The sequence below is a fragment of the Mixophyes fleayi genome, chromosome 6 (genome assembly GCF_038048845.1).
Source record: "Mixophyes fleayi isolate aMixFle1 chromosome 6, aMixFle1.hap1, whole genome shotgun sequence".
NCBI classification, from domain to species: Eukaryota; Metazoa; Chordata; class Amphibia; order Anura; family Limnodynastidae; genus Mixophyes; species Mixophyes fleayi.
Window position 1 is genome coordinate 107,879,258 of NC_134407.1, and position 72,089 is coordinate 107,951,346.

The window sequence follows — 72,089 nt, forward strand, 5'->3', positions numbered from 1 at the left end:
ACAACACTGGCGTCATGAATTTGAATACCAAGCATGGCCGAAGTGTTTGTGTGCAGCTTGTGGCCCTTATTCGTTAATGAAAGGAACACGAGGAACTTTGACCAAGCCAGCCTATGTTTTGTTTATGCAAGGGCTAGTATTAGGATAGTATTTAGCTAATAAGGAAAGTAATGATTTGTTTTCATATAACACATAAACACTTGATAGCTTCTTTTTTACTCTGTTGTTCAAACGAGATCTACTACACACTCTACCACAATGATAAATCTGACCTCATATGTTAGATGTATCTCCCCCTCAAATGCAACTTTCTTAGTGCAAGGTGCATTTTTGATTTATTACAATGTTTCCTTTCAAAATGGATTCTGCTCCACAGGTCACATTCACAATATTATATGCATGCTCACATCTATTACTATGAATGGTCTAAGATTTAGGGGAGAGATGGCTTGATTTTGATGGGACTTTCTTGTAGCAAAAGGCTTGTCTTGAAACCTTGTTTTTTCTCCATCTACAGCTTGTATGTGTTATGTTATGTACTCAGCTTTACCAAAAACTAACGCAGACCACAGTGGAGCAGCACGGTGCTTTAGTCGCTCGCTCTACTGCCTTACAGCACTGGGGTCATGAGTTTACTTCCCAACCATGCCCTTCTCTGTGTGTACTTTGTATGTTTTCGTCCATGTTTGTGTTGGTTTACTCTGACATTGTAAGTTGATGTACGCTATGCTTTTTTTCGAAGTTTATTCGGACCTTATGTTATATTTAACATTTACCTCCCCTTCAAAGCAAGATGATTTTAATTTGGTTTTCCATTTGGCATATAGCTTCCTTAATGATTCAGGCCCCCAGAGCACCTTATGTTACTACGAATGGGCTACCTTTAGGAGGGGGTGGGGGGGTGTGTAGTTGGTTGAGGGCACAGGTTGTTTTTGTGAAATGCAATTAGCAACTGCCAAACGTTTTTTCATCATCTCCTGTTGTATGTTAAGTTCCCATCTTGTAAAGATAAACACAGCAGCAAACATTGACTCTGAATGGTGGCTTAGTGGTTAGACAATCCCCTTTTCATCAGTGTTTTCATGAGTTCGATTCCTGACCCATTTTGTGGAATATGCATGTTGAAATTTGTGTGCAGCTATAACATAGACAAGCAGCTGTTCAAAATAATTTGAATCCAAAGAAATAGAAAATATCCACAGATAAGAGCCAAAAAAACCTAAGTGCCCAAAAAAAGAAGGAAAATAATGACATTCAATTGAAAGTCCTATTATCATTATTATTATTATTATTATTATATTATACAGGAATAAATTTCCATAGACAAATATTTTAACTGGGCATGCAAGGATTTAATACTATAATATTTCATTGTACAATTATTGACATTAATAAAAAATGTAAAAGAAAGAAATCTTTTCCGTCTATTCGATATCATGCACATATTGTTTCCACTCTCACGTTAGCTTAGTGTTTAGACAATCCACCTTTCAACAGTGGAGACCTGTCTTTCATATTATTATTAGCCGCAATTTTACAATGACAAAAAAGGTATAGACTAACTATTATTAGATATTACACATCAATTACATTACAATTTACTACAACTGTGCAGACACCCTGGTTGTTTTTAACAAAGAGTACATTGGTTAATGTTTGATATTATTATAAAATAAAATAACATTTTTATAAAAAAAAAAAAGTGAAGTTGATTAGGATGTGTATTTAGTTGTGAGTGTTTTAAATGAACAATGCTTTTTGAACAGTTTAGCTTTGTTATTCAGCGCTGTTGCTATAGCTGCTTTGGACTTAAACATGACCCGAGCTTCTAAGTTTAAGCAAGAAGTTATGAAAAACTCTGAGCATATCTTCTTATCTATCTGATGGATCCCAAGGTAAGTGCCTACTCTTCTTAAGTCAGCACGATCTCCGCCCAATCTCTGCCCATTCCCCTCCCATTCCTAACCCTTTTATTTTAAGTGTTGAGAGAAATTCTTAAGTGTGGTTAAGAAGGATTTTCATCTTAACTTAGCTTATGCTGGGTACATACTGAAGAATTTTTCCAACCAACGTGTTATCTCAAATGATTATGCCTACGACTGAAGGTCCGTTCAGTCTGGCTATTCATGCATACACACTGACACGATTTACCTTCAGATCTGTGATCTTCATCTGGTCCTTTATCTGGTCCGGAAAATGACAGCACAATATTCATTCATTCACTACTGTTACATTGTCACATTGATTAAAACCACCTTGTTATAGCTATCCACATGTCCTAACGAACTTCGATAGCATCTGTGACTCTGAAACGAAATAATCTGTCTCAGAACGAACAAATGAATTATTCCTTCTACAGCACTCTCTACATTTATTCACTCTGACATACAGTGCTAACATCGGCTGAAAAGACGCCAACTCTGTAAACTCTATGGGGATCATCAGCATGAGTGCATACAAACTGCAAAGTCGCTAGGTGATTGATCGGAAAATATTAAACGGTACGACCAACCAAATGAAACGATGATAGACACTATGGGACGACTTTACATCATCGTGTCACTATACACACTCACAAGATATCTGACCAATCGGTCGGATGTCGGCTGATTTGTCCAATTATTGGACAAAATCCTGTAGTGTGTACCCAGCTTTACGCAATGGATTTTCCTTCTTATTTCCCTTTTCTCGGCATGCGCAGAGAACATTTTCGTAAAATCTGCAGAAAATGACAGATAAGATCAGTAATGAATCAGGCCCTAAATCTACAAAGTGTGTACCAGATGCTAGCTTCAGCTTAAGAATATATTCCTGTGTTTGTTGAGTAAAATCAGTATTGATCATATCTGTAGCTGTAATTGGACCTTTTGGGAGTCAGAGCAGTGAGAGCATATAAAATGCACTGGAGAGAAAAATATAAGTTTCTGTGCAAAGAAAGATTAAGAAGCTATGTATCTTGGCGGAATGGATGAGATGAAACCAGTGCCTGATTAAAGGTTCTGGCCACCATAGTCTAATACTGCCGTAGCATCCCCCCTCCCCTCAAATCATTAAATAAAAATTCAGTAGCAATAGCCAGCAAAATTTTTTAACTCTTTTACCTGTTCTTTCTTGCTTGTTTTTGCAGTTTTGCTGTTGTTTATTGTGTTCTGGAAAGTTTGGGTTCTTTTTTGAAAATGTGCAAACATTACAAACTCTCAATGATTAGGCTCTTTAGAGAGCATCCTCATGAACGCCACACAATACAGAGATCATACCCCCACAAATGGCCAATTCCTGACCCCCCTGCACACTGTCCCTCTCAGAACACACTCTGTCCCCCTTTATGCATACTGTTTCCCCAGAACACATTATGTCCCCCTTTCTGCATGCTTTACCCGTCAGAACACATGCTGCCCCCCTTTCTGCACACAATATGTCCCCCTTCAAAACACACACTCTGTCCCCCTTCAAAACACACACACTCTGTCCCCCTTTCTGCATGCACACTCTGTCCCCCTTCAAAACACATACTCTGACTCCCTTTCTGCACACACACTCTGTCCCCCTTTCTGTACACACACTATGTCCCGCTTTCTGCACACACACTCTGTCCCGCTTTCTGCACACACTCTGTCCACTTCAAAACACACACTCTGTTCCCCTTTCTGCACACACTCTGTTCCCCTTTCTGCACACATACCTTGTCCCCCTTTCTGCATGCTGTCCCCCTGGGTAATCACACATGTACTTACCTGTCTTCTTCTCTTCCGCTGGCAGTCAGCTCTCCTCAGAGATCATGCCCCCCCAGCAGATATTTCCTCAACCACCAGTGGCCAACTCATGACTCCCCTTGAAATTTCATCACCCACTTCCCAAGTTATTTCATCACCTACCCTGCAGCCAATTAATCATCCACCTTAGCTCCCCCCACATACCTTCCACATGCCAATGTATAACATTAGTGAAAAGAATATATGCATACATTTCTCTTAACCATTAGATAACAAGCCATTAGATCATTGTGCCCTTTATCACAATGTCCACCTCCATCACACTCTGGCCCCTCCATCACACTCTGTCCCTCAGTACACTGCCATCCTTGCAGCACTCACTCTGTCCCCCTTGCAGAACACTATGCTCCTGCATAAACACAAAACTTTACTTAGTCTCAAATACCCTAGGCACTAAGGGCCCGATTCATCAAAGTTCGCAAACGCATACGCATCTGCTAAATGGCTCAGCGCATGCGAGAAACAACACTTAAGCTGCGCAAAACGCCACATACGCTACGCAATCACGGCAGATACAGCTCTCAAAAGTCAACTCAATCTCAAACTCCAACGCAAATAGATTTGAGATGACTGCTGACCACTTGAGAACAAAGGGGTGGGAATGGGCGGAGAGTAGGCGCGGACTGGGCGGAGATGAGATAGTTCTTGAGTAAAGTAGGCGTTATGCTTTTGAACTTGAGAACAGTAGGCGTTCCCTCTGGCCAGATGAGTGAAACTAACGTCACTCCTGTCTCAAATCTTTCACAAAAGTTAAGGAAGGCCAGGGTCATGTTTAACTCCAATACAGCTAGCTAAAACAACTATTAAATGCCTTTAGGAGCATCTTTTGCGTTTAAAACGCAAAACGAAATATGCACAACATACATACATATCAATACAGACTGCTTTTGCCATTTTATTTTTTTTATAAAAAAAAATTATTTATTGGGATTTTAGATATCTTACAAATGTTCCATTAGTATGTTTGTGTAAATTAAGCCTTTTTTCTTTACATACACCTTTCTAATCAATGCAATTCGCAAGTGCAACATGTTTGATGTTATTTTGGCCCTTTGGCCTCAATCCGGAACTGTCGGAATGCCGGAATTAGTTAGCTGAAAAGAGCGCCCTCTGCTGCTTACTGCCTCTTCAGTAAAGAGGACTGGCTTTAATAGGCCTGTACACTGCACTTTGGTATGCTAGCCACATATCTTCTCAGCATTATGGAGAGAATCCAGTTCACAGTGCATTCCCCATCCATTCCGGCTGCCGGAATGGTTGCCTTAGTGCATTCCCCATTCATTCCACTGCCGGAATGGTTGCCTCAGTGCATTCCACATTCATTCCACTGCCGGAATGGTTGCCTCAGTGCATTCCCCATTCATTCCACTGCCGGAATGGTTGCCTCAGTGCATTCCACATTCATTCCGGCTGCCGGAATGGTTGCCTCAGTGCATTCCACATTCATTCCACTGCCGGAATGGTTGCCTCAGTGCATTCCCCATTCATTTCACTGCCGGAATGGTTGCCTCAGTGCATTCCCCATTCATTCCACTGCCGGAATGGTTGCCTCAGTGCATTCCACATTCATTCCACTGCCGGAATGGTTGCCTCAGTGCATTCCACATTCATTCCAGCTGCCGGAATGGTTGCCTCAGTGCATTCCACATTCATTCCACTGCCGGAATGGTTGCCTCAGTGCATTCCACATTCATTCCACTGCCAGAATGGTTGCCTCAGTGCATTCCACATTCATTTCGGCTGCCGGAATGGTTGCCTCAGTGCATTCCACATTCATTCCACTGCCGGAATGGTTGCCTCAGTGCATTCCACATTCATTCCGGCTGCCGGAATGGTTGCCTCAGTGCATTCCACATTCATTCCGGATGCGGAATGGTTGCCTCAGTGCATGGGTAATTATTTCATTTGATTTAAAATGTTGGCCAAACAATAGACTTTGCCATAAATATTTATTATAAATCTCCTATGATTCTCAACAATTACCAATATCATTAGTCTCAATATGTTACATGCCTGATTTGACAGTTGGTGATGGTGCGTTTGGAATTACAAATAATATTAATAGACATATAATAACTCTAAACTATATTTTAGCGATTTACACGCATGATTTATGCAAATTTAAAACAAGCGTACTATTACCACAGGGACACTTTTAAGTTAACAGCAACACGAATAGTGTAAGGATACTAATGATCCCTAAGATCCAAAAGAATTGGTGAGGACTCAAACCCATGTAGAAAGCTTGCAAGGTGGATTGTCTAACTGCTACACCACTGTACAAGTGGTGAGGTCAAGGGAATAGAATACAAATGAAAGATGACCAGCAACTTGTAGCATAAGTTGGTTTCCTTAAAACATGTGGAAAAATGCCTATACTTTGAAATATTATACCCAGAAAGATTTGGTGCATGCAGAGTCAAACTGTATGCATATAGAAATATATCCATGTTGATTAATACAAACCAAAAGTAAAACATTTATTGCTCCCATTTCTAATATTTGATTTGGTGGAGCACTTAGCTTTTTCCACTGTTGCCAGTACAGAATTCCTATGTCTTTGAAATCAAGTCTTTGCCAACAACTGCTTTGCTGTGTTGTAGCTGATAACACTGTTCAACATGATATATAGCCACCTTACACACCAAAACATATACTAAGTCACAGAGTGGAATAAACTAGGGATGTGCACCGGCGACTTTTGGTGTCTCGTGTTTTGTGTTTTGGATTCGGATTTTCGTGATGTTTTGGGTTCGGATTTGTTTCGCAAAACACCTGCCGAAAGGTTTTGGTTCGGATTTAAGGTTTTGGATTCGGATTATTTTTGAAAAAAGCATAAAAAGTTCAAAAATCAAGTTTTTGGGCTTATTTTCACTCCTACGCTATTATTAACCTCAATAACATTCAATAACAATCATTTCCACTAATTTACAGTGTATTCTGAACACCTCACAATATTGTTATTAGTCCAAAACGTTGCAGCAAGGTATCTTTCTGGACTGCGTAGTGGAGTGGTTCCCAAAATATAATAAGAAAACCATCAACTGGTCTTAATCGCACCAAAAAATGTACCTGAACTGCGTAAAGGAGTGGGTCACCACAATATAAATTAAAAACCCTGAACTTGTATGATTTGCACCAATAAATGTATCTGGACTGCGTAGTGGAGTGGTCCCCACAATATAATAAGAAAACCATCAACTGGTCTTAATCGCACCAAAAAATGTACCTGGACTGCGTAGAGGAGTGGTCACCACAATATAAATTAAAAACCCTGAACTTGTATGATTCGCACCAATAAATGTATCTGGACTGCGTAGAGGAGTGGTCACCACAATATAATAAGAAAACCATCAACTGGTATGAATCGCACCAAAAAATTTACCTGGACTGCGTAGAGGAGTGGGTCACCACAATATAATAAGAAAACCATCAACTGGTATGAATCGCACCAAAAAATGTACCTGGACTGCGTAGAGGAGTGGTCACCACAATATAATTAATAAAAAACCCTCCACGGCTCTGAATTCCCCAAAAAAAAAATTCTGGACTGCGTAGTGGGGTGGCCCCGGTACTAAATTTGATACCGGGGCCACAATATAATAAATACACCCTCAACTGGTCAGAATTCCACCAAACAAGTGTCTGGACTGCGTAGTGGGGTGGCCTCGGTAATAAATTTGATACCGGGGCCACAATACCTCCTCCAAGTTCCAAGTGTAGTGTTTATAACATATTAACACTACACTAATTCTAGCATGTCAATACCTCTTGTTTTAAATAATGACAGGGCATTTAACTTTTGATTAAATTTTTTGAATTTGTTGACATTTTCTTTTACTTTTTGAACATGGCAAACGACTGTTGAATGGTCACATAATGCCAAAAAAATAGTTGCAAGATGGAATTGTCCTTGGGCCCTCCCACCCACCCATATGTTGTTGAAATAGGACATGCACACTTTAACAAACCAATCATTTCAGACAGGGCCTACCAAACAACTGTGGCTGAAATGATTGGTTTGTTTGGACCCCCACAAAAAGAGCTGGCAAAGAAAAAAAAGAGTTGCAAGATGGAATTGTCCTTATGCCCTCCCACCCACCCTTATGTTGTTGAAATAGGACATGCACACTTTAACAAACCAATCATTTCAGCGACAGGGCCTACCAAACAACTGTGGCTGAAATGATTGGTTTGTTTGGGCCCCCACACCAAAAAAACAATTCATCTCTCCCTGTACAAACTAAACAGGCTCTACTGAGGAAAGATGTCGTCCTCATCCTCAACCTCTGATTCCTCTCCCCCTACAGTGTGTACTTCCTCCTCCTCATACATTATCAATTCGTCCCCGCTGGACTCCACAACCACAGGTCCCTCTGTACTATCTGGAGGGCAGTGCTGTACTTCATTGAGGAATTGATTATTCATTTTTATAAACATCATTTTTTCAATGTTGTGAGGAAGCAACCTCCTTCGCCGCTCACTGACCAGGTTCCCCGCTGCACTAAAAACTCTTTCCGAGTACACACTGGAGGGGGGACAACTCAGGTAAAATAGAGCCAGTTTGTACAGGGGCTTCCAAACTGCCTTTTTTTCCTGCCAGTAACAATATGGACTGTCTGACATGTCTATTTGGATGGTTTCAGCAAAATAATCCTCCACCATTTTTACAATTGTGACAGTATCCAATGCAGCGACAGTAGACATGTCTGCAATGGTTGGCAGGTCCTTCAGTCCGGACCAGATGTTATCAGCATCCCCGCCAGCGGCTCTTTTAGGAAAACTGAGCTTTTTCCTCGCACCCATAGATGTGGAAGAAAATGAGGGTGGAGCTGTTGGCATGTCACGGTCCTCTTCAGAGGACAATCTCCTGACCAGAAGGTCTTTGCACCGCTGTAGACTTGTGTCCGCCGGAAACAGAGACACAACATACGTTTTAAACCGAGGATCGAGCATGGTGGCCAGAATGTATTCCTCTGACTTTAAAAGAGTGACCACCCTCGGATCCTGGCAAAGCGTACGAAGGGCTACATCCACAAGAGCTACATGCTTGGTGTAATCGCAATGGTTTACCAGCTCCTCCCTCACTTTCTCCAGCTGCTTCTGCAACAGCCTGATCAGGGGAATGACCTGACTCAAGCTGGCAGTGTCGGAACTGACTTCTCGTGTGGCAAGTTCAAACGGCTGGAGAACCTTGCACAACACGGAAATCAGTCTGCACTGCGCTTGACTCAGGCGCATCCCCACTCCTTTGCCTATGTTGTAGGTGGCTGTGTAGGCCTGAATGGCCTTTTGCTGCTCCTCCATCCTCTGCAGCATATAGAGGGTGGAGTTCCAGCGCATCACAACCTCTTGTTTGAGGTGATGGCAGGGCAGGTTCATGCTTTTTTGATGTGCCTCTAGTCTGCGGTAGGCACTGGCTGAATGCCGAAAGTGTCCAGCAATTTTGCGCGCCACCGCAAGCATCTCCTGCACACCCCTGTCACTCTTGAGGTAATGCTGCACCACCAAATAAATGGTGTGGGCAAAACATGGGACGTGCTGGAAATTGCCCATATTTAATGCCCGCACAATGTTACTGGCATTGTCTGACACCACAAATCCCCATGAGAGTCTAAGTGGGGTAAGCCCCTGGGAGATAATTTCCCTCAGTTTCTCTAATATGTTGTCAGCGTTGTGCTTCTTATTAAAGCCTGTAATACACAATGTTGCCTGCCTTTGCACGAGCAGCCATTTTGTAGATGCTGCTACTGATGCCGCTGTTGCTGTTGCTGCGGAAGGGGATGCATCTACCCAGTGGGCTGTCACAGTCATATAGTCCTTCGTTTGCCCAGAACCACTTGTCCACATGTCCGTGGTTAAGTGGACAGTGGGTACAACTGCATTTTTAAGAGCACTGAGGACACTTGATCGTACTTCTCTGTACATTTTTGGTATCGCCTGCCTAGTGAAGTGGAATCTCGACGGGATTTGGTATCGGGGACACAATACCTACATCAACCCTCTAAATCCCACTCCATTGATGGCGGACACCGGGCGCACGTCTAACACCAACATTGCAGTTACAGCCGCAGTTATACGCTTTGCAATAGGGTGACTACTATCGTATTTTGTGGTCATGGCAAACGACTGTTGGACGGTCAATTGTTTTGTGAAAGACTTAGCGGTCTTACGACTTCCCCTCTGGGAAGATGACCGACTAACAGCAGCAACAGCAGCAGTGGCAGTAGTAGGCGTACAGCTGCAGGATTCCTCGGATGAATCCCGTTTTGGAGAGGACTCAGTCTGGCTGCTGACTTGGGCTGCAGGACTGAATTTGATGGAGATCGTGGAGGAAGTTGACGAGGATGGTGTTGCTGGTGTGTATCCAACTGGACCACGGGATTTAGGTGTCCCTGTACCGATGAGGGTCCTAGCCCCAGTTCCTGAACTAACCACTGAACTATGAAGGTTATTCAGGTGATGTATAAGGGAGGATGTCCCTAGGTGGGCATGATCCTTACCCCTGCTTATTTGAGCTTTACATAAGCTACATATGGCCATACATTGGTTGTCCGGATTTGGATAAAAATAACTCCAGACGGAAGAGGTGCATTTTTTGGTCTTCTGACCAGGCATGACGATGGGCTTTTTCATCCCATTGACATCAGCTGTTTCCCCCCCTGGTGCCTCATTTTCAATAACCACATCACCATCCTCATCATCAAGATCCTCCACAGCGCCAGCTACATCATTAATAGCCTCCTCCCGAGCCACCTCTTCCCGTACAGTGATGGGAAGGTCAGGCTTGACAACCACCAACACCCTTGGACTCACCTTGGGGATTTGTGATAATTTCTCTTTAGAAGGCAGAGTTGTTTGCTGTTTTGTTGCTGACAGCATAACTCTCTTCAATTTTTGTAGGGGGGGGAGGAGGAGGAGGGCTAAGATCCTTGGGTGAAGATGGACCACTAGTCATGAACACGATCCAGGGCCTAAGCCGTTCCTTGTCACGTGTCGTAAATGGCATATTGCCAACTTTACGTTTCTCCTCAGATGATTTTAAGTTTCTCTTTTTGGTATTTTTTGAGAACTTGGGCTTTTTGGATTTTACATGCCCTGTACTAGGAGATTGGGCATCGGGCTTGGAAGACGATGTTGATGGCATTTCATTGTCTATGTCATGACTAGTGGCAGCAGCTTCAGCATAAGGAGGAAGTGGTTCTTGATCTTTCCCTACTTTATCCTCCAAATTTTTGCTCTCCATTATATGTAGCACAAGATACTGCAGAATGTGTGAACTTGGTAATATTGCAGTACCAATGGGCTTATACTGCAGGATTGGTTTTGCAAATTTTGCTGTAATTAAAAAATGTTATAATTAATTTTTTGTATTTTTTTTCATAACTTTTTTTAAATTTTTTAAACACTTGGGAATATTGGGGAAATAACTATGCCCTTAGAAGCACAGAGCACAGGACACAGGACCACTGGACTGAATAGGACACAGCACACAGGACCCAGCAGCACCACTGAACTCAAAATTGACAGAGCACAGCACACAGCACCACTGGACTGATACTGCAGAATGTGTGAACTTTGTAATATTGCAGCAGTACCACTGGACTTTTACTGCTGAATGTGTGAACTTGGTAATATTGCAGTACCAATGGGCTTATACTGCAGGATTGGTTTTGCAAATTTTGTTGTAATTAAAAATTTTTATAATTATTTTTTTGTATTTTTTTTTATAACTTTTTTTTAATTTTTTAAACACTTGGGAATATTGGGGAAATAACTATGCCCTTAGAAGCAGTGAGCACAGGACACAGGACCACTGGACTGAACAGGACACAGCACACAGGACCCAGCAGCACCACTGAACTCAAAATTGACAGAGCACAGCACACAGCACCACTGGACTGATACTGCAGAATGTGTGAACTTTGTAATATTGCAGCAGTACCACTGGACTTTTACTGCTGAATGTGTGAACTTGGTAATATTGCAGTACCAATGGGCTTATACTGCAGGATTGGTTTTTCACATTTTGTTGTAATTAAGAAAAAATTTAATTAGTTTTTTGTATTTTTTTTCATAACTTTTTTTAATTTTTAAACACTAGGGAATATTGGGGAAATAACTATGCCCTTAGAAGCACAGAGCACAGGACACAGGACCACTGAACTGAACAGGACACAGCACAGGACCCAGCAGCACCACTGAACTCAAAATTGACAGAGCACAGCACACAGCACACAGCACCACTGGACTGATACTGCAGAACACAGGACAGCACAGCACGAGATCTACCAGGACAGAGGACCACCTAACACACCCTCCCTCTACCCTGATCAATGCCCAAGTGAAGATGGCGGCGACTAGCAGGGAATTTATAGGATCCGAGTATCGCGAGATCCGACAGCAGGATTATGACTCAGAGCCTCGGTTTCAGGTTTTCATTTGGCGCCAATACCCAGATCTGTCTCGGATCCGACTCGGATTGGCAACGTTCGGGTGGGCTCGGATTCAGGAAATCCGAGTGCGCTCATCTCTAGAATAAACACCCTCAAACTTGTAAATATACCAAGGTTAGCCACATACACGCATCATTCTGGGTTCAAACTCATTACCTTGTTGTTGCAAGCTCATTTCTTTATTCACTGAGGTATACTTCACAATGAAACACCAACACCAAACTGCACATTAACTATTTTGCACAGCTGAATGGCTGTCTTAGCCCTGATAAATCGGTCATGTTGCAATTAATATGAACAGCATGATGGATAATGTGCTATTAAATTATTAACCCTAGATAAACACACACATAAATTAAAAACACTGTTTTACTAAAGCAGCAGGAGCTGCAAAAACTTCACCAAAAAGCAAGGAATGAGTGCGTTTGAGAATCTTACGCTAAATACAAGCATTTGCATATTGATTTTTACTTTTAGGAGTACGCTTAATAATGTCGTCTACTAACTCACTTGGTGCTTAGGGTTGACCTGTGGCCTTGAACTTCTGCACTTAGTATTGGTGGGTGGAATACCTAACCACTACACTATCATGCCACACATAAATTTGCCACATATAAATTTACCACATGCAAATGATTCTTACGCCATATAATTGTACTTAAAACTATTTTACCCATACTATTGTCACAACACTAACAGCTTAGCTCATTAATGACATCTGTAATAATCGTTAGAATCTCTACTAACCCTACAGAAAATAAACTTTGCTAACATGTCAGGTCACTTTTAGACAAAAACACACTTGGTTAATTAGAACGCACCTGGGTGCTCCTAATGGCATGTCCGGCATACTCTCCGGCCTACTCACCTGCATTTAATTCACTAATTACAGTGCTACTTAAAAATATCTTGCTTGCACTTCTGTGTTGTTGGGAGTTTTACAGTTCTGGGTAAGTAGGCCTTAATGGTGAAATGTTTCATATTCTCTGCTGTTTATTGCTGTACCTTCCTCAACACTCATGTTTATTTATTGTCAAGGTATTGGTGAGCTAGAGATAGAAAATGATGGTGAAAGGTCCTAATGCTATTGGATTTTATGTTGAAGGTTAGTGGGAAAGTCTTTCATTAGCTACAGAGTTTGAATATTGAGGCAACTGTGTAGACTTGGGATGCGCCTCTGCATAGAGAACTCTCGAATGTAGTGACAGAAATAAATATTATCCATCTATATTTATTTATTTATTTGTTGCCTGTTTACCCTCCCCCCACAGATCTTGGTCCTGGATTGTGTTTTTTGGGTGCCTACAGATTGCTTTTTGACAATCCACATTTTTCTGTGTGTGTGGTAAGTAGAAACCAGATATTGTATATTACATACCCCTTGTTAAAACACTTTGCAGTAAGAATGTCCATGCTGTTTTTTTGGTTTTTTTAATTTATTTATTTATTTTTTTCTCTTTATATCCCACCTCCCACATTACTTCCATCTACTTAAGGACTGTCCTTTTACACCAAAAAGCGTGATGATGAATTACGACTACTTTGTAAGTATTGGTTGTGTCATTTGTGGCAAAGTCAGACAATGCCAAGTGTCTACGTTTCTCCTAAGTGCTGGTTTGTAATCTTTTCCTTTTGAAACACACCTAGTAGCAAAGGGTATGTGTCCTGTGATTAGTGGATGCCGCCTGGTGTGTAATTATTAGTAAGGGTGTGCACCGGCCACTTTTAGTGTTTTGGGTTCTGATTAGCTTGAGGTTTTGGGTTCTTATTTGTTTTGCCAAAACACCTGACGAAAGGTTTTGGTTCTGATTTAGTGTTTTGGGTTCTGATTTATTTTTAAAAAAGCATAAAAACGGTTAAAATCAAGTTTTTTGTTTATTTTTCACTCCTACGCTATTATTAACCTCGATAACAATCATTTCCACTAATTTCCAGTCTATTCAGAACACCTCACACCTCACAATATTGATTTTAGGTTCAATATTTGATTTTTTTGGTACAGAAGCAACAGTGAACGTATTTTGAAATGGCAGTACCTATTTTTTGGTACAGCAGCAACAGTGAACGTAGTTTGGAATTGCAGTATCTATTTTTTTGGTACAGCAGCAACAGTGAACGTAGTTTGGAATTGCAGTACCTATTTTTGGGTACAACAGCAACAGTGAATGTAGTTTAATATCTGATACGCATCTATGTGGACTGCGTAGTGGAGTGGCCCCGGTACCCACTTTGGTACCGGGGCCCCAATATAAAACCCTCAACTGGTCTGAATTCCACTGCACATATGGCTGCTCCTACATCCTCTGCAGCATATAGATGGTGTAGTTCGAGCGCGTCACTACCTCTTGTTTTTGACGACCATGGTACAGAGCATTCGTCATTGAGATCCCATCAAGTATGTCAAAGACAGCCAACGTCGAAGTGTTATTTGTTGACTTTGTGAACAAAAAACTGTCCCTGTTGCAAATCTTCGTGCAATGAAGAGTGACTTTTTCATTTAAAGGCTCAAGCTTTCAAGTGTAGTGTTTATAACATCATTACACTAACAGGTAAAAATCCCTTTAATTGGGATAATGGAGCCACAAAGGAAATTGCACATATGTTACTGGCGTTGTCTGACACCCCAAATCCCCAGGAGAGTCTAAGTGGGTTAAGCCACTGAGAGATTATTTCCCTCAGTTTCTGGACTGATGCACCACTGGACTCGCAAGGACAGAGCACTGGACTGATGCACCACTGGACTCAGCAAGGACAGAGCACTGGACTGATGCACCACTGGACTCAGCAGGACAGAGCACTGGACTGATGCACCACTGGACTCAGCAAGGACAAAGCACTGGACTGATGCACCACTGAACTCAGCAAGGACAGAGCACGGGACTGATGCACCACTGGACTCAGCAAGGACAAAGCACTGGACTGATGCACCACTGAACTCAGCAAGGACAGAGCACTGGACTGATGCACCACTGGACTCAGCAAGGACAGAGCACTGGACTGATGCACCACTGGACTCAGCAAGGACAGAGCACAGGACACAGCACCACTGGACTCAGCAGGACAGAGAGAGGAGGTGTTTGTTTTAGCTCTGACTTCCAGAAGCCTGCAGGGTAGAGTTTTTTTTGCCTAGCCCAGCCTTGATGGAGCCTCCTGGGGCAGCATTCCAGGAGAGTCCCCTGCCTACCGGGCCTGGCCCGGGCCTAGGCCCAGTTTCATCCAGGATCCATGTTAATCAGCTTCCCAGGTTGAGTGGTGCTACTGCTAATGAAAATGCAGGAAAGGCCCCGGCTTCCAACATCTCCGGGTGAAAAAACAGACCGTGATCAGGATAAAGCTGAATTTAAAGCTCCTGGCTCGGTGCAGCCTATGGAAGGAAAAAAACCTGCAGCAAAGCCAGTGATGGAGGGACCTGGGGAAGGAGAGGAGGAGAGCCCCCAGGCTCTTGGGCCTACTATGTCCTGCATGAACAGCAATATCTCCTACCGGCCAGTTACCAGTTTGGCGGTGGACCTGAACCCCGTAGTAGTGTGTGTCCCTTCTGGGTCTATGAATATACCCTCCTTGGATGAAGTCCCTGGGCCTTCTAAAACTACTGGGCCGGTGTCACCCTGTATGATGTCCAATATAGGGGGTCACGAGAAGGAGGATTTTGTCCAGGCCCCAGTGAAGAAACTGGGGGCCAAGGTAAGGCTGCCTGTGAAGCTTAACAGGCAGCCTCATGTGGTTATTGGAACCCTGCAGCCTGTGCTACCACAACAGGTTGTGAGTGAGGATCCCTGTATAATGATTAATACGGGACCAGAGGGGCCTCAGGAGAACCAAGCATCGGCCGTAGTGAAGGAACTAGGGGCTGTATCGGGTGCTGAAGTTCGAACGGAGAAGGTTCCCAGATTTGCAGTGGATCCTGCATCAGTCTGCCTCCCGGATACGGAGGAGAGCGAGGAGGAGGACCTAGAGATTGGGTCGTAGATAGGGGAACAGGAACTCGAGATCACGGCCCTAGACAAAAAAATAAATAGGAAAAAGAAAAAGAGAAACCAGACCTACAGCCGTCACCGAGTAATTATCTCAGCCGCGATTGAGGAGCTAGATGCTGTCCTAAAAGAGAAGCAGGAATTGCTAATGAGGTTAAAAACAATCGTGCAAATAACGAACCTGGTGTCTTCGGAGCTGCTGCCTCCCAATATGGCAGGCGAATCGGAGGAAGAGGTCGTGGCCGGTTGCCTATACGATTCAATCCGGGTGCTGGAGGGCGAGCGGTCAGTGATGGGCCAGGCAGTGATGGGCCAGGCAGAAGCTGAAGGTGTTCCCGGTGGGTGCGAGGTACAGGCTGCAGTCGTGGTGGCTAGCCTATGCGCCCAGTCGTCTGCGGCATTTCTGGTGGACACCGGAAGTGGAGCGCCGGCCCGGAGACCGGTAAGCCTGGAAGAATCCTCTAAGTCGAATTATGTTAAAATTAATATTGTGAATGAAAGACTTAATGTTGGCAATATTATGGCTGATACTGGGGCTGAGCCTGAGGATACCAGTGTGTTAGCCCACAGGGCAGGAGCTGCGCCGTCCTCTGTGGTGCAGTCTCTATGCCAGGCGGACCCGGCGGTCCCGGCCAGCACACCCGCTGTTCACGGCCCAATGCTTAAAATGTCTAATATAATTTCTGATGATATGTCTATAGGGGCAGGCCTTTCAATGAAATCTGTGCCGGTTAATGAAGGTGTCACTGCTGGAGCTCCCGGTGTGCTAGTAGGTGATAGGTCCGGGAAGGCTGCTAATACATGTGTGGTCCCGGACCTTGCAGCCCCAGGGAGCTTGTTGAGCGGTACTTCCTCAGGAGGCATTGCAGATGTTACAGATGTAGTTATTGATAAAGGTATAGTTAATAGTACTAATAATAATAACAGTATTTCAGATATCATTGATGGTAATGTGGATATGGTTGATGTTGACAATACCATGTATGGGGTGGAAGAGAAACCTACAAGTACGCTGTCAGTAAAACATACATGTGGGTCAGGTAATATACAACGTAAGAAGGTGGGAGATAATCCAGATATAATAGTGCCTAGTCCGGTTCAAAATAGGATCATTGAAACTATTTATGGGCCTTTGGCTGTGTGAGACAGGGCTAGGAGGGCGGCTGTTCTGATAGAAGACACAGCCAAAAGTATGCCTAATATGTTGGCTGATGGTGGGGTGGTGTTGGATAGACCTGCAGCCCAAACGGTAGCTTCTGAAGTGGCAGGCCCCTCGTCACGACAAGGACTGGTGGGAATATTTTTGTACAGAAGGCTGTCACTGTCCAGCACCCGGTGGTAGGACTTGGTCCCCTCCCGGGGGTCGTATCACATACGGGTATAGTATCCGGTTCAGGTCCAGGGTCCAGTGTAAATATTCAGAGTATGGGCCCTGGCCCAGTGGGGGCACAACCTTTTAAACGCTGTAACGTAGTTCAGTTGAAATTCATGGGTAAGGACCCCCCAAGTAGATCAGATTTTTTGCGGGTTTTTCTGGACTCATTTAGTTTCGTTCCAGTGGATCTCTTTGCCTGCATCCACCAGGTTAGCACTGCAGAATATGATGTGAGTTTTGTATCCTACCAGGGTCTGCAGACTTTTTGGAACAGGTGGGGTGGATGCAGGAGGAGAGATCCATGGATCAACTACAGGGCGATCCCCATAACGCGCCAAGAGAGTGTAAAGATAACCATCTTAGTAAGAAACGAGTACATCCCGGCGGCAGACCTAGGGTTTTGGGTTAGGAGGTTTGCTAAAATGATATCCCCATTGGTAAAGGTTCCCGATCCAAGCCATGGGGTCTGGGGTGGCAGTTGGTCCACCATGGTAGACCTGAAGTGCACAGAGGCTGGCCTGGTGCATTTACCATAGGCAGCTTTTATTGGTAGGGACAGGATTCAATGTTTCTACCCAGGCCAGCCGAGGATGTGCCACAGGTGTGGGGACTTCCGCCACCTCAGCGCCAATTGCCCTCAACAAAAATGTGGTCACTGTGGTGACATTGGTCACGAATCCCGCACATGTAATCAGATCAGGTGTAATCTATGCGGGGTAAAAGGACACCCGTTCAGTAAATGTCCCCATGCGGCCCACAATACTGTAATCACGGATGAGGAGATTGTAAGGGTGGCTGAAAGTATGGAAAGGGTCGAGTCTATGGTGGGATTGGTGGACCCCATTAGTTGTCCAGCCCCTCCGCTTCCTGCCCCTCCGCTTCCTTCCCCCCCTGTTGCCAAGCCATCGGTGACACCGTCATCATCACTAGCAAAGGTCCCGTCAAGCCAATGGACTAAACAAAGGGGCAAGGGTAAAAAGAAGAGAACTGAAGGGGAGGGGATAGTTTTGTCAAACAAGTTTCAGTTTTTGTCCAGCGAAGAGGAGAGCATGGAGGAGGGAGATATCGTGAGGGATGAGGGGGGTAACTTGTTTCAAAGAGCTAAGTCAGGCAGGAAGCAGAGAAAAACCCGAGATCTACCATTGGGGGAAGTGGCAAAGATTGTTAGGAAGGCTAGTGATAAGGAGGTTGCTAGATCGTTCTTGAAGGATAAGGTGGCATCCCCATCTGGCCCCCCTTCTGTGGAAGACCGTGTCCCCCCACCTACACAGGATTCCCCCTCAGCCCATCCCATAGAGTTTAGCCCCTCGGACAAAGCCCCGGAGTCTGTAGTAAAGAGGGACTCAATTTTGGGTAAGGACCTGGCCTGTACTTCTCACAAGCAGGATCCACCCTTGCGTCCTTTTCCTGTAAGTCCCAATCCCCCTGAGATTTACTTCTGTGGCCCCCCTGATCTTCCCTCAGGTCCGGCAGGGTCATTGGGAGCTGAGCCCTTGGGTTTGGGAGTCCATAGTGGGTCGGTAGGTAAGGTGTCTGGGTCAGTTGGCGTCCCCCCCTTAGGGGAAGAGGTTATCCTCAGGGGGGAGGAGTCTCTGCCAGCAGGCCTAAGCTACAAAAGATTTGGTTCCTCGGATGAGGACTCAAAAAGGAAAATAAATAAGAAGTGAGTTGTTACTACTGTCTATAGCTCTGAAGGATGGCTTCCCGGCCCATTAGATTTGCCACTATTAATGTGGCGTCTATACTTTCCAAACAAGCTCGTTTTATGGCCTTTGATTTTTTCAGCACGGTTGAGGCTGATTTTTTATTTTTGCAAGAGACCAGATTGGGTCAGCTGGCTGACTTACATAAAGCAAAAAATGAGTGGAGGCGTGGGCCCTCCTACTGGTCTCTTGCGGCTGAGCCGTATGGTGGGGTGGCGGTGCTTTTTACCGGCATGATAACCATCCAGCGAGTCATTGAGCTTGAGGTAGGTAGGTGCATGGTCTTAGATGTCAATCTGAGGGGGCACGACCTGAGGTTAATTAATATTTACGGTCCCCAAACAAAATGGGGAAGGAAGTGCCTCTTCATGGAGATAAAGCCATATCTTTTTACAGCCCGGCAGATAGTCTTTGGTGGTGATTTTAACACCGTCATTAGGACAAAGGATAGGGGAGGTTCAAGGACTTCTCTGGGCTGCGATTCCCTTTTTCTAGTAAGTATGGTTAGGCAGGCTGGTCTGGTGGATGCACACATTCGTCATTTTCCAGACCACACGGGTTTCACTTTTTATAGAGGTAGTTGTAGGTCTAGGATAGATAGGTTTTTTGTTAAGGAGAGCTCGAAAACCTTGGCTCCGGAGCTGAGGCCGGTAGAGTTCTCCGATTACGTTTACCTATCTATGTCCTTGAATGCTTCGGAGACCCTTCGGAAGGGTAGGGGTCTTTGGCGCCTGAACTCTAAGCTCCTAGAGGAGGAGTTAATAAGACAGTCTTTTAGGGACTTCTTTGAATCCCAGGAATCACCTTTGGAGGCAGGTTGGAGTAGGTCTGAATGGTGGGAGATGCTGAAGAAAAGGACCCGGAGCTTTTTTCGGGGCCTTGTAGCCAGAAATAACTTGTTAAAAGAGAGCACCTACATGGCACTGAGGAAAAAACTTGGGTTCTTGATCTCTGGCCAGGGGGATAGTGGGGAAATCCCCCAGGTGAAGGCTCGGATGAGAGAGATACAGTATGACCGGTATGCGTCCTTGGTTCTGGAGAGGGATTATGGGAAGTACCATTCGCCCGATCCTTTTCAGAGCTGCAGGAACTCGGTGGATGCTAAGGAGGTGAGGGGCTTGCGCGATACTGAGGGTGTCCTTAGGGATGAGAAGGAGGGCATTCTTGGTGTTGTGCGGTCCTTCTATTCCGATCTCTTATCAGAGAAGTCACTTGACAAAGAGAGGAGGGACCATTTTTTGAGGGAAACTCCTGGCCTTGGTGATTTTAGCGGCCTGCTTGAGTCCTTGGGTGATGAAATAACGGTGGACGAGGTCAGGATGGCGATAGATGGTTTATCTGTCAAGAAAGCCCCAGGCCCAGATGGCCTTACATCTGAGTTTTTTAAAATCTTTGGGGACATCCTGGCTCCGCGTCTCGTGGAGGTCTTTAATGAGAGCCTGGGCAGAGGTTTATTGCCTCCCTCCATGAGGGTCTCTGCCCTTATCTTACTGTCCAAGGGGAAAGATCAGTCGTGTATTGAGAACTGGCGCCCCATCGCTCTTCTCAATACCGACAGGAAGATTCTGGCGAAGGTGCTTTTTAATAGAGTGATGCAGGTTTCCGGTCAGTTGCTCTCTCCTTCTCAGCACTGCACGGTGAAGGGCGGAAGCACTTTCAGTGCTGTCCTGACGGTGCGGGAGGCTTTTGAACGGTGTCGTGCGGAGAAGCGGGGGAAGTACCTTTTAGCCTTAGATCAGTCGAAGGCTTTTGATAGGGTAAATCATGAGTACCTTTGGGCTCTACTTCTGTGGTATGGTCTTCCAGTGCGGGTGGTGAATTGGCTCCGTACCATTTATAGACAAGCCGAGAGCTTCCCTCTTGTGAATGGTTGGGTGGGTCAGCCCTTTGAGGTCAGCTCTGGAGTAAGACAAGGTTGTCCCCTGAGCCCCCTCCTGTATGTGTTTGCCATAGATCCCTTCGTCAGAAGGGTTGGTGGTAGCTCGTTGGGAGGTGTGCTGTTGGGTCCGGAGTGCCCCTTGAAGGTAGTGGCCTACGCTGATTATGTTACTGTTGTCTTGTCGAGTTCCGCGGAAGCTGAGGAGGTAACGACTCTGGTCTGCGGGTATTCCGAGGCCAGTGGCTCATTAGTAAACCAGGAAAAGAGTAAAGTTTTCTGGATGGGGGAGGAGGGTTGTGAATTCAACCTTCCAGACAGTCTTCCCCGGGCGAGTGAGAAGATCAAAATTTTAGGGATTCATTTCGGCCCTGGTGATTATGCCAAGCAAAATTGGGAGTTAAGGCTGGAGGAAGCTTCCCGGAAGGTAGTGAGCTGGAAGAGGTGGAAACACTCTCTCCGGGAAAGGGTGGACCTGATCAAGACCTTCCTGATCAAGGTATTCCTGTACATCAGCTATGTGTGCCTTTTGCCGGAGTCTTTATGGTCTAGGGTTTATGCAGTTTTCTTCCAGTTACTCTGGGGAAATAGGCTGAATCTGGTCAAGTGGGCTGTGACCTACCGACTGAGGAAGGATGGGGGCCTGGGTATGATTAACCCTGTGCTGTTCTTTATGTCAACCTTCCTGAAGTTGCATCTTAGTAGTCTCCTAGTTGAGACCCCTACTCAGTGGGTGGGAGGCTTCAGGGTATGGGTGCATCCCTTCCTCAGTGCGTGGTATGGGGGAGGCACCATTAAGAGTTTTCGGGTCCGGCATGGGTATCTCCCGACCTACGTTTCCTTGGGATTGAAGGTGACAAGGCGTTGGGGCTTAGGGGCGGGGGAAGTTGGGAGCTCTTCTAGAAGGGAGTTGGAGAAGAGAGTCCTGCACTCCCACTTTTGGGTTCCGCTGTCACTGAGAGACTGCCCAGGTGATGTGAGTTCAGTGGGGCTTTCCTTGATTAACTCGAGGAGAATCCCGTTGAAGCTTCAGGACATTGCCTGGCTCTCCTTTCACGGGAGACTTTATGTAAGAGGGAACCTCAAGCACAGAAATGCTGATGATCGTGTTTCCCCACGGGAGGAGTGTCTAGGGGTGGAGGAGACTATGGACCATTTCTTGCTCGAGTGTCCCTTTAATGTAAAGGTTTATAAGAGTCTCCAGGTCGCTGGGGATCCCCTGCCTTTCGGGGCTTAGTTACCCTGAATGGGTCTACGGGGCATTCAAGGCAAGGTGGAGGGCTTTTGATCTCTGTACACTTTTTTTAGTCAGTTTAGTGGTCAGGTATTTCACGTGGAACGCACGGTGTCAGGTCACCATCCGGCAGAAAGTCCTTCCCTGTGAGGTAGTGGTGGAAGATATTCTTCACGAGGTGTGGAAATTGAGGGGCATGGAGGGTCGCCGAATGTCCAATGCTAACTGGCTCAGGCTGTGGCGGAGTCTGAGACCTCCTTAGGGGGTCAAAGTCTGGTGCCTCTCCTTTCTAAGTGGCTTCTCTTGCTGTCCTTTCACCCCATTAGATTTTGTGTGGTGGAAAAATTTTTCAAGTATGGCTTACACGCACCTACAACTTGCTTCTTAGTGGGATACGGTGATGTATATGAGTTGGGTTTGTTGTTTGTATGGTGGCACCTTCTTGTTTTATGTAATTTTATCCTTTTATATTTACTGGACTTATGAATTGGGCAAATAGCCCTTCTGGATTTTCGGTTAAGTTAGGCAAATCAGCCTTTGTTTTCAGTTGGTTTTTTTTAATATAGGTTGGTGCCACCTTTACTAATGTTTATTGGTTTTATTGTTTCATATGTAATGTTATGTTGCAAGTTTTAAATAAAAAAACATTAGCAGGACAGAGCACAGCACAGCACGAGAAATAGCAGGACAGAGGACCACCTAACACACCCTCCCTCTTCCCTGATCAATGCCCGAGTGAAGATGGCGGCGGCAAGCGGGGAATTTAAAGGTTCTGAGTATCGCGAGATCTGACAGCGGGATTATGACTCAGAGCCTCGTTTTAAGTTTCGGAATTGGCGGGAATACCCGGACAGTGCTCGGATCTGACTCGGATCCGCATTGTTCGGGGGGGCTCGGATTCCAGGAATCCGAGTCCGCTCATCCTTAATTATTAGTTTGGTGTACATTGACAATCTCCAATGTGGATTGAGCTTTGTTTAGCAGCCATTAATAGACGTGGCTAGTTTGCATTGGATGCTAATTATACAGTATTATGACTTTGTAACCTTACTATTTAGCCTCTAATGTAGTTTCAGCTCATATAATAGAATGTTTCAATTTCATTTCTTGCAGGTATAGTTGTACTCTTAAATGGTGTTAATCTTGCTTTATTTGTCTTTCCTCTCTTGCTACATAGGAGACAATGCGTATCCCTCCTGCCCTTGGCTCCTCACTCCTATATTTAACCCATACACAGAGCGGGAGGAGGTCTATAACTCGGCTCATAGGGCCACCAGATCGGTCATTGAAAGAGCCTTTGGCGTTTTGAAGGCTCGTTTTAGATGTCTTGACCGGTCTGATGGCACTCTCATGTATGAGCCGAGAAAGTTGTGTAAGATCATTGCTCTGTGTGTGGTGTTTCATAATATTGCCATCAGGAGTGGGGCACCAGGGGTCCTGGACGAGGTTGCTGGGGTGGACGAGGCGGAGGTGGAGGAGGAAGATCTTGGAGACCCCCCTCGTGAAGCAGTGCATGGATCCAACTTCAGAAGCTATGTTGTGGAGACATTTTTTTGAGGTAAATATTTGGGGTTGTGTTTTTTTATATCTTCACATTTCAAAGATCTGTGGTAAAATCATGTGCAAGCTTAGTCAAGGGTAGATTATCTAAGGTATGGTAATACAAAATGGGAATATGAATAGACATAGGCCTGGTGTGATAGTGAAATGTTTAATATGTGTAATAATAGGGGAAAAACCATGGCAACCATGGTATTTTATCTTTACAATGTGTGTAGAAAGTATAGCTTCATGCCTCTAAGTTTAGCCTTAATGTCTTTTGCTAAATGCACATTAATGGGGTAGATTTACTCTACAGCCTAATGTGGCAACATAATTGACGTTTGGTTTTCTTCAGTTTAAACAGTCCAGACTTTGCACACTTGATGCTTGTATTAGCTGAGGCACCAAAGGTGTTAATGGTCTAGTATGTATATGTCCCCTAGTGTCAAAATAGCGTGCCGAAATAGTTCTAGCGAAAATGTACCCTAACTCTGCTCATTTAGCCATGTGAGGTTAATAGTTTATTGATCAGCACATATAGTGTTGAGAAGTGCTCATTTCTCACACTTTATTTGTTTTTCTTATATCTACAGCCTTTAGATTACACTTGGCCTGCAGTGCTGGCTTTTCTGCCATTGCACTTTCCTTTGGAGTTGGTGGATGTTGCCATGGTGAAGGGTGTTGACAAATGTAAGTAGTATAGTGCTATCTGCACTAAAATGTGACTGTCCAGTGAGTGTGCTCCATACAATAATGTTGTTACTAAGCCTGCAATGTGTGGTTGCGCAAACAAAACATATGGCCAGATGCTAGCGATGTTACATATGGGTTTGGGGTTTGTAATTAAGTCAAATAGTGCATTCAGAATCCAAGATATAGTCCAAACACACAAGCCATTATTATACACTATTGTGTAGAATATTACCGGCTTTTTTACACATGCCAATACAGTGGCCAACCTCTTGATTAACAAGTCATCAACTATATGTGTGAGCTAATATTGCCATATTAAATTGTTGATTCTCATTCAACAGGGTGCGTTGGCGTGGATTTTGGAGTTGTGCATTTCGTGTCTCACTACATGTTGTTGAACTTCTCCAGAGCTCCAAGCCTGCTTATGTCTCTCTTCAGTCTGGCCAGATTGTCATCTCTTCATCCAAGGAACTTTGACACACACAGACCATTAAATTGTTTGCTTTGTTTTTGTTAGCACGTTTGGGTACATATATGTAATAAATCTAGCCTATGCTGCAAATGTCTCAGCAATCAGTTATCATGCCATTTTGTACCATTACTATAGTGATGTAAGTGATGTATAGTGATATAGTGATCATTTGTGGGATCAAATGAAGAGTGTCAGAGGGTGCTACAAAGGAATTGAGCAGATTGCTTTTCAAGGGAGATACCATTTCAAGCCTGATCTTATCTATTTTGTCCTTGAAATAGGAAGCAAGATCCTGTGCACTGATGTTAGTTGGAGGATTTGGGGCAGGAGGATTCAGAAGAGAGTTAAATGTGTTAAAGAGGCGTTTGGGGTTAGAAGCCTGAGCATAGATGAGAGATCAGTAGTATGCTTGTTTAGCAGTGTCCAGAGCATTTCTGTAGGAGTGGTAGATATCAGTATATGTGATGAAATCATTAGAGGCACAAGATTTACGCCAGTGACGTTCTGCTTTACGAGAGTTTTTGTAGAGTTCGTGTTACTGTAGTGTGCCACGGTTGGCAACGAATTCTACGCAAAGTATGTAGTGTCGCTGGAGCCACTTGATCCAGAGCAGTTGCTAGGGTTTGATGAAAATGGGGTACTGCCCGATCAGGGGAGGAGAATGTAGAAATAGGGGAGAGAAGGTGTTGGAGAGAGGTGGAAAACTGTTGAAAATCAATAGCGTTGATATTCCTGCAGGTACGAGGAGGCTTGGAAGAGTTTGACACTAGGGAGGGTAAAGAACTGGGGGTGAGCGCGTAGCCAATAAGGTGATGATCCGAGAGGGGGCAAGGAGTGTTAAGGAAATTAAAAACTGAGCATAGTCTAGAGAAAACAAGATCAAGACAGTGGCCTTCCTGATGAGTAGCAGATGCAATCCACTGGGAGAGGTCAAGTTAGGGAGGTTAGAGAGAGTAGTTTGGAAGCAGCATTGGAACGTGGATTAGAAATAGGGATGTTGAAATCACCCATGATGATGGTGGGGATATCAGTAGATAAGAAGTTAGGGAGCCATGCAGAGAAGTGTTCAAGAAAATGTTGGTGTGGACCAGGGGGGGCGATAGATGACAGCAACACGCAAAGAGAATGGGTTAAAAATCCTAACAGCATGTACTTCAAAAGATGTGAATGTGAGTGAAAGGATACTTGGTAGAACTGTGAATGTGCAATGTGGGGAGAGAAGTAGTCCAACCCCCCCCCCCCCCCCCCTCCTTGTCTGCCTCCTGGTCTGGGGGTGTGGGTGAAATGGAGATCACCATGTGAAAGGGCTGCAGGTGAGGCAGTGTCTGAATGCGTGAGCCATGTTTCTGTTATTGCTAGAATGTTGAGGTTGTATGAGAGGAAGAGATCATGTACGGAGGTAAGTTTGTTACAAACAGAGCGTGCATTCCAAAGGGCGCATCTAAAGGACTTTGGAAGAGAGGGGAGACAGGTGATGTGTTTGAGGTTTGCCAGATTTCTGTAGTGTTCAGATATATGTGTGTGGGAGAAGTGAGGGGGACCTGGATTAGATGATATATCACCAGCTAATAGAAGCAGGGAGGAAGAAAGGTAGGAAAGATGATTGTAAGATGTGTGTCCTTTTAGTTTCTGGCGGCAGGGTGAGGCTGTTAAAGTTATTGACTGATGTGAATGAGTTCTCTGTGCAGCGCTGCGCAATCAGTGGCGCTATATAAATAAATGTTGATGATGATGATGATAGTGCAGTGATTCATCTTTTAATACACCTAAATCCATGTGTAGTGCTTTCCAAACTATTGTGGAACAGGTGTTTTTTGAAAATATATTAAATCTATGTGTGGTTCTTTTGTCCTTTGCCACAGATACACCATTGCCTACAAACACGCTCAATGGGGTTAATGTTCAGTGTTTGAAAATGTGCATAGTGTGGAGGTTTGTGTGTGTTTGGTTGCTTAGTAGTAAATTTATTGGACACTTTCAGCTTTTAGAGGGAACATGGGATGTGCCTAGCAATATAGGCATTCCATTACAGGTAAACGTATAGAAATAAAGCAAAAATGTTAGCAGTGTCAGGTCAAACACTACCAACTTTTGGCCCTTGCCCAAACAGGATAACAATCTTCTTCTCTTGTGCTAGTGGCACTTTGTTTCAAAGTGGTCCAACACCCACATGCCAGACACAAACCCCACACTAACAATCATGGGGAATGCGTTAGGGCACTAAGCTAGTGGAGTCTTGCTACAAGGCCATAATAACAATATGTGTTAGCCACCTTTGGTTTAGCAAATATTCCAGTCTCCACCCTTTTCTTGGTGTTTTTACAATGTTTAATTGGTGGGTTATGTAATACCTCACCTAGTTTGCTAATTGGTCGAGCCACCTATATTTGAACTTACAGCCAACACAGATACTTCTCATGAGCACTAGTTTCATTAGTCTGATTACACACATTGTTAGGCAGCAGTCACTTGACATGTTTGCTGAACCTGACAATGTAGGTCTCCAATGTTATTGTGGTGTATAAATGTGTAATTGTTTCTCAATACCATTTTCAGGTAGATTGCCCTCTGAAAGTGGAAAGTAGTGACCAAAGTCACATTCCAGCTTGGTTTCTCTTCAAATCCTATGTGTGTGTGTGTGGGGAGTAAAATGTGTTAGTTTGCACCCTAATACCACCTATGTCTGTTTAAACATGCTAGTCAATGTTAACACTAATTTTCTGCTCTTGCATTTGCCCATGCCTTGGCCAAGGGAAGTACAAATCCTTAATGTACAGATATCCTTCCTTTAGGATAATGAGTCCATGTTCAAATTCCTTGAACAACACCATCTAATCCAAGAGTGTTGGCCCAAGCACACAGTCATTTGAGGGTTTAATGTCTGGTAGATATTGTTGTTGTTTACATTGTTAGTTGAGGCATGCACTTTATTTGGCTTATAGATGGTGAACGTGTGCAATGGGAACCTGTGTCTGTATTGCAAAGAAATCACAACATACCAAACTTCAAATTATAATATGTTGGCCGTTATATAAAATAGCTTGGCCTTGCTTAAATGTTTTCCAAAACTGTAAGGGAGCAAAATCCGAGTGACGTGGCCACTCTAACAATGAATGAATCACAGTGTACATTACGTAAGAAACTCTAAGGTCAGTTTGTTTTAATAATGTATTCAAGGTTCCAGATTGGTTTAAACTATCATGGATTGGGGGGATCAGATCATAGAGTTTTGAAAAGTCACTACAGGATAGAGGCATTTGGTGGACAAACTACCTCTTGGACATCCATCACTTGGTGAGGTGGAGTCTACTTACTTGTATAACAGAGTGTGCTTCTTTGCCTGAGCAAACCATATCTATACTGCAAGGTTTTTCATTTGCTTTTTACATGATTAATCAGACACACAGCACTACATACACCCTTATATTGTGTCAAACTGTCACGTTAGTCTGTATTTCTTGACCCGATTCGGAACCCTTGGGACTAGCTGGAGCAGGACTGAATCTGAACAGAGCAGCCTGGATGATCTTCCTGCTCATGTTCTTGCTGATTGTGGAATCTAGCAGGGGAATGAGTAGTCTCAAAATGTGGACAGAAACACTGGAGCCAATAACTATCCTCTGGAGAGAAGTGTGTTGTTCAGGCAATGAACAGATCACAGCAGCAGGTTTAAATAGGTTGTCCCAAACAACTATTGGCTGATCACTTCATGGGATCACAGGTGCCGAATCTGGTTGGTCTGGAAGGATCACCTGACTGCATCCAAGATGCCTGTGCACATGCAGCTGAACAAACAGTGTGTGTTTGTTTACAAACAGAGCTGTGGAGGACGGGAATGTTGCAGACGACCAGAAGGGACCCAGGTAGCCGTGATATGACAGCGGCGGATGGGGTAAGTGCGGCTAAGATCCAAATGTGAGACCCAACCTATATGTGCTTAGTGCAATAAGGTCATGAGGTTACATTTAAACAAGTGTTATGCTAAAGGGCGTACGGTGTACCACACACTGTGCATTAGCACTATTCGTAAATACAAATCCCTTATTAGATATTTAGAATTTGCACAGAATCTTACCTGTACAAATTAGTAGTTAACAATAATTGTCCTGTGGCATAATGTTAAAAAAAGATTCGACTAATTTGGTTACATTAACACCTGTCTTTTGTGGCTCCTTTGTGTCAGGTTACAGTTTGCAAATGCAATACTTCCTTTACAAGATGATTTGGCCTACCTCTAAAGGGGCACTGTAGTAGTTGCATGCTTTGTTTGAAATAATTTACTCAGGCAAATAAAGAAACACTGTGGAAAAATCATTAAGAAGCTTACCTTGATACACTTCTTGTTTAAGTCTTCTTCAGCAAACTATGGCCCTGAATCATTCTGGAAAGGTAGGGCAAAGTAACTAAGCAAGGCCAAACCATGTGAGTTTGGAGGGGGATGTAAACCAAAAATGAGATTGGAGATCTAATTTTGGGGTAGGAGAGGTCCTAGCTGACCTGGACATTTCAGTGTACAAATAAGCTATCAAGTATTTGTGCGGTACATTAGGCTACAGACAGTATTTTACTTCGGCCCTAAACCTATTGCTAATTTGCACCACTTGCATTCTAAAAGGCTTTTTAGCAGCATACAGAAATATGTATCCTTGACATTTAGGTTCATTACTCAATCAGGGCCGTGGTTTTGGTCAGCACACTGACATTAGATACATATTCGTTAGAATACGTTAATGAATCAGGCCCTGTGTTCGGAGATGATACTTTGGTTAGAGTTGATAACAAGTATTGTTATTAAAAAAGCATAATGGAATATGCCTTACCAAATAAAGACACATTATTTCAGAAGTAACAAAATTTTTATTCAAAACATAAAGTAAACATATTTATGGCATGTATTAAATCATAATGTTTGGTTATAACAATACCAATTATTTTTTGAAGGGGGTTGCAAGGGAGGCTCCCCTACTCCGACTTCTTGTCACCCGTGATGTAGAGGAGTCAGAGGAACCAGGCAATGGGGCAAGGCAAACGGATTGTGTCCGACGAAGTGAAGGTGCAGGGTCAGGGGATGGGGATGGGGAAGGGGCCACGACAGGCGAGGGGGAAGTGGGCACGACAGGGGATTGGCCAAAGCCACGGACAAAGGCTAAACACATAAGATGACATAGTTGGGGGTCAGGGAGGGAGGAGTCAGACACAGCAGGGAGGGTGGACGCAACAGACACACCAGGGAGGGTGGACGCAACAGACACACCAGGGAGGGAGGAGTCAGACACACCAGGGAGGGTGGACGCAACAGACACACCAGGGAGGGAGGAGTCAGACACCAGGGAGGGTGGACGCAACAGACACACCAGGGAGGGTGGACGCAACAGACACACCAGGGAGGGAGGAGTCAGACTCAACATGGAGGTTGGAGACAACAGACAACTGGGTATGGGGGCTGGCCAACAAATAATCTGAGCTGGGTGAAGGGATTGTGCCGGAGGTGCGTTGGGAGTGGGCATGCAAGATATCACCCAGGAGTGTTGCAATATTTGTCACTGTGGTATTTAAATTATCCATTTTGGTGGTGAGTGTCGTCATTAAAAAGGTGTGTGTGCTCATGAAAGTGGAGAGTGTGTTAGTGAGACCGGTGATTTCCTGATCCGTGTGTTGGACAGTGCTCGATATTTGTGACAGGTGAACATTCTGTGCATCAGTGGCGTTTTTAAGATTTTGGGCTGCGTGTGTGAGTGCCCGCTGCCTTACATATTCAGCTGGAGCCAGCTGAGCCTCCTCCACATCACGGGCAACTTCTTCAAGCACTGGTGAAGCAGGCGCCTGCTGCTCACATTCTGTAGAGAGATAATAAGTAAAATAAAGTAATTAGAATCAAAGAGTAAGGTACGATATTATATTTGCAAAAACATCTTACAACGCGTGATGTAGCATTGGTAAAGTGTCAGCTTCCCTTGAATGTGCTAGAAGCCCTTGCCGGTCCCCAAATACATACATTGCCACTTATGGTGTCACATTTTTGGATAAGCCCTACATATTGAGACCATTTGTCTTCAGTGTGTACATTTAATTTCCTACTATGTGATAGGCAAACACATTGTGCAATTAAAGTTTACCTTCACACACACATCCTGAGAGTTGACACTTTTACTCAGACAGATACAAAGTTTTACAGACATTAAGTAAGCAAACTCATCATGTACCTAGTGGAGCGGCCTCTCCTGTTCGGGGTGGGCTAGAGCCAATGTCTATGTCGCCCACCCCAACAATCTCCACCAGGGCTATTGCAGCCCTTGCCCGCTCCTCGAGCGGTGTTAAATTAGTACGTAGTGGAGGCCCCCCACCAGTTTCTTGGGCATGCCTGTGCATCTCAACCAGCTTCCCTTTCAGGCGTCCTTTATAGTCTGCCCATCTGTGGAATAGACAAACATTATTGGCTCACATAGTAGCTTCAACTCCAAATGACACAATTTTCCACAAATACATTGCACGTTTGCTAATCACACCAATTTAACCTACACATACAGTAATACAGATTTTGCACTTTTGAAGCGGGTATAATGTGGGAAACATATTATGTCAATGTGACCAAGGGCCATGCTGTTAGTTTCTGGAAACAAAGGGCCTGATCAACAAATGCATTGGAGACACAGGGAGGTTTCATCTCACAGGTGACTAATGCTACTATGTCACAATATCCATATTTATCTATAGCGATATCTATATATATTTAGAGATGAGCGCACTCGGATTTATGAATTCCGAGCCCACCCGAACGTTGCCGATCCGAGTCGGATCCGAGACAGATCCGGGTATTGGCGCCAAATTCAAATCTGAAACTGAGGCTCTGACTCATAATCCCGTTGTCGGATCTCGCGATACTCGGATCCTATAAATTCCCCGCTAGTCGCCGCCATCTTCACTCGGGCATTGATCAGGGTAGAGGGAGGGTGTGTTAGGTGGTCCTCTGTCCTGCTATATCTCGTGCTGTTCAGTTCTGTGCTGTGCTGTGCTCAGTCCAGTGGTGCTGTGTCCTGTGCTCTGTCCTTCTGAGGTCAGTGGTGCTGCTGGGTCCTGTGCTGTGTCCTGTTCAGTCCAGTGGTGCTGTGTCCTGTGCTCTGTGCTTCTAAGGGCATAGTTATTTCCCCATTATTCCCAAGTGTTTAAAAAATTAAAAAAAAGTTATAAAAAAAAATACCAAAAAAAAATTTAAAAAAAAATTAATTACAACAAAATTTGCAAAACCAATCCTGCAGTATAAGCCCATTGGTACTGCAATATTACCAAGTTCACTGATTCAGCAGTATAAGTCCAGTGGTACTGCTATTACAAAGTTCACTGATTCAGCACTATAAGTCCAGTGGTACTCTCCTGTGCCGCATATAATTTTTAAAGGCTTTGCCAAGTGTGTGTGGCTTAGGGGTACGCTCTCTTGTGCTACATATAATGGAAAAAAAAAATTTGGAGAATAAAGTAGGGAAAGATCAAGACCCACTTCCTCCTTATGCTGAAGCTGCTGCCACTAGTCATGGCATAGACGATGAAATGCTATCAACGTCGTCTGGCAAGCCCGATGCCCAATCTCCTAGTACAGGGCATGTAAAATCCAAAAAGCCCAAGTTCTCAAAAAATAGCAAAAAGAGAAACTTAAAATCAGCTGAGGAGAAAAGTAAAGTTGGCAATATGCCATTTACGACACGTAGTGGCAAGGAACGGCTTAGGCCCTGGCCCGTGTTCATGACTAGTGGTCCAGCTTCACCCAAGGATCTAAGCCCTCCTCCTCCCCCCCCTACAAAAAATTTAAGAGAGTTATGCTGTCAGCAACAACAACAAAACAGCAAAGAACTCTGCCTTCTAAACAGATGACATCACAAATCCCCAAGGCGAGTCCAAGGGTGTTGTTGGTTGTGAACCCTGACCTTCCCATCACTGTACGGGAAGAGGTGACTCCATCCAGCATTTGCAGCACGCCCTCTGCATATGCTGGAAGGATCACCCACCGTCCAGTTACAGATTTGGCTAATGAAGGTGTGAATGTTGTACACCGGGAGGAGGATATTGATGTAGCTGGCGCTGAGGAGGATGTTGATGATTATGATGCAGACAAATTGCCTTTCTCAATTTCTATTTATATTCTAGATTATATAATGGCTGAATAGTTTTCTGTTTTACTCCTAGTGGAGAGGGGATCTGATGCAGACATGCAGACAGATACCAAACTGCCTTTGTCCATTTCTTTGTATATTTGAATTTCTAGTTCTACAGTCTATGCAGGCTGCTTTATTTATATTCAACTAAAAGTGTAGGGCGGGCGGGGGCATAGATAGCCACCAAAGTAACGTGGTCCATTTAATTACACTTTCTAGCTCCACAGTCTGTGCAGCCTGCTTTTTTTATCTTCAAAGTATTTATATTTACAAGCCTTGCAATCTAAATTAACTAGAGGTAGTGACGTGGTAGAACTCCAAAAGGCAGTTTGGAAGCCCCTGTACAAACTGGCTCTATTTTTTAACTGCGTTGTCCCCCCTCCAGTGTGTACTCGGAAAGAGTTTTTAGTGCAGCTGGGAACCTGGTCAGTGAGCGGCGAAGGAGGTTGCTTCCTCACAACGTTGAAAAAATGATGTTTATAAAAATTAATAATCAATTCCTCAATGAAGTACAGCACTGCCCTCCAGATAGTACAGAGGGACCTGTGGTTGTGGAGTCCAGCGGGGACGAATTGATAATGTATGAGGAGGAGGAAGTACACACTGTAGGGGGAGAGGAATCAGAGGTTGAGGATGAGGACGACATCTTTCCTCAGTAGAGTCTGTTTTGTTTGTACAGGGAGAGATGAATTGTTTTATTGGTGTGGGGGCCCAAACAAACCAATCATTTCAGCCAAAGTTGTTTGGTAGGCCCTGTCACTGAAATGATTGGTTTGTTAAAGTGTGCATGTCCTATTTCAACAACATAAGGGTGCATTATATGACCAATCAACAGTCGTTTGCCATGTTCAAAAAGTAAAACAAAATTTAAACAAATTCAGGAAATTAAACCAAAAGTAAAATGCCCTGTCATAATTTAAAACAAGAGGGATTGACGTGCTCTAGAACTACTGTATTGTTGTTTATATTTTATAAACACTACACTTGAAAGCTTGAGTCTTTCAATGAAAAAGTAACTCTCCATTGCACGAATATTTGCAACAGGGACAATTTTAGGGTTAAGAAAGTCAACTAATAACACTTTGACGTTGTCTGTCTTTATAAACACTACACTTGGAAGTTGGAGGAGGTATTGTGGCCCCGGCACCAAATTTACTACCAGGGCCACTCCACTGTGCAGTCCATATTTAGGTGTATCAGATATTAAACAACGGTGACAGTTGATGCCCAATTTTTTAATTATATTGTTGGCGCTGTAAAAAATTGTGTTCCGGGCACACCACACTACGCAGTCCATACCCTTTTTTGGTGGAATTCTGACCCGTGGAGGGTTTTTTAATTATATTGTGGCCTCGGTACCAAATTGTGTACCGGGGGCCACCACACTACGCAGTCAAGAAAGATAGATGCGTATCATAGATAAAGTACATTCAGTGTTGTGGGGCAAATTGAAAAATATTCAAAATGCACTGACATTATCAAAAACAAGAGGTTTTCACACGCTGAAACTCCAACATGTATATGATGGAGAGGATGGAGGAGCAGCCGTATGTGCAGTGTAATGCAGACCTGTTTAAGGTTTTTTATATATTTTATTGTGGTGGCCAGTGGCCAGTCCTCTACGCAGTCCAGATACTATTTTTGGGTGTAATTCAGACCTGTTGAAGGTTTTCTATATATTTTTTATTGTGGTGCCCAGTGCCCACTACTCTACGCAGTCCAGATACTATTTTTGGGTGTAATTCAGACCTGTTGAAGGTTTTCTATATATTATATTGTGGTGGCCAGTGGCCAGTCCTCTACGCAGTCCAGATACTATTTTTGGGTGTAATGCAGACCTGTTGAAGGTTTTCTATATATTATATTGTGGTGGCCAGTGGCCAGTCCTCTACGCAGTCCAGATACTATTTTTGGGTGTAATTCAGACCTGTTGAAGGTTTTCTATATATTTTTTATTGTGGTGCCCAGTGCCCACTACTCTACGCAGTCCAGATACTATTTTTGGGTGTAATTCAGACCTGTTGAAGGTTTTCTATATATTATATTGTGGTGGCCAGTGGCCAGTCCTCTACGCAGTCCAGATACTATTTTTGGGTGTAATGCAGACCTGTTGAAGGTTTTCTATATATTATATTGTGGTGGCCAGTGGCCAGTCCTCTACGCAGTCCAGATACTATTTTTGGGTGTAATTCAGACCTGTTGAAGGTTTTCTATATATTTTTTATTGTGGTGCCCAATGCCCACTACTCTACGCAGTCCAGATACTATTTTTGGGTGTAATTCTGACCTGTTGAAGGTTTTCTATATATTATATTGTGGTGGCCAGTGGCCAGTCCTCTACGCAGTCCAGATACTATTTTTGGGTGTAATTCAGACCAGTTGATGGGTTTTTAATTATATTGTGGGGAACACTCCTCTACGCAGTCCAGAAAGATACCTTGTTGCAACGTTTTGTACTAAAAAAAAATAATATTGTGAGGTGTTAGGTGTTCAGAATAGCCTTTAAATTAGTGGAAATTATTGTTATTGAATGTTATTGAGGTTAATAATAGCGTAGGAGTGAAAATAAGCCCAAAAACTTGATTTTTACACTTTTTAGTTTTTTTTCAAAAAAAATCTGAATCCAAAACCTTAAATCCGAACCAAAACATTTCGGCAGGTGTTTTGCGAAACAAATCCGAACCCAAAACATTGAGAAAATTCGGATCCAATAACCTTTGTACGCTCATATGGAGATATCGCATTGATGAGCAGTGTGATTTCTTGCCAATGCGTTTGGCGCTCGCGTCCGGTTATTTGCCGGTCGCCACTGTGGAACCTAGCCAGAACTTCTTCGACCAGCACCTTCAGCTCCTCCTCAATAAAATTGTTTTTCCGCCTACTTGGCAGCCCTGGTGCCTGCACATCACTTGGCCCAGCATCAGACATATTCCTATTTGAAAGATAAGTCGTGTCTTTATAGGCAATGCACACAGTCAGGTGGTAATACAGTATCTAAGCACATCCACCCCCTAAATAAGGTACCATTTCACAAACTTCTAACTAAGTCTAAAACACATGCCCCTTATTATAATAAACATTGTGGCTTGTCTATTTAACGAGCATTGAGTTTGGCCACTGCATTTTGACAGACATATTCGTCAAATTCGATTGCAACATTCTCCTACTGCTACTATTACCACTCGTCACTATTCAAACCATAACATTGGTTTACAGGTTAGCAACACACCAAAATGAAGGATATCACTCAGAGTTGCAGAGTGGCAAACCCTATATTGTGTTATTAATATTAATATTTGGTTACAAATCAGCCAGCAACACACTTAAGTGTGTACTCCAAATGCAATTTGGGAGGTATGCGCCAAAATAAGTGTATACATTTGTACCCATGTGTCCATCAATGCAATGAGCTAATTATTAATGTGTTGAATATGGATATGGTTAAAAAGAACTTAATTCCATGCTAAATGTGAGGGCAAGGCCCATTTCTATAGCAGTTTAATTACAGTTCGGCCACACATATTTCATAGCAAACAGTTTGCTACATTAGGAGATACACACAATTGGAATCTCCTGAAATATCTGTAAAATATTTATACTTACTTTTTTTCAAAGGTTTGCACAAAAAACCCAAAAAAATTTGTTTCCAAACTGGGTAATGCGTGGTATGGGCTGCAATAAAAAAAACAAAAAACAATATAAATATTTCAAACCAAGGAAAGGTTATGTGGTCAACAATGCTAACCTCCAAATTTTCATATGGATAAGGTTAAAAAGAACTTAGCATACTGTAGGCTACTATTGCAAACTTTCCATGTTAAATGTGAGGGCAAGGCCCATTTCTATAGCAGTTTAATTACAGTTCGGCCACACATATTTCATAGCAAACAGTTTGCTACATTAGGAGATACAAACAATTTGGAAATCTTACAATCTCTGATTTAGTTTTGTACTTACTGTTTGTTGTTGGCTTCTTAGGCAAAGCATCCAAATTTAATCAAATCTTAATTGTGATCTATCCAGGCAAAAAAGCGAATGAACAGGCAGTAAAGCAAAGCACAGGTGGGTTTAAATGGAGGTTTGGATTAATAAACCAGGTGTACACTCTTCTTCCTAATTGCAGAGCACAGAGTACTCGTCTCAGTGCAGGAGGCCGCCATGTTCTTGGTGGGAGAGACAACCAGAGAAACAACACAGGTGTGTGAAAGTTCCGCGTGTGACGTGAGCACGCCCATACGTGCTTAGCGTACCAATCGGAACGCAGAGGCCTCCATTTTGTGTGACAGATAGTATTCTAAAATGAGGGCTACTATTTTCGCCAGGCGTGAATTGAGAGTCCTTACAGAGGGTATGGACAATGTACCCTCTGGAAGGTATATTTCCAACAAGGTAAAGGTGCGGGCCTATGAAAGGGTCCGCAGACACCTCCGCCACCGATACAATATCCGGAGAAGTATTGTTCAGCTCCAACGGCGGTGGAGCGATCTCCGGCACCGCCAGCCCCAGCTTCTGGAAGAGCTCCGTCGTGAGATTCGAATAAGTGAGTTGTCTATTAATCGCAAAAACATGTCTACACATATATATTTTCTCTATGCTTGTAAATATGTTAACCCTAATCACCTGACATGGCCTACATAACAATGTGCAAGCACACTATAAAGGTCATGCCCCTTCCAGTGCACCCAAAAAGGTTTGGCTCCTGTCTCCTAAATTTGTCTGCTAACCATTTACTGACCTAAATGTTTTTGTGTGACAATTCTCACCATTAAGGGTGGTTTTGGAAATCAGGCATTCTAAGTCTTGACCCGAGTGCTGTAACTTGCTGGTCTAACCTTAAAAACATTTTGGAGTGGAAGATGTGTTGTCATTATTGGGCCAAGATTTAAAAGGCAGGTTTCAAATACCAAACACCTTAGTGTTTAGACACATTTTTTCAAGCTCCCATAAGATGCAAACAGATTACAGAGTGTACTAGATATAGCTAATCAATCATTACTTAACTGCCTATTTAGACTCTTTTAGACTGTGAGGTAGTCCCAACAAAGGGTGATTTCCAAAGTATACTCAACATTGAAAGATTTGGAGCTCCATCCACTAATTCTGTGGTCCTGTAAAGAGAGAACTAATTGACATCTTTACCAGGGCCATGGGAGTTTGTAGACTTAAATTCACCGACATGAAAAAATATACTATGGGCAAACTTGTACACAACCTAATTAGGCGCCCAGTAGTATGTTTGTGGAGTGTGGTAGACAACACATGCAAATATGGAGCAAGACTCCAAACTCCACACATATGAAACAATAATCAGGGAGTTGAACTCCTGACCCCAGTGCTGTGAGAGCAAAGTGCTGACCACTAGGCCACTGCGATATTCCACATCTTTATGTAAAATACCAAAAATTGTGCCAGGTCATCATCATAATCATTTATTAATATAGTGCCACTAATTCCGCAGCACTCTACAGAGATTTCATTCACATCAGTCCCTGCCCCATTGGAGCTTACAGTCCAAATTGCCTAATATAGACATTCACACACACTCACATAGACAGAGAGGGAGAGACTAGGGTCAATTTTGATTGCAGCCAATTGACCTACTTGTATGTTTTTGGAGTGTGGGAGGAAACCCGAGCAAACACATGGAGAATATACAAACTCCACACAGATAAGGCTATGGTTGGAAATTAAACTCACGACTGCAGTGCTGTGAGGCAGACGTGCTAACCACTAGACCACTGTGCCGGGCCGACAAGTCATATGAAATGCTTTGTGTTCATCATGTTTAGCTCCTTGCATTGTTAGTAGCTAATATTTCTGGCTGCTGACAATGTAAAGTTTATTAAATATGTATGATCACCTGATTGTCATAATACTATCAGTTTTTTCAAATGGTGATTGTGTTAACATGTCCTTTTGTTTATATTTCCTTATTTCAAACAGACCGGGCACGCTGGGAACGCCGGCAACGCCGTCGGGCAGTGGTGGAGGCGCAGGCAGTGGAGGAGGAGGAGGAGGAGCCAGTGTCGGTGGCAGTGGCACTGTCATCGGAGGAGGAGGAGGAGCCAGTGGCGGTGGCAGTGGCACTGTCATCGGAGGAGGAGGAGGAGCCAGTCGCGGTGGCAGTGGCACTGTCATCGGAGGAGGAGCCAGTGGCGGTGGCAGTGGCACTGTCATCGGAGGAGGAGGAGGAGCCAGTGGCGGTGGCAGTGGCACTGTCATCGGAGGAGGAGGTGGCCCAGCCGCTGGGAGTGCAGGAGGAGGCTAACCCGGAGGACCAACATTTGGAGGAGGCAGCATCGGGCAGCCAAGAGGCAGTGGCCTTTGATGATAGTAAGTATTTGCCAAAAGTGATGGATAATCCCTGCTGTGACACATGATGTTGATTAAATGGTGACATAAATGCCACCAGTTTAACACATAATATCTGGCTATAATTTTGATATACATGAAACACTCAAACCACAGCCAGAGCCATCTTAACACATGGGCACGCAGGGCAGGGCCCTACAAAATCTGTCCACTAGCCTGGTCAACTTGCCAGTATATTAATGACTTGATTTTAAATTCAAACATTAACCAAATTCTTTTTAATTCCTGTGAGTGATTGTGTAGGTAGTGGGCCATGGTAGTGCTTTGCCCTGGGGCCTATAATGCTGGATAAGACAACCCTGTCCATGGCCCTCTCCCCGTGGCTCACCAGAATGTAGTACATTGATCCAAATGCCTTATCAACGTCTAATGTGCGTCCAAATGGATTGGTTGCCAGAAGCCTAACATTTTAAAGTAATGTAACACTGCACATCTCTAGTAAATGCTGTCTGTTTGATGAAATAGGTATACATGTATGTAATGTTTATTTTCTGGGGTTTTTCAGCACACATGGAGGAAGCTGAGAATTGGCCTCCCCCCCCACCAACCTTGTCAGAGATGAGGGCCGACATTTTTGCCTCGTGGCAAAAAATTAAGGACCTCCAAAAAGAGCAGGAGCAAGACATGGAGGACATTGAGGCCAAACTGGCCTATTGTTGTGCTTTGTATCAATAGTTTTTTTTTTTTAATTTTTATGTGAATAGTTTAAAATAATAAATGTACAAAGATGTTTCTGTTTGTAAATATGTTAAAAATATATAAGTTTAAGTAAAAAAAACCTTGGGGTGTGTGTGTTTATTCATCTATTTATCCTACATGTGGTTGTAAGGATAAAAGAGAATATATCTAATAAGCCGAAAAGAGTAACATTTCAGCAAGATGGTTTTTGGCTAAAATAATTTCTCTAGCAGAAAAGATGTTGATTTTCTGTATGCATTTCATCCAAAAGGAACATGTGCCCTCCACCATCAAGCCACCCCTCTAAGAGGTATGGCATCTGTAGGCCCTGTGTGCAAGATAAATTCCCAAAGGTCAAATGCCCTAGCTAGTTTACAATTTCCCCAAATCATGTGTCATTGTAGTGATAGTCCAAAGTTACGTTCAAGTGTCAGAGCAAAGCCAGTCACACATTGAAGAGAACATATGGAAACTGTAGAAGTGGCGTAAGTGGTGTAAGGCAGAAGTGCAAGCGAAGCTAATCTCCATGGTACTGGTGTGTGGTAAGCGGTCTGTTGTGTTTTGAAACAGCTGAGTACATGACATAACGTGTACGGCGTGGATCCAGATGAAAGTCGAAAGTCGGATGGCAGCCAATGTAGCATTTAACTCAAAGAAGGCTGTCCCCTACAAATTCCCCCCCCTCTTAGTCCATTTGTAGTAATAAATGTCAGCATGCACATAATAATGTGCCTGTAAACTGTGGGTCCTGAGCCCGCCGCTGGGGGGATGGGGGGCGCGCCGCTGGTGTTCATGGAGGAGCAGGGTAGTGGGAAAAAAGAAACAAAACACAGATACTCACCTGTGATGACAGCGCTGGCGTCCCTCCTTCTTCCTCTCTGCACTATTTACACTGAGTGTCAGGCGTGAGGCGTGACTCAGTGAGGAACTGTGCAGAGAGGAACAAGACAGAAGAAAATAGAATAGAAGAGAAGAGAGGGAAAAAAGCTAATACAAAGTTAAGTAAATGAAAGGAGAAAGTCACACCATGAGGAAAAAGTAGGAAAAGAGGCACAGACACCAGGAGGAAAAAGTAGGAAAAGAGGCACAGACACCGGGCGGAAAAAGTTGGAAAAGAGGCACAGACACATGAGGAAAAAGTAGGAAAAGAGGCACAGACACCGTGAGGAAAAAGTAGGGAAGAGAGGCACAGACACCATGAGGAAAAAGTAGGGAAGAGAGGCACAGACACCATAAGGAAAAAGTAGGAAAAAAGACACAGACACCATGAGGAAAAAGTAGGAAAAGAGGCACATACACCATGAGGAAAACGTAGGGAAGAGAGGCACAGACACCATGAGGTAAAAGTAGGGAAGAGAGGCACAGACACCATGAGGAAAAAGTAGGAAAAGAGGCACAAACACCATGAGGAAAAAGTAGGAAAAGAGGCACAGACACCATGAGGAAAAAGTAGGAAAAGAGGCACAGACACCATGAGGAAAAAGTAGGAAAAGAGGCACATACACCATGAGGAAAACGTAGGGAAAAGAGGCACAGACACCATGAGGAAAAAGTAGGGAAGAGAGGCACAGTATGAAGAAAAAGGAGGGGGAGGAGAAAGTCACGGAGTGATGGAGAGGGGGTGTAGGATGGCACAGTGTGATAATGGGGAGCCAGGTGAAGGGGGAAAAGCAGCATGGAGGGCGCAGTGTGATCATAAGGGGACAAAACATGGTGATGAAGGGGCACAGTAATGTGTGTGCAGGGGGCTTGTGGCAATGTAGTGTGAGCTAGGTGGTGGCTAATTAATGGGTGCAAGTTTGTTTGTGGGGTAATGGTTGGGCAATTTTATAGTGCAGACTATTATTTTAAGATGGGGTGGTTTGGGGGCTACTGAATGTGGGGGAGAATGAGGTCACTCTATTAAATGTGACTATGAATTATTTAATGTCAGTGATAAGTATATTTCTGAAATGTAAATACTATTAATTTATTGCTGGGGCTACTTGTAGGGAGAGAAATAGGTTTATTTATTAAATGTGAATACTGTTATTTTAATGTTGGGGTTGGAGGAAGGCCTAATTATTAATCGTGGGTGCTATTGATTTAACGCTGGGGCTGGCTGTCATTTTCTAAATGTACCCATTTTTTTTTCTTCCAAATAGGGCCCCCAACATTCCAGAATCCAGAAAAGCCGCTACTAAAGACACCTGCAGCCACAGGTGGGGAAAGTGAGAAGAACAGGTAGGACAGTCCGTGAAATGTTGTGATTCTAGTAGGGACAATACCAATATTTGGTGAGTGTGTGTGTGTGTGTGTGTGTATGTATATATATATATATATATATATATATATATATATATATATATATATATTAGTGGCCCCCTTAACTTACCTGAACCTAACTCATTAAGTTCAGTGATTTTTTTTTTTCATTGCCATGGGCCCCCTTTCCCCTGGGCCCCCGGGCACCTGCCCATTGTGCGCAGTTGGAAAGATGGCCCTGGTTCATTGGGGGGGAAGGATCATCGGGGGGGGGGCCCTGCCTGCTTCATTTGTACTGGGCCCCATGATTTCTGATGGCGGCCCTGTATAAAACCATAGAAATCCTACCTGATACACACTATTGTAATGTAGAAATGCGTATATGAAATGTATAAAAGTAAACAATTGTTATAGTTTCCACTAGAGAATATATTTCTTAGATACAATAGATGTAGTGTTAAGAGTTAATACATATTCAAACAAAGCAGTTGGAGCTGATAAGGAATCAGAATGAATGGCCAGCTCCTCTGATATCACAGTGTTATATAGGAGTAATAAATCCTCTCTGTGTAGATCTGACAAAAACACAGGAATGTAGAGTGTGGTCAGATGGAAATGTGTAAAATGTGTGTAATGATTCCGGGTGACTGATATTGGTGTACCTCACTCTCTTTTGTGCAGTTCTTTAAATGCAGATATAAACAGTCTTGGGTCACATTAGGTGCGCGTGTTAACTCACTGTACCACCATAATTTGTCCTTGATGTTAGCTGGTAGAATGGGGATCAACCCCACAGTGTAGTAGAGAGCTGAACAGGGAGCTCTTATCACCTTGATGAAACTTTCACAGCCCGAAGTCATTAACATACACTGTTATACACTATACACAACGATCCTCAAGTGGGAGTGAAACATTCCACAGCACACAGATAGTGAAAGTGGTATACACAGAATTAACTCTGATCCTGAGTATGGTATGATGTTGGTCTTGTGGTGACTCAAGAATAGAAGGTATAGGTTTTGGGCGCATGAATGATGTGCGTTAATCGAGGTGTAAATGTAACAATTGTAAGAGCTGGTGATGTTTATTAACATAAAGTTTTTAAAAACAAACAAGGGTACTGGCCAGAACAAATAAACAGCATTACTGAAGCTTCATAAACCGGTAGTCGATGGTATTATCAATGGTCAAATAGCTTGTAATTGAGATAGCAAATCATACATTGCACAAAAATGTGAAAAGCAGTCAAAATATGATATTGGATCTAGTTGAGTCAATGTCCATATATATAAAGTCTGTTCCTTCTAAATTGGACTTTGTAATGGTGGAATTGCCAGATTTAGGATGAAATAGTATGTGTTGCTCGCAATGGTTTCCAAGTGAGAAAAAGTACATAAGTCCAGATAATTAGAGATAAATGCTGTGTATATAACTCATGTATTGATGTTGGTACGACTCAGCCAGGTTGTAGTGTCCTCCTCTTGCTGTCCGAGTGTTTCTTTCCTCCCCTCGCTGTGGGTGGGTTGTTTCATTTGTAGTCCCGTGCAGTGACGGAGGTGGCGCATGAGCACTTCATGTAAGTAAGAGTCGGATGGTCCAATATTGGGCTTGTGGTTGCTGTAGATAAGGCTGGTACAGGTGTAGATGGATAATGTGAGGGGTCCAATAATAGCTTAAATGTTTTCAAAAGCAATATAGATGTATAAATGTAAAGCTATACCCAACACTTTTCGCCTCTCATGAAAGAGAATGGGCTTCCTCAGGGATTTTATGAATATAGACTGGCCGTCCTTGCCAGTATTTGTAGGTGCCGATGATCAGTGGCTAATTAGCTGAATGAGTGTTGAAGCAAGGCAGCTGGTGCAGAACTCACCTGTGAACTTTATTTGTCATTTGAAAGTTAAGAAAACAAAGTTGAACATATAATGGAATAAATCTGATGTAATCTATGGTGTTAATAAATATATATTGGAGGCAATGGTGCATAACTACTCTCATGTCCATTATACAACTCGTATATTGCAACATAACAATAGTCAAAAGTTGATGGCCTTTGTTGCATGAAAGGCAAATGTATGGAAAAAACAGACATTGAAATAGCACACAGTAAACAACACAGTAAAGACTCCTGATTGGAGTTTGATTTTGCGAATAGCTAATGAATGAATTGTGGCATATTGGGAAATTATGAGCATAACATGGAATCTGGTGAATAAATATCATTGCACCCACGATATTGATTTTGATATGCTGGGGATTAGCTGCAAAGAGGGTGTTTCCAATTGATGATGTTTCATGTTAGCATCCACCAACTGGTATTAACGCCACTGAACTAGAAGGTGCAGAATCTAACGTAACCCTGGTGTTCACCAGGAATCCCCGCAAGGAGGTATGGACTTTGCTGCAAGAGGTACGCATGTCGCGGTCCACCTAGACAGTTACCAGTGTGGTGAAGAAGGGTCAAGATGGTTCAGGTCAAACCAGCGGAGGCAGGCAGTACAATGGAGAGATCAAAAGCGAAGTCAAACAGGCAGAGGTCAAGGGTCACAAGAAATCCAGAGAATAGACAGCAAGACGGGGTCAATAACCAGATACAGGGGAACCAGGAGAGGAGTCAAGGGAAGCCAGGTCAAAACCAATATCAGAACAGGAACAAGGAACGCGAAGAGGGAGATCTGATACTCTGGCAACCTAATGGTTCCAGAGTGAGATTTAATTAGAAGCTACAGCCACCTGATCAGGTTTTCTGATTGATTTTGCAAGTGCTCTGCAATTCTTATATGTAGTTTGCGTATGGTCTGTCCCACAGGGGCATTCTAACAGATAGATAACTCCAGTAGTGTCACATGTTAGCTTGCCTCTGATCCCATTGGCCTCACCTGTGACATTGGATTGGAACCTTGTAATGGGCTTTTTTCCCACTTTGTTTGGTAAGTTTACAAGTTTGGCATCTAGTGCAAAATTAAAAGCCCTCACTATTTTCGCCAGGTTTGTTGTTGGCTAGTTTTATGTGTAGGGGATTCAGCATTTTACAAGTTTAGTGTTCAGGGATTTGGATTTCCTATATATCATCTTCGATCTCTTCAGGAGAATATCTCTCAGGGAATCGTTTCTGGATAATTTTCTCTAAATCCTTGTGGTTTTGACTATATTTTGTAATGAAAGCGGTTTTCTACTTGTACACTGGTGTCTTTTTTGACTTTGGGTAAAAGCAAAGTTTCCCTATCTGTACTCCTAATCTCCTCGTAAGCTTTCTCTATAACCCCGCTAGTATAGTCTCTTTTATGAATCTTTCCTTTAGGGTTTTGGCTTGTTCCTCATACTGGGTGTAAAAGGGTTTCTAGGGTGATTATGGGGTTTTAATCTCTTTAATAATCTGGCAAATGTATGGATGACCATTTAATACCGTAATATATGACTGTTACCGTCAACCCACTCCTTGCAAAGGTAATTGTAATTTAACCTTAGAAATATAATTCTTATTTTCCCTTAAATCCACACGATATTCATATAATAACTTATGCTCATATCTTCAAGAAAAACTACGCACAAAATATAGTTTAATTTAAAACATGTTGTATTATTATTATTCTAATTGTAAAATGTATGTATATATTATAAAGCAGTAAAAAGCCTAACAATATTTTACACAAAGTATAGATTTTGGTGCAATATGTTACATTTATTGCCTGTTATATAAATATACAAGTCATTGTGTGTGTGTTTTGACTAACTATTGTCTAAAAGTGTGTGAATGAGTGTGTGTTAAACTTTACCTATTGTTCTAGGTGTGTGAATGCATTGTGTGTGTGTAGGGGGAGGAGGAGGGAGACCTGTGGGGGAGGGAGAACACACAGACAATCAAGCAAACCTTTAAACCTTCCAAATATTCCCACATACTCTACCACATTTACCCCTCTATCATGTCATTTCACTTATCTCATTCAAAGTCCAACAGCCATTATTCACTAATCACATTCCCTTCACATGAGAGTTTCTAGATGGCAGCCATTTTACAAGCATGACAGATACTAGATCCATTTTCTCTATTGTCTGAACTCAGCATGCACTAAACACATGGCATTTCACCTTGCTGCCATATTAACTACATAATCATTTCCAGCAATAAACCACATTATTTCAAATATTCAGAGCTACAAACTACCCTTTAAACCAACAGTATAACAAAATGTTATATTAAACAATCTGACCACTTCCTGAACAATCCAATCACTTGCTATGCATCTAAATACCAATTTCCTCCACACTTTTAAACCGCAGCATAGTAGACTTTTCAATACCATCTACACGGTTTATTCACTTTCCCATGAAATACTTTTCGAAAACCCACATTCTATCTAACAAGCAAACTATGCACAAACATGTCCATACACTTTTTATACATTTACACTAAATTGCATAAAATAAACTATTTCCATACACTTCTGTTACACAACATTTGCAATTTCCATTAGCCTTCCAAGAATAACCTTTGCCAAAACCACAAATGCTTCCATGTGAACCAACAATCCATCCTAAATATAACAGGAACTCCAGGAATTGTATAGTATTACAGGAATCAACACATTGTCAGCCATCTTAAGCACATGTGCTTGTAATGGCCTAATTTACTGCCAATGCAACTTTCATAGCAACAAGTCCCAGTTCTTATTAGACTACATAATCACATACAAATCAGACTAACAGCATACCATTACCTATGTTATATCTACACAGCATTGCAACACTATTACAAGGCATGCATTTTTGTAACACTATCTATACCAAACCAAAGTCTTCACTAACTAAATATATATATATATATATAGATATATATATATATATATATATATATATATAGATTCAACTCCATTTTATCTGAACTCAGACAGTTCCATTCAAATTTACCATCTGTATGCAAACTTCCATATAACCAACGAAAAATGATCATTCATTCATTCATGCATATAATGGGCAGCACAGTGGCGTAGTGGTTAGCGCTTCTGCCTCCCAGCACTGGGGTCATGAGCTCAATTCCCCACCATGGCCTTATCTGTGTGGAGTTTGTATGTTCTCCCTGTGTTTGCGTGGGCTTCCTCCGGGTGCTCCAGTTTCCTCCCACACTCCAAAAACATACTGGTAGGTTAATTGGCTGCTATCAAAATTGACCCTAGTGTGTTAGTGTGTTAGTGTGTTAGTGTGTGAGTGTGTGAGTGTGTGTCTATATTAGGGAATTTAGACTGTAAGCTCCAATGGGGCAGGGACTGATGTGAATGAGTTCTCTGTACAGCGCTGCGGAATTAGTGGCGCTATATAAATAAATGATGATGATGATGATATAATTCATCTGCGAATGCAAATGACACTTTCAACAGCCTACTATTTCAAGTACAGAACAGAGGACCAGAATGGGCATATGCACATAGGCAATGTACTGAAAGGATGTACAAAGATTGAGTGCACTCACATTTGTCTGATTCAAGTCTAGGGGCTAGATTTACTAAGCTGCGGGTTTGAAAAAGTGGGGATGTTGCCTATAGTAACCAATCAGATTCTAGCTTTCATTTTGTAGAAGGTACTAAATAAATGAAAGCTAGAATCTGATTGGTTGCTATAGGCAACATCCCCACTCCTTCAAACCAGCAGCTTAGTAAATCTAGCCCTAGATCTTTGTTCTTTCACTTGCACCAACTACAGGGCACGTGTAAGTGCTGAGTGATACTTGAGGTCTCATATGCATCCAAAACATGTGTTTGCAATCAAGAACAGCTGTAAAATCTATTTTATGTACATCAAGCATTAATAACATTCTGGGTGATGTATTTCATGACAAACAAAGGAAAAATGTGACATATGCATTTTGCGTTTTTTTAAATATGTTGTGTCTGTCTGCATACAGCAATTGCCATTTAGGCAGAGGGTATATTAGACACATATTCGACTAGAAACATTTTTTGAGATCCTCTTGTTGCGGAATACGGACGTATCTGGGTGCATTTTCCTTCAATTTAATAAAATCACAAAATGCATTCACTTTGCATTTCTTAATGAATCAGTTCTGAAATGTTTTATCAATATCACATCACCTGCAGAGATTTCCACTGTCACATGGGAGGAGTTGGGCGGATTGAGGCTTTTTTGCAGAATAAGGATTTTGCACCCATATGTAATTTTTCAATTCAGTATGACATTATGTAAATGAGATAAAGAAGTAAAGAAAGCCCATTGAGGAGGTGTGGTCCTTACTTAAAAACATGAGATCTATTTATATCCCCAGCATGATAACTGTCAATCATAGGTGTGAGCACAGGGTATGCCAATTATGCCCAGGCACGTAATTGAACTGGGGGGCACTACTGTATAGCATAATATGATGTAGGGTACTACTGTTTGGCATCATATGAACTGGGGTGCACTTCTGTTTGGCATACTATGATCTGAGGGCACTACTGCAGATCTGATTAACATAATATGAACTGCACCTCCTTGTGGTGGTATACACGTTCCTTCGGCAGCCTGTCATGGTGCAGTATCTTTTTCTAGGTTTCCCTCGGGCACACCATACTGAAATGTGCTGCGCACACCTATGTTATCAATATGTATCACTGCAATTCACATTGATACATAATCATTACCACTGAAAGTTGCCATCCAAGGCTGCACTGGGAACCCAGGCAAAGACCCCACTCTTTAATGATGCATTTCACTCTTCACTGACAGTCTAACGCTCCCGGTGAATGGAAGATGTGCTATGCGCATTTAGGGCCTGAGTCATTAAGGAGAGCAAAGCATTAAAAAGAAGTAACTTTGCACCTGAGCAAAACAATGTTGCATTAGATGGAGAGGTAAATTTAAAATGTGGGGACAGATTTATACTTGGTATAGGGCATGTCCTAGATTAACTTTAAAAATAAAGCTATCAAGTATTTGTGTGCTACATGAAAAAACAGCCTGTAATTTAACTTATGTGCAAAAATAATAAACTAATTTGCACCCCTTGCATTGTAGCATGATTTGTCCCAGAGAACATTTATTCCTTTTTTTGCCTTACTTTCCATAATGACTCAGGCCCTTAGTGCTATGTGCATGGAAGTGCATTTACCCTGGGATTTTGTCTCTTCACTGCTTGTTAAATGACTCCTTGATTTTTCATCATCTCTGTGGTGGTGGTGGTGATGACTCATCTGATACTTTTAATGGGATGAATTTTGCACCTTTCAATTGCACTTTTGTGGAAAAGTGCATTGCTAAGTGACTGTCATCAATAAAAGCATACAATAACACATATCAAGCACAGTCGCCAAAATGTAGTGGTCCGATTTCAAGATTTTGATAACTCTTGGATCCTAGCGAAGCGAATAAAGTACTTGGTCTACAAGTCCGACATACTTAGCGTAATTGCTTTGTTTAATCTCCTCCTTCAGTTTCTCAAGCTGCTTTTCCAAAAGTCTAATTAAGGGAATCACTTGACTCAAGCTAGCAGTGTCTGAACTCAGTTCACAGGTGACTACTTCTAATGATTTCAGCACCTTGCACAACACGGAAAGTATTCTCCACTGCGTTTGACTAAAATACATCCCCCCTCCTTTCTCAATGTCATGGCTTGTGGAGTAAGCGTGGATGGCTTTTCACTGTTCCTTCATCCGCAGAAGCATATACAGGGTGGAATTCCACCTTGTAACCACCTCTTGCTTCAGTTGGTGGCAAGGCAAATTAAATTTTTCTTGCTGCTGCTGCAATCTCCTACACGCTGTTGCCGAATGCCGGAAATGTCCAGATATTTTATGGGAAACAGCTAGCATCTTCTGCAAGACCCTGTCATTTTTTGAAAAGCTCTGCCCCATCAAGTTTATTGTGTGAGCAAAACAGGGAATGTGATGGAAATATTTTTATTGATTGATCTTGCAACACATTTTTACACAACTCTACAAGGGTAGCCCATTTTTCCTCTTAAAATATTAGGTCCAAACTCAAAGTCCAAAAAGTGGCTATTTGCCCACAGGAAAATCCATTAACCTAAATATATAAATATACAAAAAGATAAAACACATAAAACAAGAGGGTGCCACCACAAAACCGTAAACTAACTTCCAAACGTATTTCAACATACTAACACAAACACCACCACAAAGAAACGAGCTGTGGGTGCATGTAAGCCATACTTGAAAATATACTTAGCTTCCAAAATCTAGGGGAGTGAAAGGACAGCGAGAAAAGCCATTTAGAAAAGTGGACGCCAGACTTTGACCTCCTTAAGGAGGTCTCAGGCCCCGCCACAGCCTGAGCCAGTTGGCATTAGTCATCCGACGTCTCTCCATACCCCTCAGCTTCCGCACCTCGTGGAGAATGTTACCAACCACTACTTCACAGGGAAGGATTTTATGTCTGATAGACACCTGACACCGTGCATTACACGTGAAATATCTGACCACTAGACTGACTAAAAAAAGGGTGCAAAAATCAAAAGCCCTCCACCTGGACTTGAATGTCCCGTAAACCCATTCAGGGTAACTAAGCCCCGAAAGGCAGGGGATCCCCAGGGACCCGGAAACTCTTTCATAAACCTCTACGTTAAAGGGACACTGAAGCAAGAAATGGTCCATAGTCTCCTCCGCTCCTAGACATTCCTCCCGTGGGCAGCCACGATCATCAGCATTTCTGTACTTGAGGTTCCCTCTCACATAGAGTCTCCTGTGAAGGGAGAGCCAGGCAATGTCCCATAGCTTCAACGGGATTCTCCCTGAATTAATCAGGGAAAGCCCCACCGAACTCACATCACCCGGACAGTCCTTCAGTGACAGCAGAACCCAGAAGTGGGAGTGCAGGACTCTCTTCTCCAGCTCCCTTCTAGAAGAGAAGAGCTCCTGACTTCTCCCGCCTCCAGGCCCCAACGCCTTGTCACCCTCAATCCCAAGGAAACGTAGGCCGGGAGATACCCATGCCAGACCCTGAAACTTTTCACTGCGCCTACCCCATACCATGCACTGAGGAAGGGATCCACCCACACCCTAAAACCAACCACCCACCCACCGAGGGGGGGGTCTCAACTAGGAGACTGCTGAGGTGCAACTTCAAAAAAGTTGTGCTAAAGAAAAGCACTGGGTTAACCATACCCAGGCCACCATCCCTCCTCTGGCTGTAGGTCACAACCTGCTTGACCAGGTTCAGCCTATTCCCCCAGAGCAACTGGAAGAAAACTGCATAAATCTAGACCATAATGATTCTGGCAGAAGGCACACATAGCTGATATACAAGAATACCAGGATCATGAAGGTCTTGATCAGGTCAACCCTTTCCCGGAGAGAGTGGTTCCACCTCTTCCAGCTCTCTACCTTCCGGGAAGCTTCCTCCAGCCTAAGTTCCCAATTTTGCTTGGCATAATCGCCGGGGCCGAAAAGGAATCCGTAAAATTTTGATCTTATCACTAGCCCGGGGGAGACTGTCTGGAAGGCTGAATTTACAACCCTCCTCCCCATCCAGAAAACTTTACTCTTTTCCTTGTTTACTAACGAGCCACTGGCCTCAGAATACCCGCAGACCAGAGTTGCTACCTCTATTGCTTCTGCGGGACTCGACAAGACAACAGTAACATCGTCAGCGTAGGACACTACCTTCAAAGGACACTCCGGACCCAATAGCACTCCCCCTATTGAGCTGCCATCAACCCTTCGGACAAAGGGATCTATAGCAAACACATACAGGAGGGGGCTCAGGTGGCAAACCTGCCTTACTCCAGAGCTGACCTCAAAGGATGGACCCACCCAACCATTCACAAGAGGGAAGCTCTTGGCTTGTCTGTAAATAGTATGGAGCCAATTCACCACTGGGACTGGAAGACCATACTGCAGAAGCAGAGCCCAAAGGTACATGTGGTTAACCCTATCAAAGGCCTTCGACTGATTTAACGCTAAAACGTACTTCCCCCACTTCTCAGCATGACACCGCTCAATGGCCTCCCGCACCCCCAGTGTCACGGGCACTAGGAGTTCTACCCAGGATTCACCAGATGATAATGCTTACCAGAGGGGCGGGGTTTACACAGCGATCCTCTGGGCAGTAGGGTGAATAGTAGGAACGTTATACAACAGCAAGTGGAGAGAGAATGTCAATGGAGTAGATAGGAGTCAGCGACTCGCAGCTATAATGGTAGGAAAGTCAGCGACTTGCAACTATAGTGCAGAGGCAGGTATCAACCAAGAAGAGGCGGGCGGACGTTAATAGGTGAAGGAAGGTAACGGGAGAGTCAGTGGTCTGCGGATAGCAAGTTGTACCACTGCTGTGATGAAAAGACTTGTCCAGGTGCAGGTAGGTAGCGGGAGAGTCAGTGGTCTGCGGATAGCAAGTTGTACCACTGCTGTAATGGGAAGACTTGTCCAGGTGCAGGTAGTTAGCGGGGAAGTCAGTGGTCTGCGGATAGCAAGTTGTACCACTGCTGTAATGGGAAGACTTGTCCAGGTGCAGGTAGGTAGCGGGGAAGTCAGTGGTCTGCGGATAGCAAGTTGTACCACTCCGAGGAGGTGAGAACTTGTCCATGTGCGGATAAGTAGCGTAATAGTAATAGTCTATGGCTGTATGTATACAGCTGGAGAGCAGAGAGGCTTGTCCAAAGCAGATATGCAGGATAATAGCTAATAGTCTATAGCGGGTATGTATACCGCTGCTGAGAAGAGAAACTTGTCCAAGGCAGATATGCAGGATAACAGTTAATAGTCAATAACAAGTATGCATACCGCCGCTGAGTAGAGAGGCTTGTCCTGGTGCAGACACAGCAGGAGAGCTGGGAGGCTTTAGCGGGTATGGGAACTGCCCATGAGCAGAGCAGGTAATCCAGCAGGAAACAGAATACACGAGCAGGAGAGCTAGGAGTCTGTAGCAGGTGTGGGAACCGCCGATGAGCAGAGCAGGTAATCCAGCAGGAAACAGAAGACACGAGCAGGAGAGCTAGGAGTCTGTAGCGGGTATGGGAACCGCCGATGAGCAGAGCAGGTAATCCAGCAGGAAACAGAAGACACGGGTAGGACACAGGGAACACCTTCAGAGACTCACAGGGAGTGAGAATCAAGATCAGGCAACGATACAAAGGCCACAGGTGCCTTAAATAGGGAGAGGTGATTGATCCACCAATTAAGTTAAAAGCAAGGTCATAAGAGTTCAGGGATCCTGCACATGCGCAGTCCTATCAAGATGGCGGACGGCCGCGGCTCAGGACAGGCGCCGGCAGGAAGGAGAGAGAACCACGCACAAGAGCAGAGGCACTCACGGTCCGGTGAGTGACAGTACCCCCGCTTTTAAAGGTGGGCACAGAACACTTGGAACCGGGTTTGCCCAGAAATTTGGAGTAAAATCTCTTTAGAACAGCTGGAGCATTGAGATCATCTGCACGGATCCAAGAACGCTCCTCTGGACCAAAGCCCTTCCAATGCACTAGGAAGCGAAGAACTCCCCGCAAAATTTTGGCATCCAGAATATGGGTAATTTCAAACTCCTCCTCCTGATGAACTTGTACTCTCCGAGGTGCTGAAGGAGGAACAGAGAAACGGTTGATAATAAGAGGCTTGAGTAATGACACATGGAAGGCGTTGGAGATACGAAGGTTCTTAGGTAATAGTAATTTGAAGCACAACGGATTTATCACCTGAGTGATTTTATATGGGCCAAAGAAACGGGGAGCGAACTTCATGGATGGAACCTTCAGGCGAATATTTTTGGTAGAAAGCCATACGTGGTCTCCAATTTTAAGTGGTGGAATAGCTTGCCTCTTTTTATCAGCAAAACACTTGTATCTGGCAGATGGCTTCTTCAGGGAGGATTTAACCTGAGACCAGATAGTTTTGAAACTCTGACATAAATTCTCCACCGCAGGAACTTGGATGGGAGGGAGGGCAGGAAATTCTGGGAGAGACGGATGGTGACCGTATACCACAAATAATGGAGTTTTTGAAGGTGACTCAAAGTTCCGATCACGTGACCATGAAGGAGTATTTCTCAGTGTATTTAAGAGATGCCAAATCATTGCCTCAGCTTGCCTTGGAAAAAGCAGACCTTATCGAACCGCGCGTCGGCGTCCTCGCTGTCTGTTAACTTGATATCTCTCACTTTGGCAGCTGATATAATACCCCGATATACCCAGAGTCAGTTCTGTGGTATTCTTTAGGTAGATAGCAATTCACTCCCCGTTATACTTAGAAACTTTACAACTTTACAGGCTAATAGGTTATACCTTTTTAACCACGAACCTCGTTACTGATCAGTAATACCATTTAGCCAATAATTCAACATAAGGGGAGGTTTCAGTGTTAGCTTAATGTGGTTACCAACAATAGCAATATCTGATATAATAATTACCACAGCGCTACTATAATTCCTTACCAGCATAAGTCCTAACATTATGAGAGATTACATATACAGATAGCGAGTATTTTTATCTATTTTAACCTATATTTCGCTTAATTTTTAACCAATACTTAATAAAAGTTATATCTTATATTTAGAATCCAATACGATCATCAGAAAGTGTCAGTGCACCTACAATATAACTTCTTTCTCTTTCCTTTTCTAAATATTAGTATTTAAAGTTAAGGTGGAACCCCCAGGTTGATATATATATGATAACGTATTCATTGGGGTTACAGTTTCAGATGATGAACTAGTGCGACAGAATCTCTTTCCTTTTGTCTAAATGTCCTTTTGAATATTATTCAAATTCATTATATCAGCACAGTTATTTTTGAGAATTTAGCAAGATATTTAATCTTTGATATATAATAACATTATCGTTTAATCATTTAATACTGAATAACAATGACCACTTTTAATATAAGACAAGACTTAAGCCAGAGGCAAGATAACCGAAATGATAATCTGGAAAATGTATTCTGCATATCACATGCTAGTGACACATCCCAACAACATTGGATGGATGATCTTATAGATTTAAAACACTTGTTAATAAAAGAAACCAAAACATTCTGGAATAAGGTCACTTTTGAAAGCTATCTTAAACAAAATTTAGTACCCCGAGGTCTTAGACCAAGGATTTACCCATCATATGAGTTAGCCACTCCACAATTGAAAGAAGAGTGGGAACAAACATTACTCAGATGTTCACATGATCTCATTAAAGTCTTGATTAAAGATGATGAGATTAAACTTGTACAGCTAACTAGTGATATATCTTAATTAGGTGAAAAACTGAAAGAATATGAAAGTTTAGATAAATTCCAAAGAATATATGAAAAATATAAAAAAGAAGTTAGAGAGATAGAAGAAATAGTAAAAGATAAGAAAAAGAGAAAATTTGCCCGTGATCAAAATGATTTTGAACAGAAGAATATATTTAGATGGAATCAGAGAAAGGGACAGCCCTTTAGGAAAGACTCCATGCGAGGATACTCCACCTCAGAAACGGAAACATCTGATGGGGAAACATCAGAAGCCCCTAATGCCAATAGAGTCACTCAATCTCTTCAACATTAATTTTTTAGGAAAAAATATAAGATCAGTGGAAGAAGGAATGGCCACAAGAAAACGAGAAGGGGTGGGAAGAAAAAGAGAAATAAGAGAATGGGAAGGCAATCAACAGAGACAGAAAAGGAGACCAAAATACTAGAAGAGACAGAAAATTTAGACAATTCATTAAAAATTATTAATCTGTCTGATCAACTTCTTACACAAACCCAAATGAATGTACTCTCAAGAGGTCTATCTTTCTCACCAACCAAGAATATTAATAGATTTGAAGTAGAAAAAGATCTCCATCTATTTGGGAGAAAATTACTTTAAATTTTTTTTTTTTTTGCAAAAGAGAAGAAACCATCTCAGATATCACATTAGACACCTTATCATCTCAAAATCAAGATGTATCTCTGACAATACCAATGTCTCAATTTGACACACAAGAATGTGATACAATTGTTGCCCTTGAAGAATTACAAAGAGAAGCATCATTAGACATTAATCCCATTTTGAATGTGAATAAAAATCCAGAAATTAAAAAGAAATCCACTTTTTGTCCTAACCCGATGATATGTCCAGAAATTATGATATATATGGAACTGGTATCTAAAGATCTGGATATATTAATAACATCCACACCAAAAGGGAGAAACAACTTGACCTTTGAAGAGAGAAAAAAACTAAAAGAAATGAGTGAATGGAGTAACGTTGTTATAAAACCCTCAGATAAGGGCGGCAACATCGTGATTTGGCCCATAACAGATTATAAAGGAGAGATATACTACCAATTAAATGATATCAAATGTTATAGAAAACTAAGCAATAATCCAACAAATGCTATATTAAAGGTTTATCAAAATTTAATAAAAGAGGCTTTAGACAACGGATACATTAGCAATAAAGATTATGAATTTTTATGGGTAGAAAACCCTAAAATATCTACATTTTATGTACTTCCCAAAATGCAGAAAAATGAGAAAAAACCACCTGGTAGGCCAATCATTTCCGGTATTGATAACTTGACTGAAAAAGCCAGTATATATGGGGATAAATATCTAAGAGAATTTGTATATATTTTACCCTCATATATACGTGATACGCTAGATGTTCTAAGTAAACTTCAAAACATCACAGTGAATGAAAACACATGGTTATGTACCTGTGATATCGAATCATTATATACTAGCATAGAACATTCTATGGGTATAAAGGCAGTGAAACAGTTTCTAGAAACCAAAGTAAAAAATGATCATAACAACTTTCTTCTATCTCTTCTGGAATTTATTCTGACAAACAACTACTTCACATTTAACAACCAATTTTTTCTACAAGTGAGAGGTACTGCCATGGGGACAACATGTGCCCCAACTTATGCCAACATATACCTGGGTTGGTGGGAACAAAAAATGGTCTTCGTCAAGGAAAATGAAATCTATGCACAACATGTGTCAGTTTGGCTGAGATATATTGATAATATTTTTAAAATCTGGGAGCGAGAAAAAGAAATCTTTATAGAATTCATTAATCATCTTAACAACAATGAAATCAATCTCAGACTAACTTTTGATATTAAAATGGATAAAATCAATCTCCCAGATTTAACCATAATCATCAATGACCAAAAAGAACTAATAACAGATAACTTTAGAAAGAATACAGCTACAAACAGTATTCTCCACGCATCTAGTTCACATTTTCCACCCACAATAAAAAGCATACCCAAAGGAGAATTTTTGCGCATAAGACGGAACTGTGGAGACTCACAAATCTTTGATAAAAGGGCAAATGAATTAAGGCAAAGACTGTCTAAAAGAGGATACAGTAATACATTGATTGGCAAATCATATAAAACAGCCAAATCAATGAAAAGGGAAGAACTAATTTTTCCAAAAAAGGCAAAAAGTGACCAACAAACAGAACAAACCAGATTTATAAGTACCTTTAACAACAAGTGGAAAGAAATAGACTCAATTATACAAAAACACAGCCATATTCTGAAACTGGATCAAGATCTCAACAAAATTATTGGAGCGAATATAGCCATGAGTTGGAGAAGATCAAAAAATCTAAAAGACATACTAGTTCATAGGCATTTTCAGGAAAAATCTAAATAAATAAGTACTATTTACCATACCACAGGATTTTACCCCTGTGGAAAATGTAAAGCCTGTAAATTCACCAAAAAAACTAAAGAATTTACTGACAAATACAACCATTGTCACAAAATTAACACCTTTATAAATTGTGACACACAAGGTATAATTTACTGCTTGAAATGTACTTGCAACCTGATGTATATAGGCAGGACAAATAGAGCTTTTAAGCAAAGACTTTTAGAACACATTGGCAATATCCGCAATGCAGAACAGGACATTAAGAAAATGAAAACAATAACAAGAGTAGCAAAACATTTTCTAAAAATACATAACAACAACCCCAACGATCTGACAGCTTTTGGCATGGAAAAGCTCAATTTAGGTTTAAGAGGAGGCAATATGAAACAAGAACTCCTCAAAAGAGAAACTAAAATGATCTTTCAGATGGGAACAGCACACCCAGGAGGCCTAAATGACAATAATAATTATATGGTCTTTCTCTGAGTAATTAGTTAATGATACCTATAGAAAAAAGATCTCACTTGGATGAATTATATCTCTGTATATTCCTAATATAACTCACTGGGGAAATGAACATGTAACAATAACAAGAGTTTATAGAAACCAAAAGAGCTCAATAGAAATCATAGATATTATTAATAATTAAACAATTAATAAAGTGTTTATTAACTCAAATTCAGTAAGATAGATTAACTTCAGTTATAATAAAATAATACTTACATTTACTGGAGTGGGGATGGTCTTGGGAGTCCCAATGTTTCCATTGTTACCTAGAATAAGATAAATTAAATCCCTCACTATACACCACAACGTATCACGATCACATCATCTTAAAATTAAAATATACAAAATAAAAAATAAAAAATAAAACACAAATAAAAATAATTAAAATAAATAAAAAATGAAAATAGATTAATAATGTATAATTATTATATCCACTATTATAAATAGATGTACGTAATAATATCCACCACTAAATAATATCAATACACAATTTAACACTTATAAAATAAAAATATATATTTATAATCACCTTGACAGTCACTTTTAATATCATTATTATTATTTTATCACGTATTTATCACACCCTAAAATATTACCATATACTTTTGCACATATAATTTATTTAGAGATAGTCACTATACAGAATTATTTAATATTAAAAGGATAGGATTAATAATAAACCTCATCAGTTCAACAATAAAAGACTGAAGTAAAAACATCTTTTAGAATCATAAAGAAGATTTATCCGTAATAAACGCTGGAATCGCATAGACATATGGAGTAAAGAAATCTGAGCTTGAGAACCTAATTCATTTGAAACACTAACTGAGAAAATAGGAAACCTATCAAACTTAACAACAAATAAATGAATTAAACATGTTTATTATCCAAATGAGATAGAGATGCACTCACATAACATAATCCAAAGGACAGACCTATATGAATAGAGGACCAATAACATGCCACAAATATGACACACCTTTTGAAATGGTATAGTCAGATTGGGTGTAGCTCTGATCAGATGACTGGGAAGAAATGCTCCGTAAAATATACAAAGATCGTTAAATTGATGAGAACTGCGAGACTCTCCATATTCCTCTATAAACGAGTATTCTTTTATACATTTATGATTTCCTCACAGGAGATTGAGATTGATTCAAATAAGACAACGTAAAAGGCTGGTCTAAATAATTGAAACATACGTTTACGCAGACTACACACCTCCAGAATATCATAGTCGGATTGGGTAAAGTTCCGATCACGTGACCATGAAGGAGTATTCCTCAGTGTATTTAAGAGATGCCAAATCATTGCCTCAGCTTGCCTTGGAAAAAGCAGACCTTAGCGAACCGTGCGTCGGCGTCCTTGTTGTCTGTTAACTTGATATCTCTCACTTTGGCAGCTGATATAATACCCCGATATACCCAGAGTCAGTTCAGTGGTATTATTTTGGTAGATAGCAATTCACTCCCCGTATTACTTAGAAACTTTACAACTTTACAGGCTAACAGGTTATACCTTTTTAACCACGAACCTCGGTACTGATCAGTAATACCATTTAGCCAATAATTCAACATAAGGGGAGGTTTCAGTGTTAGCTTAATGTGGTTACCAACAATAGCAATATCTGATATAATAATTACCACAGCGCTACTATAATTCCTTACCAGCATAAGTCCTAACATTATAAGAGATTACATTTACAGATAGCGAGTATTTTTATCTATTTTAACCTATATTTCGCTTAATTTTAACCAATACTTAATAAAAGTTATATCTTATATTTAGAATCCAATACGATCATCAGAAAGTGTCAGTGCACCTACAATATAACTTCTTTCTCTTTCCTTTTCTAAATATTAGTATTTAAAGTTAAGGTGGAACCCCCAGGTTGATATATATATGATAACGTATTCATTGGGGTTACAGTTTCAGATGATGAACTAGTGCGACAGACTCTCCTTCCTTTTGTATAAATTCTCCACCGCAGGAACTTGGGTGGGAGGGAGGGCAGGAAATTCTGGGAGAGACGGATAGTGACCGTATACCACAAAGAATGGAGTTTTTGAAGATGACTCATGATACATATTGTTGTGGGTGAATTCAGCCCATGGAAGTAAATCTACCCAATTGTCTTGGTTGGCTGAGGAGAACATTCTTATGAAAGTCTCAAGATCTTGGTTGACTCTCTCGGTCTGTCCATTTGATTGAGGATGGTAGGAGGATGATAGTGACAGTCGGATACCCAAGGTCTTGCAAAGGGCTCGCCAGAATCTGGAGACGAACTGCACTCCTCTATCTGAAACAATCTCAGATGGACAGCCATGAATCCGAAAGATCTCCTTGATAAAATGGTCAGCAAAAGTAGATGAGGAAGGTAATCCAGTCAAAGGAATAAAATGGGCCATCTTAGAAAATCTATCCACCACTACCCAGGTGGTATTGCATCTTTTGCTAGGAGGAAGATCGGTGACAAAGTCTATACTAATATGGGTCCATGGTTTGGAGGGAATTTGTAGTGGTTGAAGTAGTCCCACCGGTGTTCTGCGGGGGGTTTTGAATTGAGAGCAAACCTCCCAAACGGCCACAAATTCCTTGACATCTCTCCTAATAGAGGGCCACCAGTAGCTCCGAGAAAGGATTTCTAATGTCTTTCGTTCTCCCGAATGTCCAGAAAAACGGGAAGAATGGTACAACGATAATATTTTTTTCCGTAGAGGTGGTGGCACAAGAGTTTTCCCAACTGGTAGCACCTTGGTGAAGGAAGTGACACCCAGGACAGCAATAAAAGTGCTTCGACCCTTCACAGTGCAATGCTGAGAAGGAGAGAGCAACCGACCGGAAACCTGCATCACTCTATTAAAAAGTACCTTCGCCAGAATCTTCCTGTTGGTATTGAGAAGAGCGATGGGGCGCCAGTTCTCAACACTCGACTGATCCTTCCCCTTGGACAACAGAATAAGGGCAGAAACTCTCATGGAGGGAGGCAAAAAACCTCTGCCCAGGCTCTCATTAAGGACCTCCATGAGGCGCTGGGCCAGGATAACCCCAAAGATTTTAAAGAACTCAAATGTAAGACCATCTGGGCATGGGGCTTTCTTGATAGATAACATATCTATCGCCATCCTGACCTCGTCCACCGTTACCTCACTGCCCAAGGACTCAAGCGAGTGCTGAGATCTCCAAGGCCAGGAGTTTCCCTCAAAAACTGGTCCATCTTTTCTCTGTCAAGTGACTTCTCCGACAAGAGATCAAAGTAGAAAGACCGCACGACACCAAGAATGCCCTCCTTAATATCTACCGAGTTCCTACAGCTCTGGAAGGGGTCGAGCGAATGGTACTTCCCATAGTCCCTCTCCAGAATCAAAGAAGCATACGGGTCATATTGTATCTCTCTCATCTGAGAATTCACCCGGGGGATCTCCCCACTAACCCCCTGGCCAGAAATCGAGAATCCAAGTTTTCTTCTCAGTGCCATGTAGGTACTCTCTTTTAACAAGTTATGTCTAGTTACTAGGTCGCGGAAAAAGCACCGGGTCCTCATCTTTAGCATCTCCCACCATTCAGACCTCCTCCAACCCACCTCCAAAAGAGTTTACTGGGATTCAAAGAAGTCCATAAAGGACTGTCTTATCACCTCCTCATCAAGAAGCTTAGAGTTCAGGCGCCAGAGGCCCCTACCCTTCGGAAGAGTCTCTGAGGCATTCAAGGACATAGAGAGGTAAACGTGAGCAGAGAACTCTACTGGCCTCAGCTCCAGAGCCAAGGTTTTTGACCTCTCTTTAACAAAAAACCTATTTATCCTAGACCTACAGCTACCTCTAAAGTAGGTGAACCCTGTGTGGTCCGGAAAATGGCGAATATGCACATCTACCAGACCAGCCTGCCTAATCGTACTAACTAGAAAAGAGGAGTCATAGCCCAGAGAAGTCCTTGAACCTCCCCTGTATTTAGTCTAAATGATGGTGTTAAAGTCATCACCAAAGACTTTCTGCCGGGCTGAAAAAAGGTAAGGCTGGTAATGGTAATGCCGGTAAAAAGCACCGCCACCCCACTGTACGGCTCAGCCACAAGAGACCAGTAGGAGGGCCCACGCCTCCACTCCCTCTTGGCTTTGTGAAGGTCAGCCAACTGACCCAATCTGGTCTCCTGCAAAAATAAAAAATCAGCCTCAACCGTGCTGAAAAAATCAAAGACCATATAACGAGCTCGTTTGGAAAGTATAGATGCCACATTAATAGTGGCAAATCTAATGGGCTGGGAAGCCATCCCTCAGAGCTATAGAAGGCAGGAATCAACTCACTTTTCACCGGTTTAACAGATTCCTCATCGGAGGAACCATATCGCTTACAACTTATACCGGCCGGTAAAGCCTCCCCCTCCCGGAGAACCACCACTTCCCCGGAGGGAGGAGCCTCACCTGACCCGACTGTAACCTCCCCAACTTCACCACTCGCCACCGCCCCAGAAGTGACTTCAGCTTTACACGGGGCCGAGGGACTACTAAAGGGCTGCATTCCGGAACTAGGTGCCTGGATAGAAGGGGGATCAGGAGGGAAATCAGGGGGAGAACTGGAAGGGGGGACATGGGGGGGGAAGAGGGATGGGCAAGGGTAAGGTTAGGCTCAGGAATCTGGGAAGGGACAGGGCAAGGGAGAGTGATAGGGGCAGGGAAAGGACCGGGATTACCCGGGGAATCAGGAACAGGGACAGGAGGGGGTGGGAAAAGGAGAAGGGTCCGGGAAAGGGGGAGGAGCTAGATCCTCCACCCAAGGGGGGCACCCAGAAACTACCTGCTTCTTCAGAAAAGCCTCAGGGATGCTTGATTTGTCTCTAGGTTTGCAATAGGTTGCCGCCTCACCGAGAGATGGACCGCTGGGTTTTCTCCTCTTCCTATCTGTTTTTAGCTTGAGAACTAGATCCCCGCCCTCAGTCCTGACAACCTCACCCTCATCTATTTCCTCCTCACTTGAAAGAAATTGAAAGTTGTTAGACAGGACAACGTCTTTACCTCTGTTTATTTTAGTTTTCTTTTTGCCCTTCTTCCTCTGCTTTTCCCAGATATTGTCTAAAACAGGCACCACTGTGGACTCCACTGGGTTACTAGACTGTGCAACTAGCTCGGGAACAGGGACAGGCACCAGCTCAGGAACCACTACAGAGGACCTACCCCCTTGCTCTCCTTCCACCCTTTCGGCTACTTGAGCCATATCCTCGTCCGGTATTTCTATGTTGTGGGAGGCATGTGGACACTTGCTAAATAGATGCCCAATTGTTCCACAAAGGTTGCATCTGATTTGTCCACATGAACGGGACTCATGCCCAGTATCCCCGCAATGCCCGCACTTTTGGTGCGGACAGTTGGCACTGAGGTGGCGGAAGTCCCCACAGCGATGGCACATCCTCGGCTGACCTGAATAAAAAATTGAATCCTGTCTCTACCAAGGAAGGCAGCCGATGGTATGTGTGTCAGGCCAGCCTCCGTGCATCGTAGATCGAACGTGGCAGACCACCTACCACCCCAGACAACATAGCTCGGGTCCGGTACTTTTACCAGCAGGGACACTAGACCTGCATACCGCCTTAACCAGAAGGCCAAGTCAGCCACGGGAAGTGACTCATTCCTACTAGGATTGTAACTTTAACCCTTTCTTGCCTTGTTATGGCTATGGCTCTGAAATTTACCCACGGATCTCGTTCCCTACACCCACCCCACCGATTCCAGAATGCCTGCAAGCCCTGATATGAAATGAAGCTAACGTCATATTTAGACGCTCCGATGGGATGGATGCATGCAAAGAGATCCACAGGCACGAACCCAAAACACTCAAGAAATGCCTTCAAGAAGTCAGCTCTGTTTGGGGGATTGTCACCAATGAATTTAAGCTGCACAACATTCCTACGCTTAGGCGGTTGACCTCTAGGAGGCGGACCCCCTGGAGGCGAGCCCACCAACCTCTGGCCTGTACCAGACACAATGCTTGCATAGGAGGATGTACCTGGGACAGATTTTTTCAGCGAGCCCTGTACCCCAGGATTTAAATGCACCGAACCGTCCTGGGCATCACCTATATTACCAACGGGCCCAGCATTGGACAAATCAGGACCACCTCTTACTACCTCAGCCTGATTTATCATTATGGACTTTTTAAGACCCGCCCCCCATTGATTTACCATAGCCCCGGAACCAGGCTGCCTATCCCAAACACCACGATTACCAGCCAACTCCGCATTTCACCTAGTTACTTCGTCTATTAAGACGGCTGCTTTATTCACCCTTTCGGTTAACTGCAAGGGCCCGTATATGGAGTCAATAATTCTAACCTGGGCATGACTTAAAGACCTTCCATTATCAGTAGAACTACCTGCACACACCATCGATTCAGAACCCATGATGAGCCCGCCTCAGCCTACATACGGGAAGCCTACAGGACCAGGGACACACACAACGTGAGCTGTTTTAGAAGACACACAGTGGCCTGACATCCCCAGAGAAGCAGCTAAGCTGCTAGGGGTGGCTGCCTCTGGTCCCTGCATAAAGGTAACATTACCAGCCTATGATGGAACTGGCGTGGTGTCGTGAGAGAGGATCACATTATACTCGCATATATCAGACACCTTGCAAGACAATATATTACTTTTAGCTTGTTTTGGTAAAACCGGGACTAGCTCAGTCTTTGGATCAGTTCCACACTTATCACGATTACCTGTTTCCAGAAGAGGAGAGCCAATAGGATCAGATGCCACTGCCTGCCTCAGAAGACCCTCACCGGAACCATCGGCCAAAACCAGAAGTGACGCGGGAGATGGGGACTCCGAGTCCACCACGGGAACCACAGCTTGACCAGCATCCCCCCCCACACCATCTGTATCCCCCACGGGCTCTCTCAACAGCGGCTCCCCCACCTGCTGCCTTATGCTGTTATACAGGTGATTATCAGGTATGCTGTTAGACTGGTCCGTGGGAAGGTTTGCCGGTAAGTGCTCAGAGCTGTCAATGTTAGCAGAAACCTCCGTTCCTGAACAGGTTGCTTGCTCCATCTCCTGTAGCTTAATCATAAGTAGCTGCATCGATTCTTTCTTGTCTTGGAGGATAGCATTCAACTCCTCAATTTCTATGCGCATAACAGCACGTTCAGTACTAAATGCACGCTTACTTTTCTTCTTTAATGCCGCGATTTGTCTTTTCAACTTAGGAATTTCCAAAGAGAGACGCTCCAACCGTGCCTTTATGGCAGGCTCCTCCGTCTCCCCTTCATCAGAGTCAGGTAAGTCGACTTCTCCCGGGTCAACATCCGCCTCTCTTTTACCAGCCACCGCACCGCTAACCTCTAAAACTGCTGCCTCCTTTTGGGCCTCCTCACCCATTTTAATGGCCGCCACACTGTCTTCTATGGCCATACTTTCATTGTTGGCCCCCAGTTGTGTCTCCACTAGGGACTCTCCCATATCTGCCGGGGGTGCCCTGTTTGGTATCACCGGCACACATGCCACATTTGCCTCCAGTTGTACCATCACTGAGGCTAAGCTTACATCTCCCGGCACAAGTTTAGTCAGGGCTTCTCTGTTGCTCTTCACAGATGCCCCAGAGCCAACCCCCCCCAGTTGTTTCATCACTGGGGCAGGTAAGTCCTCGTTCAGCCCAGCCTTGACTGAAGCTACCATGTTAAGTTGCACAGGTACTTATGTCTCACTGTCCTCCAGTTGACTTGCTGGGGACACGGTGCATAGCGGGATTCTTGTCACAGACTGGCCGCACGGGATCCCTGCATTCGGCTTCATGCAGGGAAATTCTGCCTGGGGATCTGCTTGCTTCATAAGACTAGGGCTTTCCACACTCCCAGCCAAGTTGGTAGTAGGCCGACTGGGAGCGGAATCCACCTCAGACACTGGATGTAAGCTGGGCCTTCTGGAGGCACTAGGCCAGGGAGCCTGGGGGCTCTCCTCCTCATCTCCCCCAGGATCCTCCATCCTTGCTGGATCAAACGAAAGCTAATTTTGCTTTGCAGGAGCTCTCCAACACACAACCTACTCAAAGGAATTCACCCAGCTGTAATGCTTGCACAATAATGGTTTCGTTATCAGAAAATACATATCCTGAGAAGAGTCCAAGCGGGAAAAGCCATGTTGCAATGACATCCCTTAGTTTTTGTAAGAGATTGTCAGCTGTATGCCTCTTAGTAAAGCCGGTGATACACAGAGTATCCTGCCTCTAACAAATGTGACGAACTTGGGTACATGCTGCTGCTGTTCCTGCTGGTGAAGGCGAATCACAAACCCAGTGGTCTGTTACAGTCATATAATCTTTAGTTTGCCCAGTTCCGCTTGTCCACATATCTGTGGTTAAGTGTACAGTAGGTAGAATGGCATTTTGCAGCCCAATAATTAGGTTTTTAGTAGAGTTGGGCGGGCTCGGTTCACGGTTCTCAGAACTTTGGGTATCCGAGTACCGAGCTGAGTAGCTCGGTACTCTCCCGCCCGCTCCGAATCCAAATCGAGGCCGAACATCATTGTGACGTCGTCGGATCTCGGGGTTCGGTTCTCACGATACTTCAAGATTATAAATACACGCCTCCACAGCAATCCATCGACATTTGACAGAGGGAGAGAGCAGGCTGTAGTTACAGGCTGATTAGAGCAGGGACAGAGAATACAATATTCTTATTCCAATTGTTAGAGAAGAGAGGAGGATAGAGGTTTTTTTTCTTTTTAATATTTGGCACTCCCCAGTGCTTTTGGGGTGGCCCCCCTAATTGTGCATAAATATTTCGGGCTGTCAAAATTACTATCTGTCAGCAGTATCTACCAACTAATTTTTAGCACTCCCCAGTGCTTTTGGGGATTCCCCCATAATTGTGCATAGATATTTCTGGCTGTCAAAATTACTATCTGTCAGCAGTATCTACCAACTAATTTCTAGCACTCCCCAGTGCTTTTGGGGTGTCCCCTATTATTGTGCATAAATATTTCTGGCTGTCAAAATTACTATCTGTCAGCAGTATCTACCAACTAATTTGTAGCACTCCCCAGTGCTTTTGTGGTGTCCCCCATAATTGTGCATAAATATTTCTGGCTGTCAAAATTACTATCTGTCAGCAGTATCTTACCAAATAATTTTTAGCACTACAAGTGCTTTGGGCTGAGAATAGATTCAAAGCAGTCCACATATGAGCAGAATGAGCAACCAGGTTCTGTCACCAGTCCTGATGTTAGTGTTCCCAGTACGTCATCTGGGCAAGGCGATGTCAAACTACAGAGTGTTTCGAAATCAGTCCAAAAAACAAAAACAAATTTTTTTTTTACTGTGTTGAAGCGAAAAAGAAGTGTTACTGATCAAAAGTTGAGTGCCGATAAAAAAAATAATTGCCAACGTGCCATTCTACACACACAGTGGCAAAGAGAGAAAATCAGGCCTTCACCTTTGGCTATTAGTGGCAGATCCCAAAAAGTTACTGAGCCTACAATTGGTGCACAACTACTGTTACGCATCAAAGCCGAGCTGCAAGATAACAGTAAGGCATTAGAGGATAATGTTTGCTCTGATTCACAAATTACACCAATCCCTGTGGAGAGTCCATCCAACAGTGGGATGTCTAATCGTGAGCATTCTGTTAGTGTACCCATAAAGAAGGGCCCTTTCAGCAGTTCTGCCTGCCAGGCCTAGTATTTGTATTTCAGCAATTACAATTAGCAATGGAGCACTCCTCTTTGTGAGTAACCTATATAACACAGTATATTTTGACTGCTAATTCAGATGAAGAGCCTGCCAGGCCGAGTATTTGTATTTCAGCAATTACAATTAGCAATGGAGCAATGGAGCTCTTCTCTTTGTGTGGAATCAATAAAACACAGTGGAATTTGACTGTAGAAATAAACCAAGCCTGCCAGCACTAGTATTTGTATTTTTCAGCAATGAGAATTAGCAATGAAGCAATGGAGCTCTACTCTTTGTGTGTTACCTATATAAAAGAGTAGAATTTGACTGCAGAATTACACCAAGCCTGTTAGCACTAGTATTTGTATTTCAGCAATGACAATTAGCAATGGAGCAATGGAGCTCTCCTGTATCTCACTGCAGACTTTGTTGCACACTGCTACCCACTCCTCTTTCAATTCTATCTATGTTACTTCCCAACTGCTCTACAGACGGTTCTACCCCTTCTGTGTCCCTCTTTGAAATGGCGCTAGATCGCCATGGAGGGCGGCGGTACTTTAAGATTTCAAAACTTGTGAGATCCGAGATCCAAGATATAATGATGATGTTTTGCCTTGTTTTCGATTATGAAAAAGCGTGAAAGTACCAAGCCGACTCGGCTTGGTACTCGAATATGGTAAGTTCGGATGTGTTCGGTTCTTGGGGAACCGAGCCTGAGCATCTCTACTTTTAATACATGCACTCTCCATTAGCTTCATCCCTTTCTCTTTTACACAGCATCATCTGCAATGCCCTGGAATATGAAATCCTCCCATACGGAATCATAAATGTATATTTTCACACCTATCTAAAGCCAAATAATTAGTTCAGGAGAGGGCTAAGGCAACCCAGAGAGAAGATGAGGAGAGAGGCTCAGTGAGGCCTTTGTATGTCCTGCAAGTGGTAGGAGGCCTGAGGGGAGAGCTTGTTGGAGAGAACACACTACACTGCTGAGTGAAGGTTTGTGGTGTTACCTGCATAGACAGATTTTCATTGAACAGCAGACAAAACAAGCATATGCCTATGCTTGTTTTGTCTGCTGTTCAATGAAAATCTGTCTTGAAAAAGGTCTGGATGTAAGACCGAAACGTTGAATATAATATAAAGAAACTGGATTGAATGTTGTTTAGATGGCCCTGCCTGTCTGTGCACCTTAAGATAATTCACTGACCAAAAGGCTGCAGCCATAGTCAGTGTTACACTTTGGTGGACTCATTGTTACCACTTCAGCAGCCTCTCCGCTTGCTCATATCACCACTGAACTTTGCGGTGCAGATGACTATGGAAAAGTGTTGCAGCTTCCATTTTCCAGATTGTCAGATGGGTAAATACAGCAACTCCTTTGACAGTTCTTGCTGCTATTTAGAGAGCAGCAGATGAGTAAGCCGCACCAGAGGTGGAAAGGAGCAGTAAGTAGGCAGGGACAATCCATAATAGAGTGAAATGCAAACCATTTCCATTTCCCCAGCATCCAGGGATGCGTTGGGACACATCTAGAGTATTCCAATTGCCCAACTGTTGGTAGCAATCCCCATTACTATAAAAAAGTTACTCACATCCACATAATGCATCTCATAATACTCAAAAAAGTAATAAGTGATAGCATAGGTGCAACACTAGATTTACAGCTAATGTGTGTGACTTTTGGCATTATGCATGCAAATAGATAGGTATAAAGCAATAATTCTTTCCACAAGTCATTCAGCTCTATCTAGAAATAAACAGAACATCTGGCTAGTCTCCACATGCTCCTCAGCATAGTGAGCAAAACTCATCGGTCTTGTGTAATGAAGCACGCCTATATTGAGCAAAAATGCCCAGGTGAAAGGATCCCCATTCTTCTAATGTTTTAAACACATATTCCAACAAATGATCACTAAAGCAGCATGCAGATCACTCTGGTACAAAACTGCAATTATCTCTCTGCTGGCCATGTCAGCCTTTAATTTTGTGAATGAATTAGCCTCTGTTAGCATTAATGTAGTATAATACAGCTGTGTCATGAAAATATGCTTCCCCTCCAGATTAGTTTACTGTCAGTAATCTTGTTTAATGTCTGTAATGTCTTTTGTTGATTTAAGTGTTTACATGTTTTTAATTTTTCTGCCAAATAATCAAGCATCTTCAACAAAAAAAATTATGAAAATGCAGAAAGTTATCATAGCAACTGTTTTGGGCCAACATATCTTTTTAATTTTTATTGCATAATGATCCAGATAGAAAATTTGGATTTTGTTTCTTTAATTACAGCTGTGTAAGGTTAAAAATGTGTATCATCTAGATTTACCCAGCAGCCATGAAGGGTTTAATGTACAAAACAAAGTAATAAAGTAATCATGGGTCTCTTAGTGTGTGGATTGTAGCACACACCTTGATCCTTTTCCATCTATACTAAGGTGCACGTGGTTTTTGTGCCACCTAAGAATCAGTCAACAGTATACTGATTAGACAACAAAGTCACGGCATATATGAAAATGGTGTTTATCCCATAGGGCCTTGACTTTGATAGAAATGAACATTAACAAATTTCTTTGCTTTTGTTACCATGTTCATTAAGGTAATTTAGTAATAAGGCATATCCTCAGATAGTAAGCACAAAAGTAAAGGGTTTTGTCTGAGGTGAGACAAAAAAGAAAAAAACAGCGCCAGTCCTGAAATATTGTAAAAATAAAAATTTAATAAAAAAAAGTAAAACTTCATATAATTTAAAATGCATTTATTTCTACCAACAACACTAAAAAGCATCAATAATGTAACAAATAAAATACCCCCAGTGTACACTGTAAACTACACATAAAACTTGCACTCAAGGGGCCTGATTCATTAGGGCACGTATGTGCTGACAAACCAACCCCAGGCTGTTCAACACATGGCTGGATTCCCTATGGAGTGGGGTCTGCAAAAAAATTGTGGACCCCGCCCTCCCCCTAAGGAGACCCAGTTCTGTGCTGAAAGCACTAAGGTTCTTCCTACACATTTGGGGCAGTGGGTGTAAGGTAATAAAGTGAAGTAAATTTAAGAAAAAGTGCACAACACGATTTTAGCTTGTGGAACTAGAAGTCCCAGCCAGCCCAGGCTGCCATTCACAGTCTGGACATGCTGGTGCTTAGAGAACCACAAGTAACAGCATGCCTTGACCCCCAGGGGTTGCTGAGTCACGTAGTATCACAATGTTAAATTTAAATGAAAAACAACATCCTTGTTATAACCACATTATTTTAATAAACTATTTAAGCCCTTAAAATAAATCACAACACCCTTGTTATAATCACATATATTTATTAAAAATAATAAAACCCCACATATTTATCATATGATGTCTTCATCTGTAAGGGATCCAATATTTTACTCCATTAGGTTTGAAAAAAAAACATACAGAAAACCATATTATTTCAAAGGTCCTGTTGCTGTCCAAAAAAAATAACATTCCAGGTCCTGGAGTACTCCAGCCAAAAAAATTAAAATAATTAAATAATTCAAATATGCTTGAAAACAATCTCCTTTTCTTCAGTCAAAATGACCCCAAAATATTTCAGCAGTATTCGGCTTGGCAAAATAAGAAACGCTTAACAACGACCGTACTATGGTCTTCTATGGAAGACCATCCACCACAGAATGAAATGGGAAACATGGGAATCACCCTACAGTATAACTAGACCTCATGTCTAATCAAGCAGAAATAATAAATAATCTAATTAAACACATCATAAAGTGGAGGGATAATTAGGCTGATACTGAAAAAGATTTGCCCAAAACCAGGGCTTAGAAGTTATTTTTCAG